This window comes from Moschus berezovskii, chromosome 15 (genome assembly GCF_049115385.1).
Source record: "Moschus berezovskii isolate FMDL1 chromosome 15, NW_MosBer_1.0, whole genome shotgun sequence".
Classification (NCBI taxonomy): domain Eukaryota; kingdom Metazoa; phylum Chordata; class Mammalia; order Artiodactyla; family Moschidae; genus Moschus; species Moschus berezovskii.
The window spans coordinates 68,759,354-68,830,978 of record NC_142474.1 but is presented as its reverse complement, the minus strand read 5'-3'; the positions used below and the strand labels follow the sequence as shown (position 1 = coordinate 68,830,978).

Below are 71,625 nucleotides of genomic sequence, written 5' to 3'. Positions count from 1 at the left end.
TCCTCCTCCAGGGGATCTTCCCAACCCAGGGATGGAACCTGTGTCTCCTGCATTGCAGGCAGATTCTTTACCACTGAGCTGCCCCTATTGCAAAAACACCTTGCTTTTATAATCACTCTACCTGTTGGGCAGTGTCCCTGAATTTGCAAAGGTCTTTTATTGAAGAAAGCTACAGATGGGGGAGCAGGAACTATATCCTTCTGCAGGTTTTCTGGAAGTCTCAGTTTCTTCTTCTGAAAATGGAATATAAAATGTCATCCAGTTAATGAATTGGTATCTGAAAAATATTTTGAGATTGAGGTATAAAAGCTGCTATAGGACCAGAGCTGTAGATGTAGCTTAAGCTGCAGAAGTAGTCTTGTATGTAACTTGACTATTCTTAATGCACCAGAGGAGCTTACAATTTAAGTACATCTTTTAGTAAATGCATTTATGAAAGGAAAAATAATGTGGCCCTCTTAGAAATGTCTTAGACATTTGGAATTTCTTAACAGGACACTTTAATACAACATGAGTCAGAGTGACTTGTTATCTGTCATGCTCTCTGCTGATGAAATCAGACGACCTTACGAGTATATTGCATTTGGCTCTAAAGTCAGACCTCAATTGCTTCAATGATTCAATTTATGAATCTAGGCAGGCCTGTTCCTCTTTAGAGCTCATAAGCATATCGTCCCAGGAGATGAAGGGAAGGGAAAGCCAATGAAAATTAAATAAGTTAATTTTGCTGTATTTCTAGTAAATGTGGGAAATGAGCTGATGGAAGACAAAACTCAAAACCCATCACGGAGATGTTTCTGTTATCAATTACCCCTGCTACTCTCAAACAGCTGTTGGAAAATGGGGATGTCTAGATTCTCTGTTGGGAGTAATTATTCTCCTACCATAATGCAGGTCTTGTAGGGTGGACCATCTGTCCTGCCCAGGTTGGGGAGGGGGTGGTCAGTAGGAAGTAGATTGTGTCTCCTCTCTGACCAGCTCTGCCCCTCACCTACAGGGTCTTGAGTCTGTTTCTGTGACCCCTGTCAGCCTGGCTAAGGGATTCCAAATAAAGCCAAAGGAAGATGTTATGATGGCCAAAACAGTGAAGTCTGGGCACATGAGCCTGTAGCCTTACCTCCTTGTAGCTTCTGTGGTTTTGCTTGAGGAGATGCTGCTTTAAGTGCATTATCCTTACTCGTGGAATTATTGTTTCAGATTTCTTTGATTTATGAAAGCACAGAATCTTTTCACAAGTCTATAGTAGTACTTTGTGCTTGGCATTCAGTAATTGTGGAGTGCTTTGGGGAAATGTTTTAGTGCATTCCATCGAAATAATGTATTTTTATGTAGTTCTCAACCTTTAGCTGAAACACAATTTCTATTTTTTTCCATCCCCATAGCCTTCCCACAGTATTTCCTCAGCTGATTCCACTCAGATGAACATTTAATAAGATGGGTTTTCTATATTTCTAATGAGATTTCCACATTTCTAATGTCTATGACTATTCCTGAAACTCTTATTTTAGAAGTTTATATTTTCCCCCAACAGTAATTTAAGAACCTTGAAAATAGTCAACAGTATGAGCACAAATCCCTTAATTGGCTTTATAGAGAGAAAATACATGGAAAAAGTACTGCTGTACCCAGTCAACACAGACTCAGGAACAGCAGCTCTGGTGAAAAGCAGAGAGCAGTGGATTAGAATGGCCACTTAGGCACTTACTACTTGAATGAGATCGAACAAAGTCACCAAACACTCCTGAGCCTCAGTTTCCTCATCTGTAAAATGGGAATAATCACACTTTCTAAAAGAGATTAAATGTGAGTGAATGAGTTTTGTTAACCATGAAATGGTATAAGGATGTAAGGGTTATTATTATTTACACTCCTGAAATGTGAGCAAGAGAGGCTCCAGACCTTTTTTTTTTTGGCCGTGCCACACGGCTTGCAGGATTTTAGCTCTCCGGGTCCCCTGGTAGTGGAAACTCAGAGTTCTAACCACTGGACCACCAAGGAATTCCCTCCAGGTCTTTTAAAATGCTTAAGAAATGTCAGGATCTGAGAGATGAGCCCAAAAGACAAGGGCCAAAATTTGGAATGATAAACACACGTTGCTAGTCCTTTGAGGATGCTAGCTTGTATGAAGAACAGACACTTTGTGCCCCAGGTCAATTCTTGTTCATGAAGATTCTATAATCTAAGCATCTCCCTGGCCTCCAACTTCCTGAGGTCACTGTTTCACTTAATATCAAAATGAAATGCAGTCACAACAGCTGAATCTAGAATATTCTTGTCTTTTTCTCTAAAATACCTGAGAGCACAGGGGTTTTTCTTCTCCTGCACACTGTCACTGGCTTCCCTGCTGTCCTCTGACACCACTACTCCCAGCCCCACTTTAGCCATCCTTGCTGTCTTGAAATCATGGAATTGACCCCTCCTGTTTCCCTAAAGCACTGCCGATGTTATACAGTTTGGGAGCAGCAGAGAGAATTACCATACAATGTGCAAACACTTCAAATTCAATGTTGGATGTCACTGCCCTAAGTTCCATCACCTCTCACATAGAGAATGTCTACATACACATCTCTCCACATCTCTCTGGTTTTCTCCCATGTTTTTAGCTAGCCCTCTCCAACCCCATTCCTCTAGACCTTTCCATTTCTTTCTTCAAGACCTCTACTCCCTTCATGAGATACCAGTGAATTACTCCTGTTTCTGTATTATGCAGAATGATTTAATGGTGGTTTGTTTTTTTTTTTTTTTTTGGTCTATACTTCTCCCAACTCAAGCATCCTAAGGAGAGAGCCTCACCTTTCACAACCTAGTAGGGATGACAAATGAATGAATGAATTTAGGTTTAATGAGATACCCGACGGACAACTCAAAACATGACTCCTGACTACACAGAGGAGGCACCAGCTTGTTCAACAAAGTGGATAATGCCCAAAGGTGGAGGCTGTTCAGGTCGTGGTCTCAGAGGTCATATTTGAGGCCAGGGTGATGAATGTCTTTGCCTAAGGAGAAGAGAGTGAACTCTGCTACAGACTCAACTCTGAAAAAATACTTCTATTTAATGGATGGTCCAAGCTGCTAGATGCCTGTAAGCTGGGATAAAAACTCAGAAAAGACAGCTTCCAAACAGTCATGGCAACAGAACCTGGACAGCCAGGGTTTAGGAAGCAAATGGAGGTGAAATGGAAAAGGCAGTAAATATGTTTGGGCTGCTGCATTCTTATATGTCATTGTCAAAGCTAGTAAGCATCTTAAGAAAAAGAACTCAATGCCTGTAACTGGTTTACAAAAGATTCTCACCTTGTTAGGGTGTGAGCATGGAATGGTTCCATTGCTGTCAGCATCCGCCCCCAGCTGCTCTCCGCTGAGTTCCCATTTCCCACAGAGTAGCAGGACACCAGTGATCAGATTGGCCAGATTTTAAAAGCTGCCTAATGTTTTTGATTATTAGACCAGCCTCATTTTTGTATTTAAGATTCAATTCTAATTATTAAACAATGGTGACAACAAAGAAAATAGCAGGTGTTGATGAAGATGTGGAGAAACTGGAACCCTCAGGCAGGCATTGCTGGTCAGAATCTACAATGGTGCAGACACTGTGGAAATCAGTATAGTGGCTCCTGGAAAAAGTAAACATGGACGCACCATATCATTCAGAAACTCCACTCCTGGGTATACAGCCCAAATCATTGAAAGCAGGAACTCAGAGATTTTTTGGCACCTAAGTTCACTGCAGCATTATTCACAATAGCCAAAACGTGAAAACAACCAAAGCATCCATCCACAGAAGTGAAGTGAAAGTCACTCAGTCATGTCTGATTCTTTGCGACCCCAGGGGCTGTAGCCTGCCAGGCTCCTCTATCCATGGGATTTTACAGGCAAGAATACTAGAGTGGGTTGCCATTCCCTTCTCCGGGGGATTTTCTCAACCCAGGATCAAACCCAGGTCTCCCGCATTGCAGACGGATTCTTTACCATCTGAGTCACTAGGGAAGTCCCTAGAAGAATGTCCCACAGAAGGATGGACTAAAAAAAGTGTCGTCTATACATACAGTGGGGCTTCTCAGGTGTCACAGTGGTAAAGTATTCTCCTGCCAATGCAGGCTTCAGTCCATGGGGTCGAAAAGAGTCAGACACATACATACAATGGATTATTACTGAACTATAAAAAGGAAGGAAATTCTAATTCATGCTATAACATGGATGAACTTGAAAATGTGCTAAGTGAAAGAAGCCAGACACGAAAAGACAGGTACTGTGTGATTTCATTTATGTGAGGTCCCTAGAGTCATCAAAATCATAGAGGCAGCAAGCAGAGTGTCGGGTGCCTGGGGTGCGGGCTGGGGAATGAGAGTGAAAGATTAATGGGGACAGAGGTTCCGTCTGGGATGATGGAAAAGTCCTGCGGACGGATAACGGTGAAGGTTGCACAACATTGTGCATGTACTTAATGGCACTGAACTGTACACTTACAATGGTCAAAACTAAATTTCATGTTTTACCACAGTGTTTTAAAATTTTTTAAAAAAGATTCAGTCCTAGGCATTCCATCTGAAATTCAATTGCTGGCCCATTGCCCACTTCCCCCACCAGCAGCTTGCTGGTTCTGCCTCTTGGGTAACATGTATTCTCTCTTATGGAGCCCCAGGAGCTGAGGGGTCCCCTTCATACACCTGGACAGATTTGAAGAGTGGGGTGGTTAGAGCTCCGCATCTTCCCTCCGGCCTACTGTCTTGCAGCCCTTCAATCCCAATAGAAGGGACCACTCTGAAATCTCCACCCGGGCAGGAAACAAGCCTTTCAAGGCTGCTCCCAAACTTCAGAGGGGAGGACACACTGTGCCTTGATCCTGGGCTCCTAGGATGTTTGGTAAGACCTTCTTACCCTGCTGAGCATCTTATGACCTGTGGACAACTATAGGGTCACCCTAGCAAGAGTCCAATTTCCCTGTTTTGTTGTACTCCAGTCTTTACAAGTGATTGTCTTAAGACTCTCCCCAGACTTGGCTTCAGGGATTAAAGGTACCTCATCGATGACCTCATCCTCTGTGCAGGCAGAATTCTAAACTGGCCCCCAAGATTCCAGCCTCTTGAAGCACGAGTGGAGCCTGTAGATATGCTGGGATGTCACCTCTGTGATTATGCCACATTTTATGGGAAAAGGGATTCTGTGGATGTAAATTCCCTTATCAATCGACTTGCAGAGAATTAGAAAGGAGATGGTCTGTGGAGGACAGAAAGGGAATATATTCCGCCCCCGCCTCCAGTCCCCACTGGACCAGCTTCCCACTGTGAATACTAACTGCAACTCCACAAAGCTTAGGACCTGCAAGCCTCTTGGTTTGGAAATGGGGTTGAGGGTGTGGATGTCAGAAGGGCCAGTTCAGAAGTGTCAATTGTTAGTAAGTCCTGAGGAGGGCCTTAGTTCAGAGTGACTTCTTCAACTGGGAGTGTAAGAGATAGTAAGTATTTTGGCTCTCAGGGCAATTTTAGGACAAGAGGGGGGAAAATCTCACATTTTATCACACAGTTAATGGGAACATCTTTTCCTATTGTGACTCTCTGTAGAGAGAATACTTTATATCCTATTTAACAATCTAGAAATTGAAGTAAAATATTTTTAAGCTTATCAAAGAATTGCCAGTTTGATTTTCCCCATCCTTTCCTCCACCAATATTGCCACTTGGGAATACAATTGAGACCCAGTGTCTGAGCGCCTGGTTGCATCCAGATGATCCTGATGGAACTGAGTTATTGAGTCTGTAAAGCTGGGGACAGACCTGGACTCCACTGTCTGAGTAAGTGGTCAATGACCCTGCTTGGTGATTCCTCTGATTCTCTGACCGTAACAGTAGGCACATCTTGCTTCTTGAAATCAGAGAATCAACATCCTTAAGTTAAGGGTCACTTCAAAGCAGAAGTTATGGCTTGGTCACAGTGAAATTGTATAAAAACACGTCAGTCCTCAAACTTAGAAACTGGGTGCAATGAAATCCTTTCACTGAAATTGTTTTAGGAGAATTCAGCTTAGCAGAAGGTAATACAAGCTACAAATGTTAAGTATTCCAATGCACTGTACTCATCTCTCCTTCCAAATGTCCCTGACAGAAACAGGACTGGGTCTCACTGGGTCCTGACTCAGAGACCCACCCGAGGCCAGTTTCAGCCACATTCAAATCTCCTGAACATAAGGTTCACTCCAAAAGCATTCCTGAGGGGTGGAAGTGTTAGTGAATTTTGAGGGGAGATGGAGAGGATTAAAAGACACTGCATAGGAAACTTCTATAAGGCTCTCCTATCCCCCGGCTCCCCAGACACCCACGGGTTCCTGGAGTCATTTCCAAAACCCTATTGGCTTTGCATACTCCATCTGCAAACCAAAAGCTAGCCAGATAACAGGAGAAGCAAACAAAGTTGTCCTTGGCCAAATTTAGACCACCTATGAGTCCTCAGGCTTATCTCTGGGGTGGATGCCATTCACCTTACCATTGTTTTATTTACAGAATCACTCCTACTCTATTTGGGGATTAATAGACAGATGGTGACCAACTAGTTTATCATTAGAGTCTCATCTGTATCCCCCAAATCCTCCTGGATCATATTCCCCTTGGACAGGGAACTCATCCATACTGCTCACTGTTGCACCTCCTGGACTTTACCCTTCATAACACTTGGCACATAAGAAACCACAAATTATTTTTGGATGAAGAGTGAATGGGCTCCATACATCCTCTCTTCCTGTTTGGACCTTGGTCACTTGGCGGGTCCTGAAGCTCGAATGAACGGTATTTCTTTACCATGAATCTTTTTAGAACCTTGCTTCTCTTTCAGACTCTTATTGAATTTAGATGTAATTTATTTACCACTTTCTTCCATATTTGTTTCTTCCACATGCATTTCTCCTTCAGAATATCGACCTGGAAAACAAACAAGGTAGCACATGATCTATTTGCTTTCAGGAAATACAGGACCACTTTATTATCATCTTTTAAAGTTTTTCTTGAAATCGTCACAAAAAGCCCTCCAGGTTGTAATTTCCTCATTGGTTGCTAAGTCACTTCAGTCGTGTCCGACTCTGTGTGACCCCATAGACGGAAGCCCACCAGGCTCCCCCGTCCCTGGGATTCTCCAGGCAAGAACACTGGAGTGGGTTGCCATTTCCTTCTCCAATGTGTGAAAGTGAAAAGTGAAAGTGAAGTCGCTCAGTCATGTCTGACTCGTAGCGACCCCATGGACTGCAGCCTACCAGGCTCCTCCGTCCATGGGATTTTCTAGGCAAGAGTACTGGAGTGGCTTGCCATTGCCTTCTCCAAATTCTTCTCCTCATTGGTAGAAGAATTTATTTTTATAAATCAAGAAATTTCACTAACAAGTAATCCTTGAAGTACATCAATCTCCTTCTATTCCTTCCTTCTATCATCGACCAAATATTTAATGACTGTTTGATATTTGCCATTGGTGTGCTGTGATTCATGGGGTCGCGGAGAGTCAGACACGACTGAGCGACTGAACTGAACTGATATTTGCCAGGCTCTATGCTATGCACATTGGCATTTATTGTCTCAAAAAGATGTGTATGCCTATATTGATTTATAAAAGTCATGTAGAACCAGAACAGAAAATTTGGGACATATACAATACTAAAAATAAGAATGACATGATCACCGCCAGAAAGAATGTCATCCTTTTGATATATTCACTCAGTTTTTTAATATATACATGCATTTTCTATAGCTGAAACAGTAATTTACACACAACTTTGTAAAGTTCTTTTTTCCCCTTTAGGTATTTTCTTGTGTTCATGAAAACTACTTCATTTTTAAGAGCTGCATAATAGTTTACTTAAGGAGCGTGTGTGCATACTTGCAAAGAGTCAGACACGACTGAGACTTTCCCCTAATTTTGGACTTTTTTGGTTTATAATTTTTTGACATTATGAAAAAGGAGACAGTGCACAAATTTTTGCACTCATCTCTGATTATTTCTATAGAATCCCTAGATATGGAATTATTGGGCCAGATTATACAAATATTTTTTCAGGAAAGTTATATCAACTTATGTCCCACCAATAGTATATAAAACTTTCCATTTCATTGCACTCCTGCCAGTACTAAATATTAGACTTGATTTTTTTCTAATATAATAGATGTGAATATTGCTTACTATTTAATTTACTGGATAATCCAAGCACTTTAAAATATAATTACACGGGAATTCCCTGGTGGTCCAGTGCCTAAGACTCCATGCCCTTATTGCTGAGGGCACAACTGTGATCCCTGTTTGGTGAACTAAAATCCCACAAGCCTCATGATGTGGCTGAAATAAATAAATAAATTTGAAAATTAAAAATATATAATGACATACACACTAATCATTTTTATTTCCTCTTTAAGAAAAATTTTCCATTGAGTTATTAGAGTTTTCTTATCAATGTGTGTGTACTCTTGTATTGAGGATGAAATGAACTGCCAGATTTGTTTTCTATAGTTTTGTTTTTTTTTTTCTTCAAATTTTGCTTACAATATTTTTAGTTAGTTGTCAGAATTTTAAAACTCTCATGTAGTCTACTGGTAGTTTCCTTTATGATTTTTTCATTTCTTTTATTCCCTCATCTTGAGGTTACATAAATATTTGCCTAAATTTTCTAGTTTTAAAGTTCTTTAATGTAGCTGAAATTTCTTTTAACATATAATGAAAGGTATAAGCTCAACTTGATTTTTTTTCAAATTACTAGTTTTCTTAAGTCCATTTATTGAGAATCTGTCCCTTTTTCATTTATTTTAGATGACTCCATCACATATTAAAATCTACACTATATTGACTTTTTTACTATATTGACCCAGTGTCTTTTTCTGGGTTATCTACTCCATTTTATTATCTATATCATTCAATATATACTAACATTCTATTTCTATATGCTAACATTAACTTTATTATTTACACTATGTTTAACTAACAAGTGGGGAAGTTTCCTGTATTTTTCTTCACTTTCATTATTTTCTTAACATTTTTCATGTGCTACTAGTCCAAGTAAACTTTAAAATAATTTTGTTTTAGCCTCCTAAAGTAGGTTTAATAGCTTCATCATACAAGGGGTAAGAAACTGAGTCTCAAAAGGAATACATAGTTCAAGTTTACACATATTCTAAATGGAAGAGGCATAAATCAAAAACATGTCTTTTGGAGCATTCCCTGGTGGTCCAGTTAGAATTTCGTGTTCCCACTGCCAGGCCCGAGTTCAATCCTGCTAGGAGAAATATGATCCTTGCAAGCCGCACAGTGCCACCAAAGAAAAAAGAGGAGGTGGCAGAATCATGTCTTTTGATATCTCCCCTTTTAGTTCTAAAATACTATAATATTTTAGTAAAGAAAACCCTTGAAATTTATTTTGTTCTTTCCCATTTCCCGTCTATCTCTCTCTAGTGGACATTACAGATATTGCAGCTTCTCAAGCCAATTCACACAGTACTCATTTTAATACAAGAAAAATCATTAGCTTACATTTTAAAAGTTTACTTAAAAATTTTTAACTTACACAAAGGTAATAAGAATAATCTTCTAATATTTGGGGCCTTGTATCACCGGTATTTTCTTAGCAAAGACCAGCCTCAAAAGAATTCAGTAAAAAGTCAAGTGAACAGAAAGCAAAGTTTTGTCAGTATCATGGATTTTAAAGTAGTAAAAATTGCAGGTCCACAACCCTCCAGATGTTTCTTTGCTCTTTTCTCCATTGATGTTACACAAGTACTTTTAAATACAAAAAAAAGTACTTTTAAGAATAGCAGTCTTTAAATTCCCCCTCTAACCCATTTTTTGCTTTCTTACTTTGTACCCTTTCTCACCATCTAATGCCTTTGGGTTTGTTCAGCTGGCACAGAGGAATGTGGACAGGGGTGCAGAGGACTCAGGTACTCACGCTGGGCCCTGGCGAGCTCTGCACCAGCCCCAAAGAAGGGCAGCCTGCTTGAAATTCCCACAGCCTCAGGTCCCAGTTAGCAGGGCTGGCTTCATCCCCTACTGCCTTGGTTGAAACCTCAGTCTCATTTCCTCCCTGTTCATTTCTTGTTCCCTTCCCACCTTTTTTTGTTTGCCTTTTTCTTTTCCCTTTCTTTCTTCCTAATCCCATCATCCTTCAATTTCTTTCTCCTTATATTTCCTCTTCACCTGGAAGAAGATACCATGTAAAATTTAATTTGTATGCACAACATAATGTGTACTTTATAATAACTAAGTTAAGGATATGCATATGCAACATAAAAGTTTAACCAAGCTAAGAAAAACAATAACCAGTAAAGAGGAAAACAAAAATTCTGGGAAGCGCTTATCATAATGTCTTTTTAAAATCTGAATTTATGAAAGATAGAGATTGCCTATATTACCTCCCACCCGTGGCTATTTAATATTTTTTTTACTAAGCCAATTCATGATAAATATATTAATGTTTAACAATATGGTACAAAAGAGGAAATAAAAAGAACATGGACAGAAAGCTTAGGTGCATTATTTAAGGAGGATTAAGGATTTAAGTCTCTTCTGGATTTGGTTCAGAAAGAGGGGGTAATAATACTTGCCTAATTAAGTAGTAAGTGAGGTAGATTAAAGTGTTTGTAAACATTAATTAAAGATGCAGGGAATTAGATGAAGCCAATGTGTTATTAGTGAAAAAGTTTTCTTCCCTTTAATCAGGTACCTCCTCCTGGGAAGGGCAAAGAAATGATATCAGGACTAAGGAATTAAGGCTCAGCCCTAAGTGTCGCCAGTGACTCAGTCATCCTTTGCCGTCAACCACTTCCTTCCTTAGCTTTCAGTAAAATGGGGATAAGCACAAACAGCACTCTGCAATACGAGTTTTTATCGTATCTGCCATTTGAGTATATATCAAACCCTGCAATTAATAAAACCCCATAACTCTTGCTCTCTCCCTTCATACAGAGTTGTCCCACCCTATTAACTTCCATCAACATTAATTTCACTTCCACCAACCTACAAAAGTCTTCCACAACCAGCTAATAACCTCAGCGGACATTTCCGCGGTGATAAAGGAGAAACGGCACCGAGCAATGGGGTCAAAACCTCTTGGACGCGTTTCTTTGCCTCTCTGAAACTCCGTTTTCCTCCTCTGTAAAATGGGGATGAGAAATGAGGCAGCTGTTCTAAGGATTTAATGAAACTATGTGTGTCAAAATAACCTCTTAAAGCGGACTATAGGAGGAGGAAAAAAATGTTTCGTTTCATTCAGACTTTCAGATGCAAATCCCTATGTTTCTTCTGGAATTCCATCACCTCCACTAGGAGGTGTTCATAGTGATGCTTTCTAAGGCCCACTTGACTTCACATTCCAAGATGTCTGGCTAGTGGAGGTGATGGAATTCCAGTTGAGCTATTTCAAATTTTGAAAGATGATGCTGTGAAAGTGCTGCACTCAATATGCCAGCAAATTTGGAAAACTCAGCAGTGGCCACAGGACTGGAAAAGGTCAGTCTTCATTCCAATCCCAAAGAAAGGCAATGCCAAAGAATGCTCAAACTACCGCACAATTGCACTCATCTCACACGCTAGTAAAGTCATGCTCAAAATTCTCCAAGGCAGGCTTCAGCAATATGTGAACCATGAATTCCCAGATGTTCAAGCAGGTTTTAGAAAAGGCAGAGGCACCAGAGATCAAATTGCCAACATCCGCTGGACCATATAAAGCAAGAGAGTTCCAGAAAACCATCTATTTCTGCTTCATTGACTATGCCAAAGCCTTTGACTGTGTGGATCACAATAAACTGTGGAAAATTCTGAAAGAGATGGGAATACCAGACCACCTGACCTGCCTCTTGAGAAACCTGTATGCAGGTCAGGAAGCAACAGTCAAAACTGGACATGGAACAACAGACTGGTTTCAAATAGGAAAAGGAGTACGTCAAGGTTGTATATTGTCACCCTGCTTATTTAACTTACATGCAGAGTACATCATGAGGAATGCTGGGCTGGAAGAAGCACAAGCTGGAATCAAGATTGCTGGGAGAAATATCAATAACCTCAGATATGCAGATGACACCACCCTTATAGCAGAAAGTGAAGAGGAACTCAAAAGCTTCTTGATGAAAGTGAAAGAGGAGAGTGAAAAGGTTGGCTTGAAGCTCAACATTCAGAAAACAAAGATCATGGCATCTGGTCCCATCACTTCATGGGAAATAGATGGGGAAACAGTGGAAACAGTGTCAGACTTTATTTTTTGGGGCTCCCAAATCACTGCGGATGATGATTGCAGCCATGAAATTAAAAGACGCTTACTCCTTGGAAGGAAAGTTATGACCAACCTAGATAGTATATTAAAAAGCAGAGACATTACTTTGCCAACAAAGGTCCGTCTGGTCAAGGCTATGGTTTTTCCCGTGGTCATGTATGGATGTGAGAGTTGGACTGTGAAGAAAGCTGATCGCCGAAGAATTGATGCTTCTGAACTGTGGTGCTGGAGAAGACTCTTGAGAGTCCCTTGGACTGCAAGGAGATCCAACCAGTCCATTCTAAAGGAGATCAATCCTGGGTGTTCATGGGAAGGACTGAAGCTGAAACTGCAATACTTTGGCCACCTCATGCGACTAGTTGACTCACTAGAAAAGACTCTGATGCTGGGAAGGATTGGGGGCAGGAGGAGAAGGGGACGACAGAGAATGAGATGGCTGGATGGCATCACCGACTCAATGGACATGAGTTTGAATGAACTCCGGGAGTTGGTGATGTACAGAGAGGCCTGGCGTGCTGTGATTCATGGGGTCGCAAAGAGTCGGACACGACTGAGCGGCTGAACTGAACTGATGTTTCTTCTGTGTAATTCAGAGATGGGGCTGGGGGTTCACTCAGATCGGACCAATTTAAGCCTGGAAACGACACCAACGACCCCTGTGGGAGGCGGCTGCCTGGCAGCACCGGCGCGGGGACTGGTCCCTTTAAATGTCCCGGGCACGCGCCCTGTGAGTTTGGGGAGCTGGACAGCCAAGACCCGGGTGGGAGCGCGTACGAGCACGCGTGGCGGAGCGGCGCAGAGCGCGCACCCGGGTGTGCGCGGAAGCGAGCTCCCCGCCGGGAGCGCGCGGCAGAGGGCTCGCAAGAGCGCGCGCGGCGGGGCGGCCCGGGATGGTCCGCGAGGTGCGCGCGAGCAGACGGGCGAGCGGCGGCGCGGGCGCTGGGCTCCCGGTCCGCCGTCAGGGTGGGCTCCGGCAGTCCCCGGGGAGGGCGCTCCTGCCAGGTGAGTGCGGACTTCTTTATCCGGGACACGGTGGGAGATCGGGAGGCGTCCTGGCAGCGGATCCCTTCGCCCCGCAGGACAGTAAACCAGGCGGCGTTTGGAGCCGATCGCTGGAAGTCGGGGTTCGGTGGGGTCCCAAGGGGAAGGGCGACCCCCTTTCCTAGTGAACCAGCGGCTTGCGCTTCCCGCGTGTCGCTGCCGGTGCGGTCCTGGCAGGGATCTCTTCTAAAGCGCGTTCTCCGGTTCTTTCGCATCTCGTCCCTTGGAAGTCAGGAAGGACTCTGGCGCCATCCGAGGGGCTGTCGTCGGCCCGGTGGCCTCTCACCCAGAAAACTCGGGACCTCCCTCGGGATCCCGGCTCGGGGTCGGTGGGGAGGACGCGTGGCTTTCTGACTCCAAGGCTGTCCTGGCGGGGGGGCGCACGGTGGCCAGTGGCACGTTTCTTGCTTTGCTCGCAGAGCGGTCCGGGGTTGTCCCAACACTCCTGCCCTGGCCCCACTGCCCTCCTCGGAAGAGCCGCAGCGGCTGTCCAACTCCCGGGGCACTGTGTCCCTTCCGCCGCAGGCAGGACGGCTAGAGTCTCATATTGGCAGGAGGTGGCCGAAGCCACCTGTTAAACTTGGGTCCTGCGCAATGACCAGTGGGTTTCCATCCCCACCCCTGCTCCCCAGCCCCTGACCCCCAACAGGTAACTGAGTCACGCGGGAAACATGTAGGAACTGCCCCTGAGCCGGGGCGCGAGGGATTAAAAAAGAGAAGACTTTGTGGCTGATGTGGTGCAATTTAACAAAAGTCAATAAAACAAACTCCAGTATTTCTCCAAGGCTTTGAAAGTTTCCCAGTATTGTTTTACGGAGTCTAAATTTAAGCATCTAGCCTTTTTTTTTTTTTTTAACCGCAGGAACTAACCTCAGAAAACATTTAACTCTTTGCCAGGATGTACTTGGTGCAAAACGAAAACTCACAGCAAAGGAAAATGATTTTTGTGCCTTTCCCCCTGCTAAATACAGTAGAACATTCAGGTCTGTTGCTGGAGACTGTAGGAAGAAGGTTCCTCTGGCTCTAATTTTCATTGAGAACTACTTTTCTTTTTTTTACTCTGTATATTTGGAAGTTATAGAAACACCAAATCAGATATAAGTGTAAGGTCACAGAAGAACCTAAGTTTATTAAAGATGCTTACTGCTCTAGCATGCACTGAAAAAAGTCTGCCCTCAAAGCTCAGTGTCTGAATGTTAGATTGTTTTTCTAGGTGGAGGAGGTATTTTGGTTTATGAGACCAATGTGGAAATACAAACAAATGCCCTATTTACTTGGGATTGGGTGGGAAGGGTGGAAGTTGTCAAAAATCTCTCTTGCCAAACTTGACAGTGTATGTATGGAATCTTGTGTATTTTCTTGCTCAGACCTGTAATGGCCATTTTTAAGGGACTGGGTATATGCCTTGATAACAGCACTTAAGAGGTTTTTTTACATTTGGGAGAGGGTAAGATATTGGATGCTGATAATTTAAAAGTAACACATTTTCTCTTTTAGTAGAAACCAGAAAGCCAAAATCAGATTATTTAGAGAAGTCTGGAAAGACGAAAGGTGATTTTAAGAAAATATGAGGGTGTTTGGCTCCATGTTGACTCTCTGAGGCGGTGGGCAGGATTTGCTTGTTTTAGTGCAGGCCCTGGGCGTTCATGGGACTTCCCTGGTGGCTCAGAGGGTAAAGAATCTCTGCCTGCAATGCAGGAGACCCGAGTTCGATCCCTGGGTTGGGAAGATACCCTGGAGAAGCCAATGGCTGCCCACTCTAGTATTCTTGCCTGGGAAATCCCATGGACAGAGGAGCCTGGCAGGCTACAGTCCATAGAGTCTCAGAGTCAGACACAACTGAGCGACTAATACACTGGGTGATCATAAATTAATTCAGCAATATTTGCAAGCTTGTCGGACCACTTACAATGTGCTGAGTGCTGAACTAGTCATGGGACACACCAACGCACCTAGATAACAGCCACTCGACCCAAACTGATTAAAACCAGATAGAGTGAAGCCTTCATTGGGAGCTGAAGATACACCTGGCCCTGGTTCCAAAGTTCTCAGACACCTTAGGAGCCTGTGGTTGGCACCCTGTGTTGATTGTCAAGATCATCTCAAATAACTACAAGAGATAGAGCTGAGCCTTGAAGCCTGGGGGAGAGAGGGGAAAGGCTTGGGTGGAGCAGAGCTGAGAACAGGGCATCCTCTGGAACAAAAGTTCAAGTGCATCTTCCCCGCTCAGTTGTGGACGGCTGCCAATGGTACCGGGACATCCTAGGAGCATCCCAGAACCTGAGCCTTCGCTGGCAGAGGGCGGCTTTTCCTTTCAGTTTCTGCTGCCCCCTCTCTGGCAGTGTTGTTGGTGGCTTCACTGCTGCCTGCATGTCCTCAGGACGCCAGGCTGGGCAGCTCTACCCCTGGGGACCTGCAGCCTTATTCTCTTGAATCTGAGTGGGTTCAGCTTCTGCTCACATCGCACAGTGGCGTCAGGACCGAGCCACCCCCGTAGCAGCCTCTGTGGAGAAACACCCTGAAGCTGCACTTCTCAGCAATGCTGTTGCCCCCTCCCAAACCTGCAGCGTTAAATCTTGAGTCGTGTTTTGAGGAAGTAGGTGCTAGGTTTATAATCTGTGCAGTCTGGATCCAAGGTAAAGAAATGTGCAGGGCAGAACATGCTGCCTTATTGAATAGTGATGTGGTTGTTCCATACAAACTTGCGTCTTTAGACTGGGTGTTTCCAAACACCTACCACTCGAGACTTGGCTCTCTCTCTCTCTCTTTGGTAGTGAAAAACATGGAACAGCGAATTTATCATTTTAGAGTGTGCAGATCAATGACATTAAGTACATTCACATCATATGTGTTTAAGAAGCATGTTTTCTTTCATTTTGTTCTGTAGAGGTCTACAGATATCCGTTAAATGAACTTTATTGAAATCTGTTTTTTTGTTGTTGCTTGTTTCTTTGTTATATGTCTCTCTTTATATTAGTTAATACCTACAATTGTAATGACTGAATGCTGTGCTGTGTGCTGTGCTCAGTCACGTCCAACTCTGCGACCCTATGAACTGTAGCCCGCCAGGCTTCTCTGGCCATGGAATTTTCTGAACAAGAATACTGGAGAGGGTTGCCATTTCCTGCTCCAGTAAATGAACTTTATTAATTTCATCATTTCTCACTAACTTTGTGTGTGCTTAACATGTCAATAGTTGAGAGAGGTGTATTGAAAGATCCCACTATAATGGGGTCTTTGTTGATATCGCCTTATATTTGAGCTAAAAAATATTCTGAGACTATATGTACATACAACTTTCTATTTTAATTTCTAACTATGCATCTGTAAATTTATATTGTTAGACATACACTGTCTAATAGGAATTGAATTTTTATTATCATATAGTTACTTTTATCACTAGTGAGGATTTTTGCCCTAAAGTCTATTTTGTCTGATGTGATATAGAAAGAAAGAAAGTGAAGTTGCTTAGTCGCGTCCGACTCTTTGTGACTCTCTGGACTGTAGCCCGCCAGGCTCCTCCATCCATGAGATTTTCCAGGCAAGAATACTGGAGTGGGTTACCATTTCCTTCTCCAGGGGATCTTCCCAACCCAGGGATCGAACCTGGGTCTCCCGCATTGCGGGCAGACTCCTTACCATCTGAGCCACGAGGGAAGTCCCTGATGCAGTATAGCCAGAAGTGATCTTCTCATTGTTGCTGTTGTTAACATTTGCTTGATACATCTTCCTGCTTTAAAATTTCTCTTTCAAGTGTCTTTGTGCTCAGTTGCCCAGTCATGTCTGACTCCATGGACTGTAGCCCTCCAGGCTCCTCTGTCCATGAAATTTTCCAGGCAAGAATACTGGCGAGGGTTGCCATTTCCTACTCCAGGGGGTCTTCCCCACTCAGGGATCGAACCTGGGTCTCTTGGGTCTCCTGCATTGACAGGCAGATTCTTTACTGCAGTATACTTGACATTCAACAAACTGTAGTACATCCACAATGTTTTGCGACCATGACCACCATCCAGCTCCGGAACTTTTTCATCACCGCAGAAGGAAAATACGTACCCCTTAAGCAGTCAGGCTCTATTTCCTCCCCTGCTCCAGCCCCTGGCAGCCACTAATCTGCTTTCTGCCTCTGTGGATTTGCCTTTTGGGATATTTCATATCAGTAGACTTATACAATGTATGTCTGGCTTCTTTTACGTACAGTGCTTTCAGGATCCATCCATTTATAGCATGAATCATTACTTCATTCCTTTTTGTGGCTGAGTAACATTCCACTGAATGGATATATCATAGTTTACTTATGCATTATCAGTGTATGGACATTTGGGTAGTTTCCACCTTTTGGTTTGCGAGTAGTGAAGTTACAAGGAACTTCCAAACTGTTTTCCACGGTAGCTGCACCATTTAACATTCCCACTAACAATGTTTGAGGATTCCAGTTTCTCCACATCCTTACCAACACGTGTTGTTTTCTGCGTTTTTGTTTTTATTGCCACCCCAGTGGTCATGAAGTGGTGTCTCATTGTGGTGTGATTTGCATTTCACTAATAGCTCAGAGGTTAAAGCATCTGCCCCCAATGCGGGAGACCCAGGTTCGATCCCTGGGTGGGGAAGATCCCCTGGAGAAGGAAACAGTAACCCACTCCAGTATTCTTGCCTGGAGAATCCCATGGACAGAGAAGTCTGGTAGGCTACAGTCCACGGGGTCGCAAAGAGTTGGACACGACTGAGCGACGGAACCGAACCGAATGACTAATAATGATGAGCATCTTTTCATGGACTTAGTGAACACTTTGAGATTTTCTTTGGAGAAAACTCTGTTCAAGGACTTGATTCTCTTTTGTATTAACTTTTCTATCACCAGCATCTTTCGAGTAAGAGTAGGGTTTTTTTTAAAATATATTTATTTATCTATTTATTTATTTGACTGTGTCAGTCCTAGTTGTAGCATATAGGCTCTCTAGTTCTGGTGCATGGGCTTAGTTGCCCTGCAGTGTGTGGGATCTTAGTTCCCTGACCAGGGATCCAACACAAGCTCCCAGAATTGGAAGGCAGATTCTTAACCACTGAACCACCAGGGAAGTCCCAAGAGTACTTACTTTTATAAGACTTGGTTTGTATAGTGTATTCCTTCTCAAACCCTCATTCTGTTGTTTGGCTTCGTTTTTTTTTTTTTTTTCTGTTTTCTCATGTTGGCTTCTGCTGCATCTCCCAGAAGACTAGTTGTCCAGCTGGTGCTTTGAAATAGTTAATATTCTACCTATTCTAGTTATCTGGAGGCCTGGTCTGTTCACTCAGCAGTATTTGCAGGCTGTTGGGGAACCTGCCATGTTCTGATCACTGAACTGTCCCTGGAGATACAAACCTACCACTGCTCATACACTTCTGTTTTAACTGTTTGCAGATTACATTTTATTTTACTTTCTTTTTTTCATTTGTTCCAAAAACTGTTACAATTAATTATTTTTGGAGTACAGTTGCTTTACAACATTGTGTTAGTTTCTGCTGTAATTTTCTTTTTTTAATTAACCAATTAACAGAGCCTGGCACAGGGAAAAAGAACAGTACTTAACTCTCTCCACCAAAGGTTTCAACACCAAATAGCTGTATAACCATCAGGCTTACCACTTTACCTTGGTGGACCTCAGTTTCCTGGTCTGTGAACCTGGGGGCAGGACTCAGTGACTTCTCTGGCTCTCTCAGACCTTGAAACTGGAGATGATACTCTCATGCTTCACCATAGCTCTCCCGTACAAACCTAATTCTCTGAGTGTATGTAAAATTGTTCTTTTTGTATAGCTCACTTCAAGGAATTGTCTTGTGTGGAAAGACGAAAGATGGCTCTGTTCTTGTATACTCAACAGGTGAGTTTGGTCAGTTGCTGTTTTCCACAGTGGCACATTTGGCATTTTCTGTGAAGATCCCCAGGGTTCGAAGCACTTTCATGAACACTCAAGTTCTTTCTGTGCTGGGCATACCTGGGAACGCAGATAGATGTCAGTGAATATGGTCCCAGCCTTCGAGAAACTTGTGATCTAGTGAGAGTGATACAAGTGTCAAGTGGGAGTCGATCTCAGAGGCCCATGCATCTTTTGGAAGCAGAGGTCAGAGGTACCCTGACCTTTTAGGAGGTAATGTTGGAGCCAGGCCAACAAGGGCAGGACAGTGGTTTGTCCGAATGGTGAGCCATGGCTTTACTCATCATGCCGAAGAATTTAGCCTTGAGTTTCGGGGCACGAACCACAGACAGGTTATGAGTGGCCGGGTTCTGCAGTGGAGGAGAGGTTTGTACGTACGCTGAGGCAGTAACCTGAAGTTGAGCAGGGTGCCAAGTGTTGAGGAAGGGAGGCTAGAAAGATGAAGGAGATAAGATGGTACAGAGAAGAGGGTGGCGCTGGAAACGTCTGATGTTGAGCAGAAGTTCTGGTGCAGAAAATGTCTGAAAAGGCATTCCTCTAGAGTGGAAAGTTAAAGCCTAAATCCACCTCTCTCCGACCTCTGTTTCCTTGTGTAATTTGTCCCCCACACTCATCGAGAACCAGTGAATTTGTTGACTGAGCTCCTGCTGAGCTTCACTTCATCAGTCAGGTTGTAAAGTGTGTGCGACGTGAATCTGTTGTTGTATTTTTTTCCCTCACTGTTCATTCTTACTGTGAATGAATGTTGTGATTTCAGAGGTATTGTCTGAGGAGAAACATTTATTTAAAAAAAAAAACAACTCATAGTTCCAATCAGGCATGTAAAAGATCATTTTACACCAGGGCTCCCCTACGGAACTCTGAGGAGCCAGGAATTGTGGGCTCATTTTTCTTATAAGCCAGAGAACCATTTTAAATCCCTTCCACACAATTTGCAGGATGGAGAGAGAGTGTGAAACATACACACTACCATATGTAAACTAGACAGCCGGGGGGAATTCGCTGTATGACGCAGGGAGCTCAAACCCTGTGCTCTGTGACTACCTAGAAGGGTGGGATGGGCCGGGGGGTGGGGAGAGGTTCAAGTGGGAGGGGACACGTGTATGCCTATGACTGATCATGTTCATGTAAGGCTGAAACCAACACAATATTGTAAAGCAATTATCCTCCAATTAAAAATAAGTTAATTAAAAGGAAAAATATTTTAACATCAATGGGTGCTAAAGCCATACTGCAACAAGAACTGCATCTCAAGAACACTTTCCTTTTTTTACAGTGTTAATTATCAATTCAGATCCAAAATCGTTAGGTTAACCATGGCTATTCAACTGTATTTTGGTTCTCACTGATGGTGTTGTTTTCTTATTTATTTATTTATGGCTGTGCCGGGTCTTCCTTGCTGCCCAGGGTTTTCTCTAGTTGCGGAAAGTGGGGGCTACTCTTCATTGCAGTGCTTGGGTTTCTTATCGCAGTGGCCACTTCTGTTGAGGAGCTCAGGCTCTAGGGCACGTAGGCTTCAGTAGTTGCGGCACACAGGGTTAGTTGCTCTGCTGCACCAGGGATCCTCCCAGACCAGAGATTGAACTCATGTGTCCTGCATTGCAAGGAGGATTCTTAACCACTGAGCCAACAGGGAAGCCCCAGCTATTTCTGACCTACGTCAGTGATTTGATCCACTAACTGTGGGCCAGACGTCTGACCCTTCCCTTCTCAAGCTCTGGAAGAATGTTGTCCGAGAACTTGAAAATTCACATAAAAATACAATGTGTTTAAGACTGTATTTCCTAACTAATTCTCTTGTCAGTCTTGTTTTCCAAAGCGGTGGGGAACCTGACAGCTTCAGTAGCCAAGAGGCCTTTGTCAAATTTTGAGTAATTTGAGTAATTATCAAATTCCAGTGCTGATTCATTCAAGGTGCCAAGATTTTTCCCATGGAGTTTGATAAGCAGTCCTTGAAATGCTGACATCAGTATCACCTTGACTGTTCATTAGAATCCTTCAGTTTTTTCAACAAACATTTGGTTGTCCACATTTCTTTGTTTTCTTTCCGTTTTTTGTTGTTTTTTTTTTTAAACTGAAGCATTCAGGTGACGCTGGTGGTAAAGAATCTGCCAAGGCAGGAGACAAAGGAAACAAGGGTTCGATCTCTGCTTTGGGAAGATCCTCTGGAGAAGGAAATGGAAACCCACTCCAGTGTTCTTACCTGGAGAGTTCCATGTACAGAGGATCCTGGTGGGCTACAGTCCATGGGGTTACAAAGAGTCAGACATGACTGGGCACACACACAAATAGTTGATTTACAGTATTTTGTTAGTTTCAGGTGGACAACAAAGTGATTCAATTATATCTACATACACATGTATCTATTCTTTTTCAGATTCTTGTCCCTTATGTTACTACAAAATATTGAGTATAGTTCCCTGTGCTATACAGCAGGTCCTTGCCGATTATCTATTTTATATTTGTTGTTGTTGTTTAATCCCTACATCATGTCAGACTCTTTGCAATCCCATGGACTGTAGCCAGTTAGGCTTCTCTGTCCATGGAATTCTTCAGGCAGGAATATTGGAGTGGGTAGCCATTCCCGTCTCCATAGGATCTTCCCTCCCCAGGGACTGAACCCAGGTCTCCTGCTTTGCTTCCCTGATAGCTCAGTGGGTAAAGAATCTGCCTGCAATGCAGGAGACCCCAGTTCGATTCCTGGGTTGGGAAGATCCGCTGGAGAAGGGATAGGCTACCCACTCCAGTATTCTTGGGCTTCCCTAGTGGCTCAGCTGGTAGAGTCCGCCTGCAATGCGGGAGACCTGGGTTTGATCTCTGGGTTGGGAAGATCCCCTGGAGAAGGGAAGGGCTACCCACTCCAGTATTCTGGTCTGAAGAATTCCATGGGCTGAATAGTCCATGGGGTCCCAAAGAGTCAGACACAATTGAGCAACTTTCACACACTCCTGCATTGCAGACAGATTTTTTTACCGCTGAGACACCGGGGAAGCCTATTTCATATTGGTTATACCCATTTCTTGAAAAAGTCCTGAAAGCCCCTTATCTCTTCCCCTCTGTTAAAACTTGGGTAGGAGCCTGTGCCCACAGGCCTGGATTTACAGAGAGGGGGCTGAGTGCTTTGTTCCTGGATTGCAGGGGCTGTCCAGGAAGAGTGCAGGCAGGAGGAAGCCTCTGGACATACAGGCACAGGGCTTGCAGAGAGACTGGAGAAGACGGGGTTCAAAGCTGGACGCAGTGGATGGACCTAGCAGGAGGTCCTGCGGGAGTTCTGCTCCCCTCCGGTTTGGATTTAAATCTGTTCAACCTGAGATAAGACATGTAAACCAGGTCTTGGCTTCCGGTCTCACCAGGTGTTGTAAATACCAGAGCTGGATGAACGTGCTCTCGGTCAGCTTTATTTTTGCTGCGAGGAGGAATGAAAAACTCCGCCAAGAATTTTTTTGAGCTTCTCAGGAGAAAGAAAAAGCATTGTAAAACAACAAGGCATAGTTATTATATCCAAGTAATAAGTTCTACGTTTTAGCACCGTGGAGTCGCACACAGTGGCTGCTCTGCTAACATTTGCTGAATAAAGAGAAAGCACACAAACTTGTTTAACAAAAAAAGAAAAACTTAAGCTGGGATTTTTCCTTCAATCTTTTTTTTTTTAAATTTGTCTAACAATCCAGAAATGCAGTAGGCATGTTTAGCTGCTCAGTCGTGTGCGACTCTTTGTGACCTCTTGGACTTTCAACTTGCTAGGCTCCTCTGTCCATGGGATTTCCCAGGCAAGAATACCGGAGTGGGTTGCCATTCCCTTCTCTGGGGGCTCTTCCTGACCCAGGGATTGAACCCAAGTCTCCAGCACTGCAGGTGGATTCTTAAATATCAAAAATTGAAGTGTCTACCTTTGCAGACATTTCGTCAGATGAAGCTAGATTTTCCTCCTGTTGATTCTTTTATGTTTGCTTCTTCCTAGGTCATTACTTTTTGTTGTTAGTTAACGAAACTCAAATCTGGTTAAATTTGTTTTCTGGTGAAGATTTGTGTTGGGAAGATCTGATTTCTGCCTCCTCTGTTCAGTGGTAGTACACTGGGGTGGAAAGACTGCTCCCCTTGGGGCAGGTTAACCAGCCTGCCTGGGTGGGGCCTCTGGAGTGAAAGTGTTTGCTTACATGTAGGTGAATCAATGACTTTCATGTGGTGTATGTCCTTAACTAAATTAATTACTGCCTCCTATTAATAGTTGGGACTATTCACAATTGAGATGATCTGAAACCAACCTTGTTTTTCTACATTTTTCAGTAAGAGCTTTTTTTAAAATTAAAAAAAAAAAAAAAAAACCACAACACTCTAAATGAAAGCATGGAGATTCTTCTGGAGAAGTAAAACTGCCAGGCTTTGAAGTGTTTAATTGTCTTTAATACTCTTGAGTGCTAGTTAAGAGTTTAAGATCCTAAGTTCTTACAGAAGACATTTTCAGAAGTAAGGAAAATACCCAACTCAGAAAAAAAGCAAAACTGTAGGAAAAGGATGCTAAACCACTGACCACGTCAACGATTTAAAACTCCAGATAGAAGTAAGCCTCTGCCCCCAGCTCTCCCAGCAACTGCCAGTCTCTACCTGAGAAAGATTTTCCTTTGATGCTCTGTGCTAGGATCTAGCCTTAGTTTGCTAGTTTGCATAGTGAGAATTTTTGGAAGCATTCTTTTCTTTTCAAGGCTTTTGTTTTCTTGACGTGGAGAAAGAGCCCATACTAAAGAAGAGCTGCTACATACTTATTATGCCCCCACTGTCTGCTTCTGTGGCAGCCCGTTTTGAGATTTCGTGTTGGTCCTGGTCACACCTGTGGATGTACACATGGGGCATGCATCCTGATAACTTGTCACGTGTTAATATCAGGCAGCATTACTGGCTTAGCGTGTCCGGGGTTATTGCTGCCAAGCTTCTAACAGATCAACATTCGTGCTTAAAGTTCTCCCCTCCTGTTCCACATTTGTCCTTGATTGAAATCTCTAGGTTGACTGGGAGTAATTTCTCCTAAATTCCAAGGCTTTGGTCTCTGAATATGATGGAGGTATAAACAATGATGTGAACGTGTCTGAAATGATTCTTACACGTTTAACTTTTCCTTTAGGTCGAAGGTCCATTTTAAGGATACTCTAATGGGTGGGAGGAGACGGGGACGACAGAGAATGAGATGGCTGGATGGCATCACCGCCTCGATGGACATGAGTTTGAGTGAACTCCAGGAGTCGGTGATGGACAGGGAGGCCTGGCGTGCTGTGATTCATGGGGTCGCAGAGAGTTGGACACGACTGAGCGACTGAACTGAACTGAACTGAATGGTTTCAGAGTTTTAAAATATAAATTCTGTGTTCATATCAGTACTATTTACAATAGCCAAGACATGAAAGCAACCCAGGTGCTAATCAGGGAATGACTGCATTAAGAAGATGTGATGTATATACAATATAATATTACTCAGCCACAAAAAAAGAATGAAATACTGCCATTTGCAGCAATGTAGATGGACATAGAGAGTTTTGCCTAGTGAAACAAGATAAATACTATGTATTGCTTATACATGGAATCTAAAAAATAATACAAATGCATGTAAATACGGAAACAGACTCACAGACATAGAAAACAACCTTGTGTTTATCAAAGGTGGGGGCAGGGACAAATTAGGGGTATGAGAATAATAGATACAAACTATTATAGGATATAGTGTATAGCACAGGGAATTATCGCCATGATTTTATAATAACCTATATGGAATTCTCCAGGCCAGAACACTGGAGTGGGTAGCCATTCCCTTCTCCAGGAGATCTTCCCAACCCAGGGATTGAATCCAGGTCTCCCGCATTGCAGGCAGATTCTTTACCAGCTGAGCTATCAAGGAAGCCCTTAATAACCTATAATGGAATATAATTTCCACAAAATACTGAATCACTATCCTATATATCTGAAGCTAACACAATACTGTAAAGCAACTATACTTCCATAAAAAATTTTAAAATAAAATCTAAATTTTGCTTATATAATGAATGCTAAGTCAATAGTTTGGGACAAATATTTCCAAAGTCCCGGGCTATAGTTTAAAAAGAGAGAGAGGGAGCTTTGCCTGCAAGTCTAGTCTAACTGAGGAAGCAGAATGACACACATAATGAGATCTGATGTGTGAGTTGTGTCCAAGGGACAAAGGTGGCATCGCACGGTTAGCAGGTGGTGGGAGCCAAGCAGTCAGTGGGAGGAGCAGGTGGAGAGGGGAGAGGTGGAGAGGGGAGACGGGTGACCTCCAGAAGGGGGAGGGGGACAGGGCTTGCCATCGTTTCTGGGCCAGGCTCCGAAGATGAGGAGGAGAGTGCCAGGAGGCAATCCAGACGTGGCTCGGAGCACTAGGGACACCGGGCTTGATAAAAGAGTCCGTATCATGGAAAACAGGCTTGAAGAGATAAAGTTAGGCCGATTCCAGAGACACTTGAAAGCCCTGGTTCTTGCAGGTCAGCTCTTTGGCAGGACTGGTTAGGAAAACGAAAACTGCCAACTTTGACAGGCTTGTGGTCCCAAAAGGAATCCAGGATTTCAGAAAGGTTAATTAGGTCCATGCAACTCACTGGTGAATGTTGTATTGAGTCTTTGTTTTATTTTTAACAAAGTTTTTGAGAGCATAAAACTTGGAGGAAAATGAATTTCAGGACCCCAAAAGTACCTTGGCCAACCTGCCAGGTCAGTTCTGTATGTTGGTGTCTAAATGTGCATTTTTGGTGCCTTGGGGGATGGTTGGAGGGGCGTACAGAGACTGTCCTTTATGTACGAAATGGGAGACAGGATGGAGCTGTGTTGCACTATCAGATGTGTTGTGATAACCAGAGCGTGATCGTTTCTGTGCAGTTCATCTGTAAATTACTAGGGGGAGAAATTAGATGATTATTTATAGCCTAAGAATTCTATTAAAGCCCTAATTAAGTTGAATAGTAGAAAAGAAAGAATATCAGGACTCTATTTCCTTTTAGTTTATGGACTGGGCTAATAAAACAATATAAAAGTCTTGATATCAATCACAGCTTCACCTTCTAGGTAATTTCTCATTATAAAACTCATTTTTGTTACTTCTCATCACAGCCGTAAAACTAGGAATGAGCACAAAAACGGAAACTATAGGAAACTATAGAATAGGACTCCTGTCATCTTTGTTTGAGTAACTCAGAGCATGTTAGGATAAATGAAGATTGTTAAGAACTGCCAGCATTGGGATGAACCTAGTCCAGAAGCTAAGACTCTGTGCTCCCAGTGCAGGGGGTCCAGGTTTGACCCCTAGTCAGGGAACTAGACCCCACGGGCCACAACTAAAAATGCCACGTGCTGCAACTAAGACTTGGTGCAGCCAAAATAAAAATATTAAAAAACCCCAAAAACCTGCCAGCACTAAGGCTAACAATGTCTATTGTGTAAATCCAGATTATTTTATCTCAGAGTGTATACCTTCCATGTAATACGACTCTTATCTTTACTTGCACCCACTGCTTAACCAGAGGAAAAGCCCATACCTGGTAATGATCTACGATGACTCAGAAACGGTTTCCACCGTGAAGCTCCTGCATTTTTAATGTCCCTGAAGTTCAAGAAGAACTTATCTTTTTGGAAGCTGCTTGGCTGCTAAATCATTATATTGGGATTTCTCAGGATATAGCCTTCAAGGTAATTTTGTTTTTCTAGGTTTGGGAACAAAACTTCCCAACGTTCCTGTGAGTGGAGAATGAGATGACGAAAGAGCGGGATGTGGGTTTGCACATGGATCGGCCTGCCCTGGGAAGCCGGGGGTGTTTTTAAGGAGCTCGTTTCTCCCCCTTTCCCAGCCGAGGCTGTGCTTCTGCCGACTGTACCTCGGCTCTGGCAGTTCACAGTGGGGTCTGGACAGGAGTTGGGGTCTCTAAGCCTGGATCACAGTCCACGGGGTTCAGAGCCCCAAGACCCAACCCAGATCTTTTGTGAAGAGTTTGTCTTGGCAGCGAGTCGGAGCGGTTCTCATTTTAGAGTTGTCACACAGTCGTGCTAAGCAAAATTAGTTCCACATCACTTGGTTAAGGAGGATCATTTTCCCCTTCATGTTCAGAACTGCAAAGACAATAATCACCCTTGTGATTCCGTTTAACTTGCCTGCAGGGAATCTTAAGTCTCAGAAGTTGATCCCCTTCCCCCATCCCAGTGGGACAAAGCCTAGTAGTTGAATGGAAGGGAACTCATCTGTTTGTTCCAGTTTAGATTCTTTAGTAAACTGGATCTGGTCAGCCTTTGCCTGGCTAATTTTGAGCTAGGTTGTGATCCAAGAAAAATTTAAATTCAGGGTTACTCCCTCCAAGTAAAGCCAGGCTGTCTTCAGTGTTTCCTTTCTAGTCTGTCCCAGGGTTTCTTGACTGTGGGTGTCTCCTCTGCTTCTCTCATTAAATCCAAACTCATCTGTCCTATATCACCTCCTGAGACACTGGGCCTTTCAGAGTCTCCCAGGCAATAAAATGATCTGATAAGTCATTATTCCTGAAATCTCTAGGAAATCTGGTTGAAGAACTAACATCCCACATGCCATGGGCCAGCTAAGCCCAAGTGCCACACTGGAGAAGCCTGTGTGTGCGGCAAAAAGCCCGGGCACCGCAATGAAGATCCCCCAAAATTTTTTTTAATATTTTTTTAATTAAAACAAAATTCATGCCCTGCTTTGCTCAGGTCTACTCCTCATACATCTGTTTGCACTTCCTCCCTTTTCCAGCTCATTCGGCGTTGTGCTTTAGCCCAGTTCCGCGCTTCACCTCAACCACTCACCACTTTTCAAACAAGCCATGTGTTTCCATAGCTTTGCTTACTCTCTGTTTCAAATGCCCAGCACGGTTTGCTTAATTAGCAGTCTCCTGAAATCTCAAACATCTCTTAGCGCTGGCATTTCTGAAAGTCCCTGAGCCCTCCCAGGGAGTGTGGGCGCCTTCCCGTGTGCCGTGTCATGGCGCTGAACGCAGTGATGCGTCCGTCCTCCGTTACAGTTGGCACCACGTGGCAGAATTACTTGTGGAACTTGATAAAAATGCACACGCTCAGGTGTTACCCCCGAAGATATATTCAGTAGGTCTGGGTCTGACCCGTTGCTAGATTAAGGACCAATACCTTGATCAAGTTCCCCTGAGGAGGAGGTGCTTCTTATTCCCCTGCCTGTTTTTTTCTAGTACCTGGAATCTGCTCCTTGTGAAGTAGGAGAATGGTAAACATCAGAAGAATATGCTGAGATTAGAAAGGAAGTTGGATTGCAAAGGGAAGCAAGGAGTGATGGGTAGGCGTGCGTGCTAAATCGATTCAGTTGTGTCCGACTCTTTGCGTAGCCCACCAGACTCCTCTGCCCATGGAATTCTCCAGGCAAGAATACTGGAATGGGTAGCCATTCCCTTCTCCAGAAGATCTTCCCAACCCAGGGATTGAATCCGGGTCTCCTGCATTGCAGCCAGATTCTTTACCCACCAGGGAAGCCCGATGGGTAGGACGAACTTTGATTCTGCAGACTGGCGGTGAGGGTGGGTGATTGCTTTTAGGAGAAAGGTGACATCACAGTGGTGTTTCAAGATTAATCCAGCAGGATGGTCAAGAGTGGAAAAGGTGAAGAGCAGAGTCAACTGTGGTAAAATGTGGTCCTGTACACGGGAGGGGGCCCAGAAAGGAAGTGGAACCAGCTGACATTGTGCAGGAAGAATCAACAGGGCCAGGCAGCTGGCTGGCTGTGAGTGGCCGGGACAGGGAGGAGCCAGTGATGTCCCCAAGGCTGTTTGTGTGACGAGGCTGAAAGCCGCTGTGCCTGAGATGGGTCTTTGACAAGATGACTCAGCTCTAGGGTTTGGTGAATGATGGAAAGACCCAGATCCTTGGATTGTGCTGCAGACCTGACTGTGGCCAGTTGGGACTCTGATGGACAGGGGTGATGGTGGAAGGAGGGCCGGCTGCCTTCCATCCAGGCCATTCTAGGTCTTTCTGGAACATACAGGGAGGGGGTGGGGAAGCCACCTTCCTCTCTGGCTCCCACGCACTTGCTGGACGTGCACTGGCCTCACCAGCCACAGCCCCGTCAGCTCCACCAGCACTGTCAGCTCCGAGGGCCACGACTGGCCGCACTCAGCACATGGAGATTTACCAAGACAGTGAATCACTGGCAACCTTGTCCCGATATACTGGACCTCACCAGAAAAGGATATTCCTAGTATATGCTGAGAAACAAACACAGGAAGCCTAACGAATAAACAGAGAACGTGCACACACAGCTTGTGGCTCCCTCCATGGTGTTAACCTGTGACGCCTCCTGCTCTGCTTCCCGGGGAGAAGTTGGTTTTCATCTCTGGGGCCCCTTCCCAGCCCTGGTTTCCCTTTGTATGATGCGCATGTTTGCAGCCATAAAACGTGAGCCCTTGATTGGGCAAGGAGATGAGACATTGTGAGGCGGTCGTGACCTCACCGACCCTCAGCTTCTGGTCACTCTGTCAGATGGGTCTGCTCCTGCTTCTTTATCTCTGGCTGTCCCCTTGACGGGGCAGACCCGTCCTCCTCCCGCTCAGAAATCCATCCGCCTCCGTGGCTCTCCTGGGGAATTCTATATTTTTGGCTCCTGGAGAATGAGGACCAGGAGCAGCCCCTGGTTCTTGATTCCTTAAGAGATGAAAGAAGATTGACTGTGTGAGCTTGTGAAGGGTATTGAGCCAAGGTTTCCGCTTTCTCCCCCACAACCTCTGGCTTCTGGAGAATTCTGATTAGTTTCCTCATCGTCTTTCAAGGGAATCGTTTGTAGAAGTCTAAGCACTGCAGTTTTACAGTATCAGAATAACTTTTAAACTGCCGGTGTGCATGAGTGCTCAGTCATGTCCGACTTTTTGCAATCCCATGGACTGTAGCCCACCTGGCTCCTCTGCTCATGGGATTCTCCAAGCAAGAATACTGGAGTGGGTTGCCATTTCCTCCTCCATGGGATATTCCCGACCCAGGGATTTAACCCACACCTCCTGCATCAATCCAAGAAGCACAGGAGAAAGGCCTGCTCTCAGATGGTGTGGTCAGTTACTGCCCCCGCCCCACGTGCTGCACTCTGCGCAGACCCCGAGCCAAGTCTGCTGAGGGACTTGGCAGGACAAGCCAGGTTCTGTCCCACCCAGCACATGGCCCCCGGGTCCCTCACTGGAGGTGAATCAGTACCTCATTTCCTGCCTTTCCTCTCGCTGTTGAGGGGCCGCCTCACTGCCCGCCCCCCTTTCTCTGAGCCGAGATGACTTAGTTCAGGATGAGGCGGTGCTGAGTCAGGGGGTAGGAATCTGCAGGGCAGAAGGAATCTAAGGATTCCTGTCCCACTTCCCACGTGACCCCAGGAAGCAGCTGTGATGCCTCTGTCTGCCTTCACCTAGCTCTGTCACTGACCACTGCCATTCACACACTCAGTGTGTAAGTGTATGCATGCTCAACTCACAGCAGGCACTTAATTCATTAGAGTGATACTCTTGGGAGTTTCACCACCTATACCTGAATTTCTCAATCGCATTTTATTGGCTGTGTGGACAGTTCAGGCTTTCTTATTATTTGTTTAGGCTTTTTCTTCTTTTTTAAAACTTATTTGTTTAGGCTTTCTTATTGTTAGGTTACAAAACTTTTAACATTTTCTCAAGTCTTTTTTTTTTTAACCATTTGGCATAACAGCAACTTACAAAAGGGTATATACCCTTTTGTAAGAATTTTCTGCTCCCTAGCCTCACTCCTAAATTGTCATTTAACTAGTGCTGATTGACCTGGGAAATAAAGAGAAATGGGGGTGAAGAATAATTTCTTTTTTAATTTGTTCTAATGTCTCAGGATTTCTCTGAGATTGCGCAGTAACTCTGGATGTCTTAAATGACAAGGTCCACCTAACGGCGTTCAATACTGATTAAGTTTTCTCTGAGAATGATACGTGCTTTGAGACTTCCCTGGTGGTCCAGTGGCTGAGACCGTGCTGGCAACGCCGGGGGGCCCAGGTTCAATCGCTGGTCGGGGAACTAGATCCCACATGACGCAACTAAGAGTTCCCATGCCACAGCTAAAGATGCCACAATGAAGACAGAAGATCCCAGGTACTGCAGCCAAAGAAAGAAGAGAAGTAATGGGCACACTAGTGCCTGTACGCAACCCAGATAGTACCTAGGGCTGTTTTAGCTCATGGCCCCCTCAGGAATCTTCAGGGGCTTGTAAGGCCTTCCAGCGGCGCCTTCAGTCTAGGGAGGGAAGCACACCCGTGTTGTCATTTGCTGTAACCTCAGGTCACAGGTAACATACAGGCGGCGTCTTCCCGTATTCCCCGCTAGGCTTCTTTGGTCTTCTAGACAGTTTTGTTTAACTCAACTGTCTATTGTTCAGGGGCTGAACTGAATTTCCTGCTGGAACAGCCAGAGGACTGTACGAGACTAAGGGGCTTGGGTGGGGGGCGGGGACAGTTTCAGTGTCTTTGTCCCTGAAAGTGAAAACGTGAGCTTCCTGACAGTATTAACTAACTGATGGGGCCTTTAGCATCTTATGTAGAAATTGCAGTAGCATCGTGGCCTCCAAAGAGTCTAGGATCTCCCAAGTATCAGTCTTCTGTTAGCAATTCATTAGGTCTTGTCACTCCCCCTAAACTCTGAACTGTAATGAGGCTGGAAAGGAACCATAATGTTGTGGTGTCTGAGACCGAAAAGGCTAGAATTTATGAGCAGCACAGGGAAGCCAGAACCTGAACGTGATGGAGAGTGCAGAGCATGGAAATATAGACCCAGAGAGCAGAGGACGGTGCCAGAATATGATTTCATCAAATTTTCAGCACCAAAATAATTTTTAGTACACCCATCTTTCCTTAAAAATAATTCTTACTATGAGAATTCCCTGACACTCCAGTGGTTAGAACTCGGTGCTTTCACTGCCATGGGCCCAGGTTCATGAAGATCCCACATGCTGTGCAGCCAGGAAAAAAAAAAATCTTATTACTATTCAGCCATAAAGAAAGAATAAAATAATGCCATTTTCAGGAACATGGATGGACCTCAAGATTTCATACTAAGTAAAGTAAGACAGGGAAAGACAAATATCATATGATATCACCTGTATGTGGAATCTACATACAAACTTATCTACAAAATAGCAACAGAGTCACTGACGTGGAGGACAGACCTGTGGTTGCCAAGGGGGAGGGGCAGGGGAGGGGAGGACTGAGAGTTTGGAATTAGCAAATGCAAGCTATTGTCTAAGATGGCTAACAAGATCATACTGTTTAGCATAGGGAACTATATTCAATATCCTGTGATAAAAATGTAATAGAAAAGAATGTAAACAAGCGTGTGTGTGTGTATATATATATATATACACTGAATCACTTTGCTGTACAGCAGAAATTACAACATTGTAAGTCAACTATACTTCAATAAAAATAATCCTTACATCTTCATAATGAAGAAGGAGATAAAGGAGAACTGGAAATGAGCATCACCAAACAAGTTGACACTGGGGGCTCGTACTTGTCTTAACGGTGGAGGCTGTAGACCAGCTGACTTTAACTCTCAATGCCCATGTGTCTTGCAGGGGGCGAGGCCTTCACCATCTGCGCTGACTAACCCTTGTCACCTTGTGCGTACTCCTCCAGGGGTGACCACCACCCGGGCATGGGACACTGGCCCCTTACCCACTTCCTGTGAGTGAGCCAGCGGCTGGGGTTCCTGTGGGGATGCCTGTCCATCACCGAAAGTCAGACTCTTGGGAGATGGACCCTGATTCATTGCCCGGCTGCAGGCTCGGTGACCTGAGCAGAGGGAGCAGTTTGGAGAGTCGGACCAGCAGCTCTTGTTCCAGAAGCCTCACTCTGGTGAGTGACTGTTTCTCTGGCGCTCTGTATGCTTGAATGAGGGCTGACTTTGCCCCCCTCTCAGGGGTATGTTACAGCATCCTTTTGGGGTAACTGGCCTGATGTTTTGGAACATTTTCTCTCTAAAGTGGCATTTTGATGTTAATCATCTTAAGTTTTGCACACATGCAGAGCAGAGAATTGGCTGCTGCAACCCAGAACACACCGTACCTGAAGGCGGCCACCAGTCCAGCTCAGATACCTGCCTTTACGGTCCAGTGACTGGAAGATGGGCAACACCTCACAAGAGAAATCAAATTCACTTTAAAACAGATGTCTAACTCCTTTACAAGTATAAATGCTTCCATATCCCTTTCTCTCAGACCTTTACATGAGCATCAACAAGCTTTGGCCACTTGAGTGAAAAAAAAAAAAGAAAAAAATCTTTAAAGTCAAGAGATGACCTTTTGGCCCTCCCCACCCCTCAGGGTTAGGGATGGAGACCTTCATATTCATAGAGGGAGGGACAGGAGAAAGTTCATCTTGAATCTTAATAATAATGGTCCATTGTTCATCTCAGCCTGTCTTCTAATGGGAGCATGAATTTCCTTCAGATACATGGAGCCCTGAAATTAACCTCAACTGTGCCAAACACACCCACTGAAGTATCCTTGCCTGGAGAATTCCATGGACAGAGGAGCCTGGTGGGCTACAGTCCTTGGGGTCAAAAAGAGTTGGACACAACTGAGCGACTAGTACTTTCACTTTCATGCTAAACATAGGGGCTTACCTGGTGGTTCAGATGGTAAAGAATCTGCCTGCAATGCAGGAGACCTGGGTTTGATCGCTGGGTTGGGAAGATACCCTGGAGAAGGGAATGGCTACCCATTCAAGTATTCTTGGATAATCCCTGGAGAATCCCATGGACTAAGGAGCTGGTGGGCTACAGTTCATGGATTCACAAAGAGTCAGATACAACTAAGTGACTAACACTTTCACTTTTCATGCTGAGCATAAAAAAAAACAAAACAGAGGGCAGTTAATAGTAATAATAGAATCTTATGACTCCTACTTGCCTATTTTCTTTTTTTCAACCACCCTGGTAAGTATGTAATAAATTTTATTTGATTGATTCACCAAAGGAAAAATATGTTACAAATTACTCTCTGAATATCTGAGAACCTATCAATCCTTAAGTATGGAGAATTTGGGACTACTTTTTTAATTTAAAAAATGTATATGTTAAAAGACATATTGAGACTTCCCTGGTGGCCCAGTGGTAGAGAATCCCCCTGCCAATGCGGGGGACACAGGTTCAATCCCTGGTCCGGGAAGACACCCACATGCTGCGGGGCAGCTAAGCAACTAGTGAAGCCCACGCGCCCTAGACCTGTGCTTCGGAACAAGAGAAACCACCTCAGTGGGAAGGCCGGGCACCAAAAGGAAGAGTAGCCTCTGCTCACCACAACCAGAGAAAGGCCACGCAGCCACGAAGACCCAGCACAGCCAGAAACAGACAACTTGTTTTTTAAAAAGACACGTTGAAAGACTAGGTAGAGAAGACATACAGATTAATACTCCAGTCGTTGGTGGAATCTGTCCTCCAAAGCACAACTCGGAAACAGTCCTGCTCTGATGTGAACGTGGTGTGGCTAACTGAGGAACACAGTCTGAAGGGCTGCCCTGTGAGCTTGGGGCAGAGGATAAAGTTGTGGATGGTCGTCAGATGACCCCTTTCTCTGAGGAAATAGGTGTAGTGTATATTATGTCAGTGTTTGAATTATTTTTGTGTCTTTCACATTCATTGTCTTGTTGAACTTGAGGCAGGTCTCTAAGCATCCTTTGTTCCATGGCCTCGTTTGCTAGAAAGTCAAAATAATCCCCTCTGTCTCCTCCTGGGAGAGACCATGACCCCAGGTGTGTCAAGTGCTCTGAATTTGGGGCTGGCGAGTTGCTACTTTTCCATCTCTGTTGTAGTCCTGCGGGGTCCCTTCTTCACATGAGGCGTAACGCCCCCTCGCACCACATCCTCTGTGGTGGCTCACACTCACACAGTCAAAGACAGACAGGACTTGAGGGAGCTCTGCAAACCTTTCCATGGAGGACACTTTCTGCCTCTTCTATGTGTGTGATTTTTTGCGTGCATGTGTGCTAAGCTGCTTCAGTCGTGTCCGATTCTTTGCAAGCCCCCGGACTGTAGCCCACCAGGCTCCTCTGTCCATGGGATTCTCCAGGCAAGAACACTGGAGTGGGTTGCCATGCCCTTCTCCAGAGAATCATTCTGACCCAGAGATCGAGCTCATTTCTCTTATGTCTCCCGCACTGGCAGGCGGGTTCTTTACCACTGGCGCCACTTGGGGAATCCGCGTGTGATTTCTCCCTTTGTTCAGACACTGAAACATGTTCTCAGAGGTGAGGATGCTGGTGGAGCCTGCACTCTGGTGGCTGTGGTCCATCCTGACAGAATAGGCTGCAGGTTTGCTCCCCCGGCAGTGGATTCTGAGATGGAGATAACAATGCAGGAAACTTCTTAGGCCCGTTCCTGGGCTCAGCATCTGAAAGGAAGAGGAAGCGGGAATTGGGCAGAGAGAGAAGCTGTGAGGCAGGCCCAGCGAAGGCCTCAGCTTATCCTCAGGAAGCCCTGGTGCGGGGAGGCCCTCCAGCTGTCTCTCAGTGGGCCGAGCATGGAGCCTGGATGCCCACTACTCAGCCATCAGCCCTGGGTGGGGACACCCCTGGAGGGAGGCACGACCTTGACAGGACAGTTCCCAAGGGGACTGCCAGCTGAGGGCCGCCTACCAGCAGCAGGCCCAACAGGTGGGGGATGAGTCCTTCATCCCCAGGGCGCATCACACTCTCAGCCACGAAGGTGTAGGAGAAAAGGAACAGAGCCTTTCAGAGGGACCAGCGTCACCAGAGCAGCTATGTTTGAATCAGAAGAAGCCAAACTGTGAAATGAACTTGGGGAGTTTGTAAGAGACCACCATGTAAATAAAGCTCTTCATGGAGTGTCCATCTAGGCAGGTGGGAGCTTTCATACCCTCATCTGTCAGATTTGGAGAACGTGTGTGATGCTGACTCTGTCAGGACGTCAGACCCAGGAAGTCATCTTCAGAGACCAAAGCTCTTCTTTGAAAGGAGGTCTGTTAAGTTTCAGCTCCACAGTCACAGGGTGAAATGGTTTATTGTGAAACTTTTATCATAGATGTATTTATGGTAAAATATTAGAAATAACTTTCGGTTCAAAGACGAGAAAGACTATAGATCTCTTACATTTGTAAACCCCAGGGGATCAAGGTGAGCAGGGTGAGCACAGCCTTACAGCTCTGAGCTGCCTGTGCTGGAGGGCGTTTGTGGGCCTCTGTGCTGGGGGACGTAGGTTCTACAGTGGAGCCAAGCATACATAGATCAGAAGGCCATTCCCCAAGGTGTTTATAATTCCTCTTAAGCCCTCCCAGAAATTTGTATGCATTTTTCCAGTCGCTTTCGTCTTTACTGATGCTACTCAGTAGCCTGAAAAGCAGCTCAGAATCGTAATAAACACAGGATATTGGAGACATGCCTGGGTTCAAGTTAAATTTGCCTCCCTTTGTAAGCTGGAATAGCTACTTAATCACTTTCTCCATCAGTTCAAAAAGGGGTGGGGGGGCTGAGAGGGATAGTGATTCTTCCTCCAGGGTTACTAGAGATGAAATGCCCAGTGTCTACCCGGTGCTTCCTGATTGCTGGTACCAGCTTCTCCACGTGCCCTGTTAGCCCCAGGTGGAGACTACACCACTTCTTTTTGCCTCTTCATCTTATTTGGGCCTGTGCTCTCTCTTCTATCCATCTCTTATCAGTAGCCTTCTGAACGCCTTTCTTTGACCAGTGAAGAGGAGATGGTAAAAGGAGACTCTCGCTCCTCCCACTCAATATCTCACCCATTTTGTAATTCTACCCATCTTATTGTGGGGCATCACCTTGAATTTAAATGAAAGAATGCCTGCCCTCTATTCTTTTCTATCCAGTAAAATCTTACAGTAACACTGTGACATATTTGACTCATCTGTGTGTTCATCCTTTTGTGTAATAGAGAAGAGTCGTGGAAACGGCATTATGGAATCTATACTTTTATGAAGCACGTCATTCAATTATATTCTTATATTATGTTCGCTTGATTCGGTCATACCCCACTCACCTACCTGCTTCTTACTGTCCGATGGAGGATGTGTTCTCATCCCATTCCAGTACTTTCCACCTAGACCAGTGGACTCTTTTTAAGCTTCAAGCATTTTGCTTCATGGAAAAATCATTGGGCCAACTTTAGTTGTCATCTCTTCATTTTACAGTTGTGTGTCTTGCTTAGATAGAACTGACACACTGAGAAAATCTGGCATTTGATTTTAAATGGCCCCTAGAGTTTTCTAAATGCCTGTGGAACATTTGACTTTTACAAAACACTGTTTTTACAAAACACTGTATTTACAAAACACAGCCAGGTTCCCCTGAATGAATGAACTGTCTACACCACTACAGAATCTCTACGTTTTTAAAAAATTTGTTACCCTTACACTCTGCTTTCTCAGAGTCTAAATTTGGGGAGGATCTATGTTTTTAGGGTTTCCCTTGTAGCTCAGTCGGTAAAGACTCTGCCTGCAGTGCAGAAGACCCAGGTTCGATCCCTGGGTTGGGAAGATCCCCTGGAGAAGGAAATGGCAACCCACTTCATTATCTTTGTCTGGAAAATCTCATGGACAGAGGAACCTGGTGGGCTACAGTCCATGGGGTCGCAAAGAGTTGGGCACGACTAAGCGACTAACACTTACTTGCTTACTTATATGTTTTTACTGTAAATACTTAGTCTTTTTACGATTTGTCTCTTTAGAATGAGAATCAACCGTAGTAGTTTCTACACTCCCTGTTCTTGATTCTCTGACCTCATAAAAGATTCATCAGCAATAGTGTTTCTAGGCCTCCAGATTGTATGGGATTAAATGCACCCCTTGTAAGACTCTTTAAGTAAAAGATAGTCAAGTTCTAGTACTTCCCTGAAGCTCAGACTCTGCACTCCCAATGCAGGGGGCCCAGGTTCAATCACTGGTCAGGGAACTAGATCCTACGTGCCGCAACTAAGACCCAAGGAGGCTAAATAAATAACTTTTAGAAGACAGTCTGATTCCAATTTATAGAAGTGGGTATTTCCTTTAAGCAAAGGTTATTTTAAGAAGATAAACATTAATGCCTAATGTTAAAGGAGAGTATCATAAAGCTTTTAAACTCTCGTTGCCTGGAAGAGAACAGATCTTTGTTCTTTAGAAACCTTTCTCCTGAGCCAGTACAAGTTAAAAATTGAAAGAGCTGCTTAGGTAGGATTGTTGTGGCTATCCACATGGCTGCCGTTATGACCTAGGCTATTCTAGGAAGGTGAAGTATATGAACTCTTTATCACTCAAGAGGTTAGTTGTGTTGAACTTCCCTGGTGGTCCAGTGGTAAAGAATCTGCCTGCCAGTGCAGGGGACGCGGGTTTGATTCCCTGGTCTAAGAAGATTCCACATGCCACAGGGCAACTAAGCCCGTGGGCCACAACTACTGAGTCTGTGCTCTGGAGCCCGGGAGCCGCACCTGCTGAAGCCCAAATGCTCTAGAGCTTGTGCTCTGCATCAAGAGAAGCCACCACAGTGAGAAGGGCAAGCATCACAACTAGAGAGCAGCCCCACTCACCACAACTAGAGAAAGCCTGTGTGCGGCAACGAAGACCCAGCCAAGCCAAGAAGTCAGCCCTTCAAGTGGCTAGTTGTGGTTGTGTCCAAATATTGTTTTCTTTGTGAAGAAGTCTTCCTCTGAACATCTTCTAGCAGAATGTACAGCTAGAACTAGAACAAGTTGACCAAATCTTTGTACACTTGACTAAGAGGATCTTTTTCCTGTGAAATGTAAGGACAGCTTCAGTACAATACAAAGTTGTTGTGGTTCTGGAACTTACAACCTTGAGAGGTGATGGGATTCAAAACAAAAGGTTCAGGAAGGATTTGGAGACATTCATAAAGGGCAGCTCTTCAGGGTGACAAAGGAAGCTTTGGGTGTAGGTGACCTATATTCTTAACCTCTTAAGGAGAGTATCTCAGACACTCACGCATCTCATCAAACCTCTGGGGTTCACTGCCAGGGACCAGTGCTGCCCCATGCCAGGATCGCTAGGTTCTTCAACTGAACACAGTCTGAAGTCTGTTCTGCCCTGAGGGCACCCTGGAGCATCCTCCAGGAAAGAATATGATTTGGCTAGCTGGAAAGAGCAGGACCTGTAGGAATTAAGGAATTTCATAATTTGTGTGCCACTTTGAGAGTGGATTGGAAACATCCCAAGTCCCCAAGCATACTTCCTATTCATTTTTACCTCTATCTTGGGCAAAAATGATGACCTAAATTCATTGCTACATTTTTTAAGTTTTGATAATCAGTAAGCTGCTTCCCTAGTGGATAAGACAGTAAAGCGTCTGCCTGCAATGTGGGAGACCTGGGTTTGATCCCTGGGTCGGGAAGATCCCCTGGAGAAGGAAATGGCAACCCACTCCAGTACCCTTGCCTGGAAAATCCCATGGACAGAGGAGCCTGGTAGGCTACAGTCCATGGGATCGCAGAGAGTCGGACATGACTGAGCGACTTCGCGTTCCTTTTCCTTTAAGCTGTCTTGAAACCCTCCCTGGTCCCTCAGCGGACAAATCCTGTGGCCCTCAAGTCACAGAATGAAGCTGTGATCAGATAGCAGTTGTCAGCTCCTGACCACCCCTTCCCTCTCCAAAACCTCTGAGGTCGTTTGGCCTCACCCTTCAGTTGTGGAAGAAGAAGCTAAAACAAGTGGAGGTGAGGCTGTCTCCACACTGGCTCTGCTGAGGTCTAAACAGGATACTAAGAATCTGACACGCTGGTCGCCAGACAGTTTCAAGGAGAAGACACAGAACGGAGGCGTGGAAAGGAGAAGAGACTGGTCAGTAGCAACCCCACTGTCCTTTCAGCTCTGGCTCCTTCCCCAGATTGAACCCAAAGCTTCCTGGACAGGACGGCTATTTTAAGACAAAACTAAATAGCTTTGATGAGAGGTCAATTCAGCAAACATGTAGTAAATGCCTGCTACACACCAGATCAGATAGGTGATGGAGTAAAACTCAACTTTAATCTTTTCGGGACCTCACGGTGTGGTGACTTGACAGCTGCGTGGAGCTCTGGGACGTGTGACAAGCTTATGTGGGGTCTCACACGTGACGCCATGCACTTAAGGCGTTCCCGTATCGGTCAGGACCGCTTTATAACATTGCCAGTTCAGAGAAGTTCAAGGCAGCCCTCAAAGCCATGACTGTTTCTATCTGTAATCAAAACTGCACACATATCTCATCTCCCCCTGGCTTGTTTGTGTCTCTTTCCGGCCAGAAGTACAGGTTTACGTTAACCATAGTGAAAAATTACAATGGGGACTAGTTAAAAATCACCATAATTAAACCCCTGTGATGAAACCGTGGGAAAGGCCACATGTACTTATGGGCTTTCTTATGAGGTTGCCAAAGTAAGCGTGGCATTCACAGAAGAGACTGATTCCTATTCTCTTCTTGCTGCCCCTGTGTTGAGTTTCAGCTCCTAGTTGGTGTGTCGGGGGTGGGGGCTCTCATTAACTTGGGTTTTTTTTTTTTTTTTATTGGAGGCTAATTACTTTACAATATTATATTGGTTGGTTTTGCCATACATTGACATGAATCCGCCCCGGGTGTGTATGTGTTCCCCTTCTTGAACCCCCCTTCCACCTCCCCATATCCTCCCTCCGGGTCAACTTGGGTTTTTTAATTAGTAAAGCCTTACTTAGGTGTCAGGGGAATCATTTTGGTGTCTGTAGAAAGAAAATGTGAGCATCGACTCAGATTCTGCCAAAACAAACACCCAAGGTGGCCTAACCCAGGAGAGTAGGGGTTAAGAGATCTGGGTTCATCTCAATAAATTTTTTTAGCCATCATAATATTTTGTAATTGTGGTGCTGGAGAAGACTCTTGAGACCCTTGGACAGCAAGGAGATCAAACCAGTCAATCCTAAAGGAAATAAATCCTGAATATTCATTGGGAGGACTAATGCTGAAGCTCCAATACTTTGGCCACCTGATGCGAAGAGCCAACTCAATGGAAAAGACCCTGATGCTGGGAAACATTGAGGGCAGGAGGATAAGGGGCAAGAGAGGATAAGATGGTTGGATAGCGTCACCAACTCAATGGACATGAGTTTGAGCAAACCCTGGGAGAGAGTGAAGGTCAGGGAAGCCTGGAATGCTGTAGTCCATGGGGTCACAAAGAGTCAGACAGGACTTAGCAACTGAACAACAACATTCATAATTTCTACCCCTGCCCTTTCTTTTTGGTTTAAGATACAGATGATTTCTGCTGGTTCATTTTTTTCCCCTTCCCTCACAGGGAGTTATCACCATTGTCTTAATCTGCCATTAAACCCAATTTCTTTGTTTAAAAGAAAAGCAAAACAAAAGAAAAAAAGCCCCAGGATTTCCCAGATGGTCTAGTGGTTAAGACTCCACCCTTCTAACACAGAGGGTGCAGGATGGATCCCTGGTTGCGGAACTAAGATCCCATATGCTGTGCAGTGTGGCCAAAAGATAAAAAAATAAAAGAAGTTGAAGGTAGAAAGGAAGCCTCAAAACTGAATTAATTCAGGATTTTTTTAAAGTGGGGTTTTGGGAGCTTCCCTGGTGACTCAGACGGTAAAGAATCTGCCTGAAATGCCGAAGACCCAGGTTTAATCCCTGGGTCCAGAAGATCTCTTGGAGGAGGAAATGGCAACCCACTCCAGTATTCCTGCCTGGAAAATACCATGGACAGAGGAGCCTGGGGGGGCTACAGTCCATGGGGTCTCAAAGAGTGGGACACGACTGAGCGACTAACACTTCGACTGCTAGTTTAGTATGAGTGTTGACTTTTTGTTCAACGATATAAAGGTTTTATCCTCTCTGCCATTTCCCTACAAACATATCTCCTGTCCCACCCCAGAATTCCCATAAGGATGTCTAGGAATGCTGACTGTTATCACTACTGGTCGGATTCTCTGGAAGAGTTTGTCATCCGGCTGGGAGTATGTTCCTCTCGGAGCCCTACCAGGACCAGAGGGACGCTCATGCTGTCATCTTTGCTGGAGAGGGTAGACCTCACAGACACCGGGACTCTGTCCTCCTCCTCCTAGAAGACTTGGCCTTGTGTGTTACAGTTACAGTAGTAGATTTGGCGTTTTGAATTTTCTGGTTTGAATTCATTAGAAATTATTTCTTCACCGTCACAGTACACAGATTAGGGTAGAAATGTCTATACTCCCAAGTTCTTGAAGCAAAGCAGTGTTTCTCTGGGAGGCTTGTAGACCCCACCCGCAGGCAGTGTGGTGGGAGGGGTCGCACAGGTGAGGGTGGTTTTCTAGACAGTTCTCTTAGTGTTTCTTTTAGCATCTGGAGACTTGTAGCCATAAAGAACTTCCCTTTACTCCACAACACAAATATGCACTTTAAAAACTTCATTGATGGGGGTGGGTAGGACACGACTGAAGCGACTTAGCAGCAGCAGCAGCAGGAGGCTCAAGAGGGAAGGGATATATGGATACATATGGCTGATTCACACTGTTGTACGAAAACCAACACAACATTGTAAAGCAACTATACTCCAATTTTTAAAAAAGGAAATGAATATTATGAGGGAAAACATTTTAAAAATAAAAACTCCATTGATAGAAGGGGAGTTTAAAAAAAACACAATTCTGTCAGCCTGCTGCTGCTGCTGCTAAGTCACTTCAGTCGTGTCTGACTCTGTGCGACCCCATAGACTGCAGCCCACCAGGCTCCCCCATCCCTGGGATTCTCCAGGCAAGAACACTGGAGTGGGTTGCCATTTCCTTCTCCAATGTGTGAAAGTGAAGTCGTTCAGTCATGTCTGACTTGTAGCGACCCCATGGACTGCAGCCTACCAGGCTCCTCCATCCATGGGATTTTCTAGGCAAGAGTACTGGAGTGGCTTGCCATTGTCTTCTTCGTCTGTCAGCCTACCACCTTCCAAATGATAGGGACAAATGTACATTCTCTCCCATTCACCCTTTCCAAGAAAGCTGCTGTGATTTATCCTCATTCCCTCTCCGCTTAGTTTTCCAGGGACTGAGTTAGCATGTCTCCTGTCCAGTAGCACCAGTGGTCAAGTAGGGGCCACCGCACCAGGATGCCAGCTCTCTTCGCTCCTCTCATGGGGCCCCTGGGTCACTGCCTTGCATTCTTTTTCTTAAACATATTATGACAGCTGTATTGACATATAATTCACAGACCCCATGGCTCACCCAATACAGTACGCCATTCAGTGGTTTTTAGTAGATTCACAGAGATGTGCAGCCATCATCATGGCCAAATTTAGAACATCTTCATCAGCCAAAACAAACCCAGAGCCCACTAGCAGTCACTGCCCGGCTCTCCAGCTGCCCCCAGCCCTGGCCAGCCTCCCATCCATTTCCTGGCTCCATAGATGTGCCTGTGCTTGCCGCCTTCCCTGTCAGGCTTCCCCAAGGCCCAGGTCTTCCTCTTTAACATCCCTGCCTGAGAGAGGCAGCAGCAGCATCTCCCGGGGACAGAGACACAGACGGGAGCTTTCTCGGCCACCTGCCACCTGCCCCTTTCCTGGCCCTGAACCCCTGGCCCTCAGCACTGGGGTTTCCCTCTCTTTCTGCTTCCTTGACTCTCCCGGGCACACGTAGAGTGCAGGGTCATGTGGAGGGCAGCGGCCTGTTTGGGGATTAGTCAACAGACTGAGTCCACGGCGCGTTTGGCCCTTGGTCAAGGCTCAAGGCCAGGCTGATCAGGAACAAGTCACCCAGCCTGTCCTCCACACTAACTCCAGCGAGAGAGGCTGGATAGCGGCGGATGCAAGAACCTGAGTCTGCCAGGACCGTGGGCTCCGACTGCCGACCTGCCCCATTAAAAATGATTTATGTCTCGTGTTTTACAGTAACATCAGCTTGAGGAACTTCAGGATCAGACGTACAAGAACAGCAGGCATCCAAGCACAGGTCTTGGATTAGTATGTGATTAGAAAGGGAAATAGCTAGAGAGAACAGAGAGCAAGCAGAGGACTAGTTCTGGCCTTGGCCACTCTATGAAATACTTGAGTGACTTAGGAAGTCACAGCATTGCCTCTGTAGCCAGTTTTCACACCTTCCGGGAGGGAGCTGGATGGTTGCATGCTCTCTGGGTTGCTTCTCTCAGCCCCTGAGTCCCACAGTTTGTTGCATAACATCAAATGGTTGAATGGGAGCTTCCCTTCCTAAGCTTACTCTCCAAATGGAATCTGATGTTGGGACTCTTTGCTCTGAGGTTGTATTAGACGTGCCAGATTTATATAACCCATCCTTATTCTTTTTTTTTAAATCTTTGGCTGCGCTGCACAGCAAGTGGGATCTAGTTTTCTTGACTAGGGATTGAACCCAGGCCCCACGCAATGGCAGCCTAGAGTCTTAACCACTGGACCATCACGGAAGTCCCCATTCTCACATCTGCTCCTCACTTAATGTGTGAAATGGGCATGTGTCTTAAGCTGATGGTTTCTTCCATCCCAGCTGCCTATTTAATTCTACTGTCTGTCCAACCAAACAGAAATCATGGTACCTCCCAAACTAGATTATCTCAAAGTCCAGGGAATAAAAACATGGAGTTGGGAAAGTCAAAGTAGGAGGAAGAGCATAGAGAGCAATAGTTTATCTCCCAAGACATTTGATTCCATGAGAAGTTGGGCTTAACATTTATCTTTGCTCTTGGTTGTTACCGTTTTCATGTCACCCTAACAACATCGGTGGTGGTTGTAATTATTGACTAGAGGGACGTTTGTCATGCTAAAAGTGAAAGTCATTCTGATTCAGCCGTGTCAGATTCTTTGCAACCCCATGGACTATAGCCCACCAGGCTCCTCTGTCTATGGGATTCTCCAGGCAAGAATACTGGAGTAGGTTGCCATTTCCTTCTCCGGGGGATTTTCCCAACCCAGGGATTGAACCTGGGTCTCCTGCATTGCAGGCAGATTCTTTACCAACTGGTAAAAAGTCACCAGGGAAGCCCTTGTCATGCTAAAAACCCTAATCCTTTTAGACTTGCAGCATTTTCTGTTGTTGTTGAATCACTGAGCTGAACTGCTTTGCATGTTCAGTCGCTCAGTCATGTCCAGCTCTTTGCAACCCTATGGACTGCAGCACATCAGGCTTCCCTGTTCCTCACCACCTCTAGGAGCTTTCTCAAACTCATGTCCATTGAGTCTGCCATCCAACTACCTCATCCTCTGTCATCCCTTCTCCTCCTTGCCTTCGATCTTTCCCAGCATCAGGGTCTTTTCCAATGAGTCGGCTCTTCACATCAGGTGGCCAAAGTATTGGAGCTTCAATATCAGTCCTTCCAATGAATATTCAGGACTGATTTCCTTTAGGATTGACTGATTTGATCTCCTTGCAACCCACAGGACTCTCAAGAGTCTTCTCTAACACCACAGTTCAAAAGCATCGATTCTTCAGTGCTCTGCCTTCTTTACGGTCCAACTCTCACATCCATACATGACTGCTGGAAAAACCATAGCTTTGACTAGATGGACCTTTGTCGGCAAAGTAATATCTCTGCTTTTTAATATGCTGTCTAGGTTTGTCATAACTTTTCTTCCAAGGAGCAAGCGTCTTTTAATTTCATGGCTGCAGTCACCATCTGCAGTGATTTTGGAGCCCCCCAAATTAAGGCTGTCACTGTTTCCATTGTTTCCCCATCTATTTGCCATGAAGTGATGAGACCGGATGCCATGATCCTCATTTTTTGAATGTTGAGTTTTAAGCCAACTTTTCACTCTCCTCTTTCACTTTCATCAAGAGGTCCTTTAGTTCTTTCTCACTTTCTTCCATAAGGGTGGTGTCATCTGCGTATATGAGGTTATTGATATTTCTCCCGGCAATCTTGACTCCAGTTTGTGCTTCATCCAGCCCAACATTTAGCATGATGTACTCTGCATGTAAGTTAAATAAGGAGCCTTGACGTACTCCTTTCCCAATTTTGAACTAGTCCATTGTTCCATGTTCTAACTGTTGCTTCTTGACCTGCATACAGGTTTCTCAGGAGTCAGGTAAGGTGGTCTGGTATTCCCATCTCTTTAAGAATTTTCCACAGTTTGTTGTGATCTACACAGAAATTAAAAGACGCTTACTCCTTGGAAGGAAAGTTATGACCAACCTTGATAGTATATTAAAAAGTAGAGACATTACTTTCCAACAAAGGTCCATCTAGTCAGGCTATGGTTTTTCCCGTGGTCATGTATGGATGTGAGAGTTGGACTGTGAAGAAAGCTGATCGCCGAAGAATCGATGCTTTTGAACTGTGGTGCTGGAGAAGACTCTTGAGAGTCCCTTGTAACACAAGGAGATCCAACCAGTCCATTCTAAGGGAGATCAATCCTGGGTGTTCATTGGAGGGACTGATGCTGAAGCTGAAACTGCAATACTTTGGCCACCTCATGCGACGAGTTGACTCACTGGAAAAGACTCTGATGCTGGGAAAGGTTGGGGGCGGGAGAAGAAGGGGACGACTGAGAATGAGATGGCTGGATGGCATCACCGACTCTGTGGACATGAATTTGAGTGAACTCCGGGAGTTGGTGATGGACAGGGAGGCCTGGCGTGCTGTGATTTATGGGGTCGCGGAGAGTCGGACACGACTGAGCGACTGAACTGAACTGAACTGAACACAGTCAAAGGCTTTAGTGTAGTCAATGAAGCAGAAGTTTATCTGGAATTCTCTTGCTTTTTCTATGATCCAAAAGATGTTGGCAATTTGTTGGCTTTGCATGGAGAGAAGAAAAATGAAAAATGTCCTATAGTGACTCTGGGAGGAGCATGGTGGGGTGGCATGTGCTGAATGATGGATGCATGATAATCCAGCAAGACTGAGGCAGACAGGAAAGAGGAGATAGGAAGCTCTGTGCCATACATTATGACCCTCTAGATGATCCCACCAACATGCACTAAATCTAAAAAATTCACAGATTGAGTAGCATTGCTGCATTTGTTATGAAAGCTGTGTGTCTGGCGGCCAAAGCACCAGGACAGACCTACATGGTGAGGAAGCAGCTGACACGTGGTTCCAGTGCCTGCCTCCTGGACATGCGACAGCTCTGTGCAGAGTTCACGGGTACCTCAGATGTGGGTCTTTCCTGTAAAGTCTAGCAAAGGGGAAATGCATGGGTGATGAACAACTACAGTAAAAAATAGAATTGTACACAAAGCGTTGATTCTTCCTGTTAAACATCCCTCAGCTCCATCTCCTTCTCTCTCCTTCTCCCATCACCACGGCTCTTCTTTAGGTGACTTTTAACTTTTGTCTAAATTGTTTCTGTATTCAGTTGTCCTAACTCTTTCCTGTTTTCCACACTATGGCCAACAGGATCTCTCCAAAATACATATCCCTGGATTCTTTTCGTTTAATTTTCACCCAGTTCTTCAACATTAGTGACAATCGTTTCTTCTCCAGAATTTTTCCATATCAGACTCCTCGTCCCAGAAGTGTGAACTGATGCCCGTCCTGTTTCTCCAGCCCCACAGTCACCTTGTCATAGTCTTTCCCACCCACTAAAGCAAGTGCTTATTTTCCTGTCTGAAGCCCTCATTAGAGGGACCAAACCAGACAGCAAGAACATCACTTACACCCTTGTATTTACATTGCCCAGTTCTTACTAGATGCTCAAATATTTGAATGCATGATTCAGTGGATGCTATGGGAGTCGGCTGGAGGTGTGGTGACATTTAAATTGGATCAGGAAGGACAGGTAGATGTGGCTGTGTAGACATGGGCATTGCTGACACAGAAACAGGTGTAGGAAATAGCAAGTGATTTGATTGGATTATAGGGCAAGAATTAGCAAACCCCAGCCTGCGGACTAAATCTGGCCCCCCAGCCTGTTTTTGTAAATAAAGTTTTATTGTAACAAAGCTAAGCTCATTCATTTACATATCTCATGTAGCTTTCACACCACACTGACAGAGTGGAATAGTTGCCACCATTAAGACTGCAAAGTCCAAAATGTTTATTATCTGGCCCTTTATAGAAAAAAGTATATCAGCCCTGCTATAGAATAGAAAGGGGAAAGAAGTAGGAGTGACATTTAAAAGCTAGGTAGGGCCAGATCCTAGAGTTCTCAGAATAAAGTGTGAACCCATCAGTTCTGTAGACACAGAAGACTTCTAGATATTATGCTGGTTCTTTTAAAATCTGCTCCTCTCTTCTTTGGTTCAGTGCTCAATAAAAAGTATTAAATAAGCAATGCATTGTGCCCATTTTCCCCTGTAGTATCCTGCTACTCTCCTAATGCGCTTCAGACTGACCCTCTTATTAGAAGAAAAACAAGTTTTTAGGGGCTACACAACTGTTAGGTATGTAAGCTGACAAACTTAGAGAGATCTAGTTAATATGAAACTGTTACAATTTCAACTGGAAAAAAAATTGCTCTTAAAATCAGTCTGTTCCTTCCCCAGCCCCACTCAGCCTCAAAAGAAGTGGAGCAAAGGGACTTCCTTGGTGGTCCAGTGGCTAAGACTCCACACTCCCAATGCAGGCTGCCCAGGTTTGATCCCTGCTCAGGAAACCGGATCCCACATGCCGCAACTGAGAGTTCACATGATGCAACTAAAGATCCCACATGCTGCACTGAAGATCCCGAGCGCCACGACTAAAACCCAGTGCAGCCAAGTAAATAAATAAATCTTTTTAAAAAACATATTCTGTGACCTAAAATCTTAGAGCACACTGTTTTCTAAGTTTAAAGTTGAAAAAGGAAATACATACAAAACCCGATGACAATGAAAATTATAATCTCTCTTGTTAATATATATGCAAAAATTCTAAACAAAATATTAGCAAATCGCATTCAGTGATGTATAAAAAGGATAGACTCACAACCAGGTTGGACTTATTCCAAGAATGCAAGGTTGGTTTAATAGTTGAAAATCAGTCATTGTACTTCAGTGCATTAACAGAATTAAGGAGAAAACTGTGACACCAAAATTGTCTCTGGACATTGCCAGTGCCCCATGCAGGGTAAAATCACTCCTAGCTGAGAACCACTGCAACAAAGGAAGAAAAACCCTTTGACAGAGTTCAAAACCCATTCATTATTTTAAAGACAAACACACTTAGCAAACTAGGAATGGAAGAGAGCTTTCTTAATCTGATGAATATCATTTTTTAAAAAAACCTACAACAAACACTATGCTTAACGGTGAAATATGGAAAACGTTCTCCCAATATTGGACAAAAGACAAAAATGCCACTACTGTTCAGCTAACTGGAGGAGTCTGGTGGTACAATAAGGCAAAATGAAAAAAATGAAAGGCATGAAGAATGGAAAGGAGGAAATAAAAGTCTTTCATTTACAGCCACCGTTGTATATGCAGAATACTGAAAGAACCTACAGATAAACCGTTAGTATTGTGCAGCAAATTTGTTAAATTTACTTATTTCAAGGTCAGTATATCTTGTATTTCTACAGGCCAGCAACAATTAGAAGACATTAAAAAGTGATGCCATATCTGAGTGATCCAGTGGTCCAGTGGCTAAGATTCCTGCTCCCAATGCAGGGGACCCAGGTTCGATCCCTGGTCAGGGAGGTAGATCCCACATGCTGCAACTAAGACCCAGTGCAGCCAAATAAATAAAAATATTTTAAGTGATGCCATTTCTAATAGCATCACAAAACATCAAATACCTAAGAAGAGAGATAACAAAAACTGTGTAAAATCTGTGTACTGGAAACTACAAGATATTGAGAGAAAATAAACCAGATCAATGCATATCAAATGTTAGTGCATCAGTATTACCTGGAGGGTCTGTTAAAACAGGTTGAAGGCCCATTACAATTCATCAGAATGAACTTTTGTGTATGGTGTGAGGTCACGATTCACTATTTCCAGCACAACTGCTTGAAAAGATCAGTGTTTTCCCACTGCAGGTTCCTTGGTTGTAAATCAGGTGCATGGGTCAGGCTGTTTCCAGGTTCTCTTTTCTGTTCATTTGTCTACTTCTTTCTTTGTACACCATTTTAATTATAACTTTATAACTGATCTCCCGTGGCTGAAACTTCAAGGGATGGGCCTTGGTGTAGGACTTGGTGTATTCTTGTTTATCAGGTCGTACTCACAAACCTTTGATCTGGAAACTTGCATCCTTCTGTTTAAGGGCATTTCCTTGAATTATCTTGCCTGTTTACTTTGATCATTTCCTCCCCTCTGTTTTTCCTGATTCCTGTTTCTGGAATTCTTATTCAGTTGTTGGCCCTCTCACACATATTCTCTAATTTTCTGCTTTAAAAAAATTTTTTTTTTTTTTTTTTTACTTTTTTGTTTCGCTTTTCTAGTTACTCTAGTTTATTTCTAGGTTTTTTTCCCCCCTGTCATTTTAATATCTAAGAGTTCTTCTCTTCTAGTTTTTTAAAGTAGCATCAGATTCTAGTTTATGGATTCAATCTCTCCTCTGATCTCTCTGAGAATGTTCATGATCTTCTTGAATTTTCAGTATTCGGCATGGTTTATTTCTTGTAAGTTGCCTTTTTTTCCTTCTTGTTTTGATGTGTCTTTCTCGTTAAAGGTTTTTCTTGCCTGCTTGGTGATCATTAGCTATATGCACATGCTTAAGAGTGAGATATGAAACTGATTATAAATATTCTGTGCTGGGGTGGTTGACTGTGACTTCACTGGTAGAGTGATCTTTCAGAGCCTCTTGGCACTTGGACCATTCAGTTCCCCAGAGAAGGTCCTTCTGATCCTCTGTCCAGAGAGGGTCAGTTTGATTCCCTGACTCCCCTTTATCAGTATGGTTCTTCACCGTAAACTCAGCTTGATGCCCCCACCCCTTCTGATCCCTCTTTTACCTTCTTTAAGAATAAACATCTAGTTTTCTGCCTGGGTGACCTAGTTGCTTCTGAAAGAGCCTCTCGTCTGGTTCTGCTCTTTTCACCGTCATCTTAGCCAGACTTCCAGAACCTCCCAGCACCCCCACACTGTGCTCACCCCTGTGAAGTCTGAGTCCCAGACCACGGGAAGTTGGTTTCTGCCCCTGCCCCCAGCTGCTGACTAAAAATTCACCTTTCTCAGGTCTTTTGCGTCAGCTCCCACCTTTCTCTCTGCTGTCTACCTTCCCAAATATTGCTGTCACCTCTTTTCCTATTATAGTTGTCTTTGTGACTTGTCTTTAAAATAAAAATAAAGCCCATTTTTGTTTTAGTAAGGTTTCTGGAGGAAAATGAGATAAATATGTAAGTTCACTCCACCATCTTTAACCGGAGATCCCCCCCCCCACTGTTACTATGGGGAAACCAAGTGTATCTGTTAGCAGTGAGTTGAAAAGGCCTCTTCTGGAGGTACTGAAGAATTGCCTTCTTGTCATTGACTCACGAGGAACAAAACTGTCTAAGATCCATAATTTGCCACAGCTTTTGGACAACCTCGTTTTTCATGTAGGTCTAATGGTGATGGACACACAGGCAGAGGTGAGCCAGTGCGGTTACCTGGGTGGTACACTTTCCAGGTGGGAAATTGGAGGGTCCATGATTTCCACCTGGGCTCTGTATTGATCCCTGTGTTGCTGTGGGTTTTCCCTTCTGTGAAGCCATTGTTGGCTTTATCTCACTCCTCACGCCCGAACCTTTCGTACAGGATGATGAGAGCCTGAAGTACCTGACACACGAGGAAAAGGATGTCCTCCTGTTTTTTGAAGAGACAATTGGTTCCCTGGAAGATGACTTTGAGGAGCAGGTCCTGTGTGACGGTGACACCCAGGGACACTCTCCGAGGTCTCTGGAAGAGAGCACTTCCGCTCCCTCCGAGCCAGAGGATGTCGTGGACTTGGTGCAGCTGGGCCCTGGAGCCGGGGAGCCTGAGAGCCTTGGGGAGGTGAAGGAGATCGCAGGTGAGGACAGGAGCACCCTGATGTGGCTCACCGTGTGGTGCCAGACACAGAGGCCCTCCTTCTTCCCATGGTCTCTGTGTTTCTAGCCTGTACGGAAGCTTGTGAAGCTTGTGGGGCTGATCAGATTTTTTGTAGGGTGGAAGCATCCTCTCTGTAGTTTGATTGACCAACCAAATAGGTGTTTTCATGGCATATTAGGATGACAAAACAGGAAGGGAAATTCCAACAGGGTGAGAATAAAGAATGAGACCAATGGGTTGAACAAGCAGATTGCATGTGTGGATAAAAGAAAGAAGGGGAACTGGAAATGGCTTCAGGTAACAATTCCATTCGACAAAGAAAACGTGCAAAAAGACTTTAGCCCTTGAGGCTTAATCTCCACTCTGGTGTAGGATTATACCCCTATTCCAAGGTAGGAGTATTTGAAAAGTCAGCTGGTTCAGGAAAACAAAATCGATCAGAACAAAAGTTTAGCTCAGTATCTATTTTGTCAATTTTGCTTGACTCAGGGTGGCATTAGAGGAGAGCTATGCTTTTTGTCCCTTGAGTCCTGTGACAGAAACTGAGGGGTATGGGCAGGGAGAAAACTTTCTTCTAGTTTTTTTTTTTCCTGGTTGGAAATAATATTGGAAATGTGGGCAGGGGGTTAAGGACTGAAAAAAAGATGAGGGAAAAAATAGGAGGGGAAATATCTTTACCCTGCTGTCTGCAAATATTGCCACTTGTCACATGCCTCTAGAAATATATCCCTCCCACCTTTATTTTTTGTAAGCAAGGTTGTGTATGACACAGAATTTCACATACTATTGGTTTTATGTTCCAACTTTGGGGCTCAGTTTTCAAAGACGAGACTTAAATGTGAATTTCCCATTTTTATCACACTTCTCTGAAGAATAATTCCTGAAATAAATTTGAACCAGCTGATCTTTAAAACATGTCAGATCGTATAACTGTGCTAAGGAAAACACTTTTTGAATGTAAGCCATTTGCCCATCAATTCTCTAACATGATGTTTTCATCACAATTTTAAGTACCCATTCAGTGGCAGGCATTGTGGACATTCTGAGGACACAAAGATAAATACATGGCTCCCAATTTTGCAGCAGACATGAGTATAAGTACAGAAAAGTGTTAGGTGATCTATGATTAGGTATGTTAGACTATATTAATCGTAAAGGTTCACAGGCTGGCTTAACCTTTATCAGAGGGTGTCAGGAAACATTTCTGTTTCTGGAGGGCAGGGACACATCCAACTATCCTTTACCTAGAGGATCTGAGGGAGGGGTTGGTGGGTACCACAAACTACCCTGCATCCTTTCCCTTTGTAAAAATCCCCTATAAGGTAAGGTGTTGTTTCCTCCTGGTACATGTCTCAGGATGATGGCTCCTCTGAGTCCCAGGTACTGACTGCTTCTGGCTTGTACTTCTTTCATCCCGTGATTCTGAAAATCATACTACCTTCTCTGTCTCTAGTTCAGGGGCTGTAGAAGGAGTTTAGTACAGGAGGTACTGTTATAATTGGTATTACATCCCTTGGGACCTTTGCAAAGTCAGTGGAAAGGAAAGGTGATGCATTTATTTCTACATATGGCCGTAGCTTATGAGGATTCTCACTACTTTTCAGGGGCTGGCCCTTTTGGAAAGGAAGACGCCCCTGACCTTGAACGCAAGAAAGAGGATGCAGAGAAGTCTCCCCATTCAGAGCCCCCAGGGCCTGAGGCCCTGCTATCTTCCCCACCTGCCTCACCTGCAGCAGCTCCAGCCCACCCCAGGAGAGAGCCCCCCGCTCCCCTCGCAGAGCACCCTAAACTGCCCCGCTCGGTCCCCACTCCGCTCGTCATCGCCCAGATGTCTGAGAAGCTGGCAGGGAACGAAGGGCTTTCGCCCACATCTCCGTCCAAAGAGGGCAGGCCTGCAGAGTGGAGGACGCTGGCTTCTCTGGCCCCTCGACACGGAGACCACTCACCGTGGCACCGACACGCGGCCCAATCGGCGCCTAAGATCCACCGCTTCCCGAGCAACATCAGCGTGACCAACAGCGCAGGGAAGGATTTCAATAAGACCATCTCCAAGGCCGCAGTCAACGTGCAGGAGCGCAAAGCCCAGGTCCTGGCCAACATCAACGGTGTCTCTTTCCTCTCCGTGGGGGAGACGGAGGACCGGGCCCAGAGGGGCGAGCCCACCGAGCAGAGAAGCGTCCCTCCCGAGCAGAGCCAGCCAGGCCCGGCCCAGGAGGCTGTCCCCACGCGAGAAGGGGCCCGCGGCGCCCACCAGTCCAGAGGCGTGCAGACAGAACAGCCCCTGCCGCTGGCCAACGGCTTCCAGAGCATCCACGACGTGCTCAAGAGCCAGGCCGGGCCCTTCGTCTCCACCGGGAAGACCGTGACCTTCCGTCCGGATCCGGCCCTCCCCAGCAGACTTGCACCCCAGCAGCCGGACTGCGGCCAGGCGGCCAGGAAGCGGTCGGGCTCGCTCCCCAGGGCTGTGGGGTTCAGACCGCAAGGTATCACTGTCCAGTTCTCGGGCCGGGGCTCCACGGAGGAGGCCCGCCGGGAGGCCCTGCGGAAGCTCGGCCTCCTGAAGGAGAACTTATGATGGAGCTTGAGCGGGCGCCGGGGAAAGCAGGGTGGTCTGGTGCGCAGAGCCAAGAACGGATGTGCACATGTGAGCAGCGCAGCGGCCAAGCCCAGGCTGCGAACCCGGTTGACGACTAGAGATGAGAGCCTGGGAGTCAGTAGACGAGCTGCCTCCTCCATTCTGCATCCGAGCTGGGACATCCTTCCATGTGAGAACGCCCGCACCGCATCTTGTCTTCTCTTTTCCAAGAGCTCAGAGAATAACCTTGAAAACCTTCAGGTTTCTATGATTTGTAAATGCCATATGTTTTTTGGATCTAGGAGGAAGGGGATTTGGGTCTGATTTTCTGAGTCTCTGATCTAACCTTTAATCCCCGAATGCATGAGAGGAAAGCCAGTGTAGATCTCATCTTCGTTTCCCTAAGAAAGGGAACCTCCCCTCTTTTTCAAGAAAATAAAGAAGTGCTTGTTCAATTTTCATAGTGTCTTAAAGTACTGTTTTGGTCTTTTGTTAGTTTTTTAAAGGTGAAAGACAATATGTTAGCCTGAGATATGCCTTTGTTTCTTGATAAAATTTGGTTTGCCCAGGTTTTTTTTTTTTAATTGAAAATTAAAGCCTTTAGAGTATGATTTGCTGTAATGTTGAGTTGTGGGAATGGAATGTAAGGGTTCAGTTTGAAAAATGGGGTAATTTTAAGAAAGTCTTATCGAACGAGAGTCTTTGTTACTGGGAGATATGTGTATGATCATGTACTATGTATATATATGTACATAATATATGTTTATAGGAACATATATGCAGATATAGGTGGTATGCACACACATTATTACATATATATTAACTTCTTAAAACCCTGTTGCATAACTGCAGGATTCAATCACTTCCTATTCTTTTGATACACAAACCATCTCAGTGTTGAGATGATGCCACAGAAATTGTTACTTCCTAATCAAGAAGTCTTTTAAGGACACATCTCCATAACATTTCAGTGAACCAAAGTGCTTTTTCTTCAACAATGTGTTCTGTTCCCAATTAAAGTAATAATCCAAATAAGCTTCCTACTAAGCATGAGAGTTCATTTTTTTACTGAAAGTTTTTTTTTTTAGTGAAATATACTTTTTTTGTGTGTATGAAGTACACTTTTAAAGATATCTTGTATCACCTAATTTTAACCAAATTTTATCAACTAATTTTAGTTTTGCATGTTCCAAGGTGGCTGGTAAACAGAAGGAAACAGAGTCTTATCAGCCCCCATGTTCCATGGACAAGATCTCAGGATTAATTTAAAAGGGAAGAAGCAGCAAACTAGGTTACACAGCATGAAACTGGTTTTCTCCCATACAGTGTCTCCCGTGCTGAGCTGTAACCACCAGCTTTATTATCAAAACTATTTCAGGCTGGAGTCTAAACCTCTAAAAATAGACCAGGAAGGCCCACACTTGAAAGTCACACACTTTTGTTGTATCTCTCAGCCACTGTCACAGAATCTGTTTCTTTTCTGTTGAGTATTATTTAAACTCTAACTTCTAAATGTGCTGTGAAGGGTGTTTTTCATAGTATCAATGTGCCTTGTAAGTTACATAAAATGATTGTAATGTTTTCCTTAGAATGATAGTATTTAGTGACTCGCCTAGCTCTTGTCCTCCCAAAATAATCTTATAGATTCTTGATGGTCTTAATTTAAATAGGTGCTTTGATTTTACAGGTTTTTAAAAACAGTTTTTATTTTGCTTCTGTTTATGTTGGATTTGTTTAAAGGATTCTTGGGGGCTGTTATTTCCTTTTTATAAAGCGAGATGCCATGTTACACAGTATTTTTAAATGGCTTACATTGTTTAAATCTCTTATATTTGAGGATTCTTTTTTTCTTGTCCTATGACTTCATTGTGATTAAAACTTGACTATATGTTAGTATATTTGTTCTCATAATGATATTTTTGAAAAATAAATTTAGAGATGTCTCTTAAGTATAAGCAACTTTGTTTTTGCATTTTACCCTTATTCTCAGGTATTTTCTTTTAAATGGTTATATTCTTTCCTTCTGTTTATTCATAATGTTTTCAACCCACTTATTCATAATTATACTGACTTACTCTGGCCACTTCATGCCCAAAAGCCTAGCAATTAAAGCCGTATATTTTGTACAAGGCTCAATTTTTAGCCACTAATGAACTGACCTGTATTTGTATGTATCACCTTAACAAAAACAATTCGTTTTCTGAGGGGCATTTGTTTTTTCCCATAACTCTGTGATAGGACATCCTTAAAGGATCATCTTCAAGGGAATTTTAAGGACCATATTTCAAAGCAAACTTGTAACAAAAAGGAAATATGAATCCTAAGTGCTCAGTTTTTTTTTCAAGTGATGCTTGTAAATCAACCCCCATTTTAGTCCCCATTAAGATAAAGATGAAACTTTTTTTTTTTTACTGATTTTAAGTATTAAGATAAAGATGAAACTCTTTAAGTTGATACTTAAAAGCAGGGAGTGGGGGAAGGGGGGATTCTCTGCTTTTAGGCAAGTATGTTGAAACTGGCAAACCAGAGTCATCTGCAAAGGGTAATACCCTGCAGCTTCCAGGGTAAGAGTCCAGCGTCCTCCACCTCCTCCAGCTCTATTGGTTAGTGTGCATGGCTTATCTTCACAAATTTGGTGGTAATGTTGATCTTTGCTTTTGTCTGCCCAGGGTCATTCGCCTCTTATAAGGTTTGTGGAGGAGAAAAGGCAGAGGTGGGGGTATCCCTCCTGTGTCTCAAGTCTCTCAAGACCAGAGGGCTCAGCTGGAGCTGCTGCGTTCTTGCTCTCTCCCCACCTCTCTGTCCCCCCGACAAGCTGACTTCAAACTGACTTCAACAGGTTTCTTCACTCAGAGTTCCTATTGGGTGGCCTCCAATGTAGGTTCCCCAAGAGTTTCATAGAATTAGTAAGTCAGGTCTTATGGAAGGAACCCTGAAGACTGATTGAATGTTTTATTTGTTTAAAAAAAAAGTTAGAACTATTCTCTGAAAAATGCCATTTGCAGCAACATAGATGGACCTGGAGATTATCATACTAAGTAAGTAAGTCATACAGAGACAAATACAGTATGATGTCACTTACATGTAGAATCTAAAACACAACACAAATGAACTCATCTATGAAACAGGAACAGACTCACAGACATAGAGAACAGATTTGTGGTTGCCAAGGGGGAGGTAGGGTGGAGGAAAGATGGGCTGGGAGTTTGGGATTAGCAGATGCAAACTAGTATATACAGAAAGAATAAACACCAATATCCTACTGTACGGCACAGGAGACTATATTCAGTATCCTGTGAGAAACCATATGGAAAAGAAAAAAAAACAAACTGTATTCTCTTTGCTGAATTCCCACAGCTTTGGCTATGAGGAATGTGACCTTTCGGAGGATGTGATAGGGGTGTTTTTTTATGCAGGTGATCTAAGAAATCAGTTCTTTCCAGAGGAATGGAGAAAAACAAGATAAATATAAAAACGATTTACTTTTATCAAGAAAGTTTTCCTGAAACGTTTGTCACCGAATCACCACGTTCTCTGAAGGAGCCGAGCGAGCTGTTTGGTGTTTTCTTCCCTGCCTGTGAAGCAGGAGGAAGGGGAGGCGCAAGGGGAACGCTCACCTGTGAGAGGCTTCTGTTTTCATTGAAATGACAAGTCACCAAACAGGTTTTGTTTCTTCTCTTCACAAGAAGGCTCTTTTTTCCTGCTTCAAAATATGGGGAACAAGTTCCCATATCCTTTCCTAATCTACTCGCTGGACAAGCCTGGCTTTCAGATATCTGAGAAAAGAGAAGGCAGGGCTGTCAGCGGCCGTGGCCTGTGAAAGTCAGAGCCCTGCTTGGCCCCGCAGAGAGGAGAGGCCCGTGCATCTCCTGCTCACTGACCATGGACCGCGGTCCTCTCCTGCTGGCCCTCCTCTGCCAGAAGCACCTTATTCTCTAAGAGAAAAATCGGTGTCAGGGAACAAACCCACCTGTCCACGAGCAAAGTTTGGGCAACAGGATGATTGCTGAAGGGCACTTTTCAGCATAAAAACCTCCCAGTCCTTTCAAACTGTCTCTTGACTCAAAAAAAATAGAACAGAACCCTTTCCTACACATTTCAGATTCTAAGACTCCGGAAGTGCTAATCACTGCTACCACGAGTAGGCTCACTCTCCCTCCTGGTTGCTGTCCTTCTAGTGGGGGCACTGATGACCCCAGGTGAGGCTGCCCCGCTAGGTACAAACCTGGCTCTGAATGATGCTCTTTGGCCTTGCTTCTTATCATCGAGACTGCACAAACCTTTTGTTCAACAAGCTAAAAGAGGGGTGACATGGTGGTTTCCAGAAATGACCTGAAAAGCCTCAGTGACAAACAAACCCAGTATTCTCTGATCTTGGTTGGGAACACCATACGTCTCTCTAAGGAGCAGAGGGTGCCTAGGGAATTGGGTGACCCTAGGGTACTCTCACTTTCACTTTTCACTTTCACACATTGGAGAAGGCAATGGCAGCCCACTCCAGTGTTCTTGCCTGGAGAATCCCAGGGACGGGGGAGCCTGGTGGGCTGCCGTCTATGGGGTCGCACAGAGTCGCACATGACTGAAGTACTTAGCATCAGCAGCAGCAGCAGGGTGCTCTCTGCCCCCTGAGTCCTTGGCAGCCCCTTATATCTGTCTGCCATAGTCCCCCATGAGCCCACCTGCTTGGGGGCACACAGGGGTCTGAGTCAGGAAGACTCACCCTGCCTCCTGCTTAAGTTCAAGGAGGCTTTCCTGATTCTCACGGCTTCTTTGGGACCCTTGAGGCCAGCTACTTCCCCAGCTGAGCAGGACTGCTGAGGCTCAAGGAGCATTTTGAAAACCCACCCTAGTTTTGAGGAAGCCCCAGGTTTACTTTCTGGGTGTGGGAGCCCCTAGCCTGGTGGGATAGGCTCAGGGTTCCATGACTGCCCCCACCCCACACTGCCCTGCCTGCCCCCAGCACAGGCAGCAGTTGTGACCGTCTGACTCGGGCCAGAGGTAAGAATTCACATTTGGAAGCTGAGGTTAATGGAACTTAGTCATTGATAAACAGGTCACACTTCGTAAACTTCAATCTCTGAGTATTTGTGTGTAAAGCAGAGCTGCCAAGGGCAGTAGTAACCTAAGTTCTAGAAATACCTTTAAGGGGTGGGGCTGAGTCAACAGGGACTCTGAGCATCCAGGGAGCCGGGAGCCCTGAGCACGTGTGTGCCCGCGGGCTTCTCAGTGGATGGCTGGCTTCCGCCCTTGGCATCCTCTGACATTTTTGTGTGGTTAGACTCCCTTTGAGCATTGCAACGTGCGTAAGAGGTCTGCTTTTATTACTAAAGATGCGTTCAGGTCTCAGGGGCCCTTAAAGACATTACATAATTCCTCATGGGGCCACATCCCTGGTAAGTCATAGAGATGGCTCTGCTACAAGGTTCTCTTCGGCTTCTAACTAGTTCTATTGTACACCCATTTCTGGGACTGTTTATTCAGTGTCTAAGCATTTTAAATTTGGGGGAAATAACCTCTGCCTTGTGAAGACAATTTCAAAGAGCAGGAAGGTACAGGGGGGCCTGTCTGTGCAGGGCATGTTGTAGCCAAAAAGGTGCCTTGCCTTCCTTGGTTCACAGACCCACAGTTTGGGGCATGCATGACTGAGCTCTTCTCAGCCCACAGTCCATGTGTTTGTGAAACTCTGTGTGCGTGTATGTGTGTGTTAGTCACTCAGTCATGTCCAACTCTTTGTGAACCCATGAAGCCCACCAGGCTCTTCTATCCATGGGATTCTACAGGCAAGAATACTGGAGTGGGTGGCCATTTCCTTCTTCAAGGGATCTTCCCAAGCCAGGGATCGAACCAGAGTCTCCTGTATCGCAGGCAAGATCTTTACCACTAGCGCCACCACGGAAGCTTGGTGAAACTCTGTAAAGCTCTTTATTTATTCTATCTTAAAGGCCAAATGAACCGAATGAAAATGTTTAGAATGTCAAGAGTTGTCTGGAACTTGATTTCTTTCTCTGTGAAGCTCAGGACCTGACCCAGGTGGTACTGAATGTGACAGACATGACAGGTGGTGCTAAGCATCATCACTTAGTCCTCCCAGCCTCGGGCTCCTCCTCTCCTTTTCACAGGGCCTCATGGGGGCCACTGGCTGCACACTCCCTGCTTCCCGAACCTTCCGTGAAGCCATGAAAGCTGTGCTGGCCAATGTCGTCCACTCTTCTTTCTGTCTTCCTTCCCTCGTACAGGGCTTCTCCCCTCGCCCCTGGCCTGCCTCCTGTGCCCAGCTCTCATGAAGTCTCATCTCTGATTTGTGCTGTCCTCATGTGCCAGGGCTTGTCTTTGGGGATGAAAAGAGGGACGGGTAAAGCCTTTGGAAGTTAGGCTGGGGGGAAAGAGTGGGCCAGTGAGCTGCAGGGGACTTGAAAGAGGAAACAGTAAGGCAGAGGGTGGCCCCAGTCTCCCTGCCTCCCTGCCAGCCCTGCTGGGGATGTCTTGAATCACCACTCATGAACCCTGCCTTGGGGATCCAGTTCAGAGCAGATCCTTTGGCTGCATCCCTCCTCCACCCTCCCTTCAGACTCGGTTCTGGAGCCTGGAATTGCCAGGGGGTGGTTTCCAACACCCTTGTGCTCAGGACACCCACGCACGCAGCCGAGTGAGTTTACTGGGGAAACTGCCCAGTCTGCTCGCTGGCAGTCCTTTGAAGTCATGGTTGTTACTGGAAAGGCAGTGGAAAATCCAGGACCTGGCTCCATGGAGCTGGAGCGCTGGGGCAGGGTGAGGCAGGGCAGCCACCCACACTTGCACTTGGCCTGGCCCCCGCCAGGGGCCACTGGCTCCACGGCGCTGAGGTGGGACTATTTCACCATCAGAAATTTCCAGCCACATTGCAGTTGGGACACAGCCGCTGTGCAGATTGAGCTGGTGGCCCCTCTCCAATCATGTCTTAAGGTTTTACACTTCTGCTGATATTTAAAAGTGGCACTGTTGAAGTTTTTGTCTGCATTCTAAGGAGATGTGCCGCTCTCAGTGAAATGAAGTGTCTCCCTGCCTTGGGAGGGTCTACACATCACCTAATAATTTTGTTATTGTTTAAAGTATCTTTTTGTAAATTTCTTCTAGGAATAAGTGCTTTCAGGGACAGTTTGGGCCCTATTTTATAATCACTCGATTTGACCTTTGAAACCAATTTTTTTTTCTCATCTCAATCATCCACCTCACAAAATCTTGATTCCAAAAGACCATTTGCTGTTTCTAAAAATCAGATCCACCTTCAAAGGTGTATTTTGCTCTGAATGTATCATTCAGCTTCCACACTGACAGGCCACCCTTTATAAGGGGCAGACACAGCTGGCGGTACTGAGCATGTCTCGCCAAATCAGTTCAGTCAGTTTAGTCATTCAGTCGTGTCTGACTTTTCATGACCCCATGGACTGCAGGACACCAGGCCTCCCTGTCCATCACCAACTCCCAGAGTTTGTTCAAATTCATGTCTATCGAGTTGGTGATGCCATTCAACCTTCCCATCCTCTGAAGTCCCCTTCTCCTCCTGCCTTCAATCTTTCCCAGCATCAGAATCTTTTCCAATAAGTCAGCTCTTCACATCAGGTGGCCAAAGTATTGGAGCTTCAGCATCTGTCCTTCCAATGAATATTCATGACTGATTTCCTTTAGGATGAACTGGTTTGATCTTGCAGTCCAAGGGACTCTCAAGAGTCTTCTCCAACACCACAGTTCAAAAGCATCAATTCTTTGGCGCTCAGCTTTCTTTATGGTCCAACTCTCATATCCATACATGACTACTGGAAAAACCATAGCTTTGACTAGATGGGCCTTTGTTGGCAAAGTAATGTCTCTGCTTTTAATATGCTGCCTAGGTTTCTTGCAAATGGAAGAGAACTAAAGAACCTGTGAGAGTGATCCCAGAGGCAAAGAGCTGTCACAGTACAGTTTCGCATGGCCAACAGAGATCATACCATGAGAGATTTCCACTAACACTGGGAATTCATAGCACGGAGAGCCGACTGAAAATGGAAACAGCGGATCAAAGGAGTGTCAGTGCCCATCTCTGTGGAGGTGTGCAGACACCAGGCAAGTGCTCTGCAGAGGAAAGTGACCGGAATTGCAATCAGTGGCACCCCTTCCAATTCTGAGATTTCATGCCTGGCTCATATAGCACAGGAGTTGTCATTATCCTGACCTGACCCAGCCCTGCAATTGCTGTGTGACTTAAGCTCCCTCTCTGAACCTCACTTTCTTCATCTGAGTAAATAGGGGTGAACCATAATCACCTAATTGGGTTGTTGTAAGGACTGAATGAGATCACATGAGTTAAGTACCACCTACATCAAGTGTATGCCTGGCACACACCATCATTACTGTCATCAGCAGCAGCATCTCCATCATCGTCATCACCAAAAGCACCACCTCAAAGGCCAAAGGGGAATTCCTATAGAGCCTTCCAGAATGGCTCTGTTCAAGCCCAGCAGTATGGAGGGGTGAGCAGGTGCCGGTCTCACAGCCTGGTTCAGACTCTACCATTCACCACTGTCCCATCCCCATATGCAGTCCGGTGGTTACTTCAGCAAAGAAGAGAGTTTCAGATTTAAATTCCACTGCCTACTGAGACGGAGAAGGCAATGGCAAGCCACTCCAGTACTCTTGCCTAGAAAATCCCATGGATGGAGGAGCCTGGTTGGCTGTAGTCCGTGGGGTCGCTAAGGCTCGGACAAGACTGAGCGACTTCGCTTTCACTTTTCACTTTCACACATTGGAGAAGGAAATGGCAACCCACTCCAGTGTTCTTGCCTGGAGAATCCCAGGGACGGGGGAGCCTGGTGTGCTTCCGTCTATGGGGTCGCACAGAGTCGGACACGACTGAAGTGACTTAGCAGCAGCAGCAGCAGCCTACTGAGAAATAGAGTTTTGCCACTTTCTAAAAATAGGTATCCAGAGTTTATTTTCCTTCTCCAGGGCTGGGCAGGTCTGGCTTCCTGCTTAGATACACATGGGAGGACTCCCCATCCAGGCTCACACTTTTCCACGTCTTGTGTCCTCTGCCCGCAGAGCTCCTCTGGGAGCTGGGCTCCCCCGCAGCCCCCCTCCCCCCAGGGCCTCCTCCCAGAGGAGGAAGTGCCCAGCCCAGCCCTGCACCGCGAGGCTCCAGGGAACACTGGGGGATTGTGCAGCCCAAGCCCCTTGGCCACCATGGGGCTGCCGGGGAGGAAGTGCTTGTTCTGAGTTGCCGGTTGGCCGGGCTGGGCCCTCAGACTTTCCATCCTGCCCAGCACACTCCCAGCCATTCCCCGGGGAGGGCAGTGGCCTCACCACCAGAGCTTCCAGAGCAGCCCTCACGAACCAGGCAGGATGACCCAGGTCCCAGTTAAACCTGCCCCAGTTAAACCCCTGGACGGCCCCTTCCTCTGCAGCATCGCCTCCACCCTCCTCCGCATTCTAGGCGGATGGGGCCATTAGTCCTTCTTCAGCTGTTTTCAAGCCCCTGTTGCCCCAGCCAGTCTCCTTCCAGGATGGAGTGGTAGAGCCTCCCTCCAAGAAATGTCTTCATGGCCCCTTCCTCTGCAACTTGAGCCCCGCTTCCTCCAACCAGACCCATCATCACCTTCTCAGCACTCCTAAGGTGGTGGAATTTTCTTCCTTTTTTTTTTTTTTTAATTTTTGGCCATACCCTGTGGCATGTGGACTCTTAGTTCCCTGATCAGGGATCGAACCCATGCCCCTTGCATTGGAATGCAGAGCCTTAACCAGGGACATCCCAACACGGTGAGGATTTTCAGATGCCACCCAATACTTGTAACCTAGGGCAGTGTTCCATAGGAAGACCTGGGCTTACATTCGACTTCAGCTCTCACCAGCTGCATGCACTTAAGGTACTCAGGTGAGAGACTCTGAAAAACCAAATGAGATAATGGGTGTACAAAACATCCAAAGGCGGTAGGAGTGGTATAGTCAAAAGCAGTGGCTCTCAAAGCATGGTCCCCTGACCAACAGAATCGCCATCGCCAGGAAATGTGTTCGAAAGGCAAATTAGCAGTCATCACAGATCTAGTGAATGAAGAACTCTGGAGGTGGGACCCCAGGAGTCTGGTTTGAGCAAGCCCTCCCCATGATTCAGAGGCCTGGGCTAGAAATGAAGAACAGGCCCCAAGTTCTAAGGTGCACAGATGGGGAAGTGAGCAAAGATGCAGAAGAGATGCAGGACTGTGATATCCTGGAGGGTGGGGACCGTCGCAGTGCCTGGGATGGCATGTGGTGCATTGTAGGTGTTCAGTGGGCAGCTCTTACATAGAATGGGTGTGTGACCGTGAAAAGACAGGGGGAGCTGAAGTCATCCCGTGAGGATGTTACTCTTAAATTTTCAAACGCACAGGTAATCCTGTTTGAGGGAGGGAGACAGAGGCAGAGAGAGACAGAAAGATTAGTAGACTCGGGCCACCATCTTGGCCTCACCCAGAGCAGCCCTGGGGGAGGGGGTCTGTGGGAACCCTCACCTAAATGAGGGGCCAGGCCACACTTCCTGCATCCTCGCCACATGGCCTTGGGGTCTCCCATGAGTGGATCAAGTGGTCACATGTTGGCCGTGATCGCCATGCACCGATCCTTCCGACCAGTATTTGAGCACCACTATGTGCTGTCCCAGGGGCTGAAGAGACAGCCGTGAGCCAGGCACACCCAGTGCCATCCTCCCAAGCTGGCAGTCCAGGGGAGAAAGAGACAAGGAGGCAAGGTAACGACGAGAAGGCAGTATTGCAAGGAGGAAATCCAGGGCCAGGGAGAGAATAGGGGGCAGTGATGGGGTAGGTGGCCAAGCTGAGACTTGAAGCACACACAGGAGCTCGTGGGACTGCAAGGGGAATGGTGTTCTAGGCTGAGGGCATGGCCAAAGCAAAGATCCAGAGGCAGATCAGGACTAAAGCGGTTAGTGGGGGAAGACACTGTGAGGGGCTGTCAGTCTCCACAGTCACTGGTATGAAACCTCGAGTGAGGTGGAACTGCAGAGCAGGGCTGCAGCCCCTGCCCACACAACTGTGTGGACTAGCAGTCATTCAACAGACACGCCCGGCACCTTTCCTGACACCGGGGACAGAACAGATCAGAAACAGCACCACACAGACCTTGCTCCTGAGAAGACGGAAGTCACACAAAGCCCAGGAGGGTGCTTGCCAGAGAGGTAAGCACAGGATGGGCAGAATGCCTGACAAAGGAGCGGGGCTGAGGAAGGTGAAGGCGCTGACACCACCAGACAGGAACAGGCCCAGCCCTCACGCCACCCCTGCCACTCGGGGCTCCAGCTCAACCAGATGATCCCAGAGTCCTGCTTTGCACTAAAAGAAAGAGGAAATCGCCAAGCTCTCACAGGAGGAACAAGATGAGACAAGTACCACACTCTGCTGTGCTGATCCTCTCCTCTGGGCACAGACTCTACTGCTCCATCCAGGTTCCACCATACACAGGATGTGAGGCTGGATTAATACCATGCTAATGCCAAACATTCTCCATTACACTACACATACTATACTATACATGCTCCACTATCTAAACAGCCTAATGCCTGACACACAATCCACACTAAATAAATGTTTATGGGAGCTAATGCCTCTCCAGCAGACAATGGGGAACTTTATTTCTTCTGCTTGGCCTTTGGGGACTGTGAGATAAGAAGCAGCATATATTGATTTCCGCTATACTGCTTCCTAGGCTTCCCAGGTGGTAGTGGTAAAGAGCCTGCCTGCCAATGCAGGAGCCGTAAGAGACATGGGTTCCATCCTTGGGTCAGGAAAATCCCCTGGAGAAGGATGTGGCAACGCACTTCAGCATTCTTGCCTGCAGAATCCCATGGACAGATCAGCCTGGTGGGCTACAGTCCATGAGGTCGCAAAGAGTCAGGAACGACTAATTGACTTACCATGCGTGCATATTGATTCCTAAAACCCATGGAATTTCCTGGCTGTCTTTTGTTCTAAAGAGGTGACTCTAGGTGGGCTCCTGGATGGAGACCAGACACCAAAAAGATCAGGCCATGATTAGAAGTTTGACATTTTCACCACCACCTTTCCTATACCCACCTCCCCCATTCTCCAGGGAGGGGAGAGGGGCTGGAAATGGAGTTAATGATCAATCACGCCTACGTGAGAAGCCTCCATAAAACCCCACTGTGGGGCTGGTGAGCTGCCAAGCAGGTGAGCACAGCCATGTACTGGGAGGGTAACAGACCCCACCTGCACAGGGATGGAAGCTCCTGTACTCAGGACCCTCCCAGACCTTACCTCCTGTGTCTATCAAACTGCTTGTTCATCTGTATCCTTTATCATATAAGAAGCTGGTTAAGAAAGCGTTCTGTGAGCTGTTCTAGCAAATACTCTAATCCAAGGGGAAGAGGTCATGGGAAACTCCAATTTGTAGCCAAATCAGAGAGAAATCATGGGTGACCTGGGGACCTATGACTTGAGATTGGCATTTGCAGAGGGGATGGGACTCAGCCCTCGTACTTTGGGCTCTGATGCACTGTCCAGGAAGACAGTATCAGGATTGAGTTGACTTGTAGGACACCCAGCTGGGGTTGCAGAGAATCACCTAATGGGAGAACACCCCTCACACATCTGGTGTCAGATGTGCTAAGGGCGGTGACAGTGTGAGATACAGGGGGACACAGGAAAAAAGAACTGAGGCTTGTCCCAGTACAGGGCCCAAGTTCTATGCCCTGAGAAAGTCACCTGTAAAGCTGCTTCTCTCTCTGTCCAAGTACCAGATCCATCCAGATAACTCAGAGGGGAGGGGTAAGTCCCAGGCCAGAGGGAGGCTTCAGGTGAAAGGTCAGCCAGGCTAATGATGACAAATGGATCCCAGACACCAGCTGAACCTGCTGATCCTCTAACGAACAAGCAGGTCTGGCAGGTGTGCCTGCAAGCTGGCCGCCTCTGGGAGCCTCCCCATGAGGGGGTCCCAACTGGTCTTCCTTGGAAATAGGGTTTTGAACAAAACCTCCTCAGATTCACAGTATTTCTGAAAAAGCTTTTGGGAGGGGAGAAACCCCTTGGGTGTGGGAGGTGGGCACTGTGTACAGTGAACATGAAGTTCGAACCTGGCCAGTCCCCGCCACTAAGCAATTGTTCAACCTGCCAAGTCACCTCCCATGGCTCCATCTCCTCATTGCATTAGTCAGGATAGATCAGGCTGTGCTGCGGTAACAAATAAACCCCGCGATCTCAGTGGCTTACCAAAATAAAAGTTCCTTTACTCAGAGTTACTTTATGGGGCAAGCATCCCTCCTTGTCCCGTGGCTACAAAGTCAGGGACATCTGGTCTCCATGGGCCCTGAGTGCGGAAGGAAGAGGCACCTGAAGGGTCTTGCCTGAAGGTGGCTGACATCACCCTACCACATCACTGCCTGGACTCATCGTGGGCCACACACAACCATGGAGGCCAGGAATGCAGCCCCTCCCCAGGAGAAGGAAGCGCACAGAGGTGCGTCCTTTACCGCTCAGCCATTAAATCCACGGAGTCAGGCATCACAGTTCGGGAGGGGCCCCTAACGCGTGCCAGGCATTATGCTGAATGGAGAGCTACAGAGATGTCCCTGTCCTCGTGAAATTCAGATATGTGTCAACATACAAACTGGTGCAGCGTTACAGTCCTGCGGGGGCAGCAGAGAGGCACCGCGCCCAGCCTGGGCGAGGGGCGGGCAGCCTTCAGCAAGCAAGCCGTCCACACTGACTCTGAAAAACCGTGTTTGCCGACATATATACGCTTGTGATTTTACAAATGTAACTGATGCAAAGGGTTACACACGATTTACAAACAATAAAATACACAATACAGGCTCACCTCAGGGATATCAAGAGCTTGGTTCTAGACCCCAAATTAAAGCACATATGGCAATAAAGTGAATCACGTGATTTTTTTGGTTTCCTGGCACATACAAAAGTTATGCTTACACTACATTGTAGTCTATTAAAAGTGCAACAGTGTTATGTCTAACAAGCAATAGTAAAGTGAAAGTGTTAGTCTCTCAGTCGTGACCGACTCTTTGCCATCCCATGGACTATAGCCTGCTGGGCTCTTCTGTCCATGGTAGGTAGCCATATCCTTCTCCAGGGGATCTTCCCAACCCAGGGATTGAACCCAGGTCTCCTGCATCACAGGTAGATTCTTTCCCACTGAGCCACTAGGGAATGCGTATACCTTTATTGAAAAATACTGTACTGCTCAAAAGTGTTACCATTATCTGAGTCTTTAGCAAGTCTTAGCCTTTCTGCAATGGTGACATCAAAGATCACTGATCACAGATCACTAGAACAGATACTATAATAGTAATAATAATAATGAAAAAGCTTGAAACATCATGAGAATTACCAAACTGTGACACAGACAGGAAGAGAGCAAAGGCTGTTGGAAAAAAAGCACCAATAGACTTGCTTGATGCAGGGTTGCCCCAAATCTTTATTCTGTTAAAAAAAAAATTGCAATATCTGCAAAGCACAATAGAACAAGGTCTGCATATACTCCACACCGTAAGGGCCACACAGCCAGATGGTTCTCATAAGACACACTCACTGATTTTTGCTAAGCCCTTCCACTCAACTATTATTTGACAAATGGAGTTGTACCCCCATAAGCTCTTTCCCCAATAAAGTTATGGCCCTCAAATCTGATATGTGATCAGATAAACAATTTCTCACTTTCATATGAGATATATTTATTAATTATACCACACAGCATGTGGGATCTTAGTTCCTCAACCAGGGATCAAACCCATACCCCCTGCTTTGGAAGGTGGAGTCTTTATCAGTGGACCACTGGGGAAGTCCCCACACTGAAACCTTTTTTGACCTGAGTAACTGCTTGGCTGAATCAGATAACTGTTCTCAAATCCTAGGAAATGGTCCCTCCTTTTTCTGTGTTAATCAAAAGTGTCAGGGATATGGACACAGTAAGCTTTTAAGTTCAATCTACATTATTAACATTTTCTCTCTTTCATATACTGTTATGATACTCTTCTAAAGTATCAACAACCAACAAGACAATAAATCCTGCCCTGGTGTATAGTGCTTGCCAATGTGGATGGTGCAATTACTCCTACAGTAGGCAATCCCCAGCTACCCCTCTGATGTCACTGAAGACACAGCTGGGAACAGAAATACAGGAATCAATGAGCCCATGGTATTCCCATGAAACAAATAAAATGGACATGTGGTGGTTTAGTTGCTAAGTTGTGTCAGACTCTTGCAATCCCACGGACTGTAGTTTGCCAGATTCCTCTGTCCATGGGATTCTCCAGGTGAGAATACTGGAGTGGGTTGCCATTTCCTTTTCCAGAGGATCTTCCCAATCTAGGAATTGAATCCTTGTCTCCTGCATTACAGGAAGATTCTTTACCAACTGAGCTATGACATATATATCATCAAAAGCATAGAAAACAGTAATATAATGAGCAACTGATGGATTTAGAGTATTTATTATCTAAATTGTAAGTTTATAACTTTCCACTTTAAGGTGATGACAGCTGACCTGAAAAATTCCTAAAAATCTAACTAACAATCAGTTCAGCAAACCAGAAGCTGGCTCTAGCCCACAACAGGGAGCTGGTTAGGGGAGACAGGTCTGAGTGGAGTGAAAGCAAGTGTTGCCATTATTTCAGCAGAAAAAGGAAGGAGGAAGGTGCAGGCCTGGCGAGGGTGTCAGCTGAGCATGCAGGCATGAGATGATGGTGGTGGAGCAGGGTGACCCACAGCTTCAATCACTAGGACTGACCCCTTTGATTTTCAAAAGTGTCTCATTTGGAATGAAAATGATAACAGGTGAAGAACTGCAGCCCTTTGGGTCCCCAGGTAACTAAGCAGGACACTTTGGGGCCGTCCCAGGACAGACACCCTCCCCTGCACCATGCCTCTTGTTGGGAGAAAAAATTTAGCCTCGTAGGCCTTCTCCAAGTTCCAAAGAATAAATTTAATCTGAGAAGTGAGAAAATTCAGAAATAAAGGAAGACAAAATAATAATAGTTGAGCAAAAGTAAAGGGCCTTTAGTTCTTCCTCAAGGGCTACAGATACTATCCTGGGCCATAGCCTGTGAGCAGCTTGGCAGATACTGAAACCCCCACCAGGCGGAAGAAGTGGAGTGCACGCTGACCACAAGCACGTAGACCCCGGACTGAACAGAACTAAAAGGCTGATGATGGTGACCCCTGATTCCCTTACCACCAACCAGTCAGAAGAATGTCCACAGGCTGACTGTGCACCGTGTGACCCAGTCCCTCACCCTGTCTTCAGAACTGCTCCCTGAAGACTGTCAGGGAGTCTGGGCCTTTTGAACATTAGCTGCCTGCACTCCCTGCTTGGCACCTGCAATAAACACTGCCCTTCCCTTCACCACACGCTGGTGTCAGGAGACTGGCTCTGCTGGGTGCAGGCGAGCGGACCTAAGTTTGGTTCAGTGATGCCCAGAACCTCGGCTTGGAACAAGAGTCAGAGAGGAAGGTGGCAGAAAATCCAGGTTAGAGGAGGAAGCAGGAGGGAGGAGATGGTGGTGGGGAGAGTGGAGGACACATTCTGGGGAGCTGGGATGACAAGGGAAGGCAAGGGGCTGGCACCCGGGGAGGGCCTCTGATGGGGAGGAGCTGAATCCCAAGCATCCCAAAAGGGACCCTGAGCCAGCACGCCTGCTCCTCAAGCTTGGCCTCACCCGTGCCGGCTGAGGAAGAAGAAAGGAAAGGCAGGTGAAATTCAAGCGTTTGAGTCCCCAGCTTTCTGAAACAAGAGAGAGGTGGGCAGGATGGTGGGCACAAGGGGTAAAAATTTCCCACATGGCCACTCTCCTGTAGGTGGCTTGGAATCCCCAGGGCAGCACCTCTGAGGCTGCCTTTGTGGGTTTTCCCACAAGCCAGTTAACATCCACCTCACTTTCTTCCCAGCTACCAACCCTCCCAAGTGTCCAAACCCTCACCCCTCCCAGGCCCTCCGGGGCTCTCATTCTCTCCCCATGTGGAGACAGGGGGTGGCTGGCCCTCCTCTGGGGATGGAGCCAGGAGGCAGCAC

At 45.6% G+C, this 71,625-nt stretch overlaps 1 protein-coding gene across 4 annotated transcripts; it reads left to right on the top strand.

Moving 5' to 3' along the window:
* The first annotated feature begins 13,089 nt into the window (after nt 1-13,089).
* On the top strand, nt 13,090-56,540 carry PROSER2 (proline and serine rich 2). 4 transcript variants are annotated; one of them, XM_088844187.1, is made up of 5 exons: nt 13,117-13,230; nt 26,702-26,867; nt 32,766-33,045; nt 51,738-51,990; nt 53,615-56,540. In XM_088844187.1, the coding sequence occupies exons 3-5, from the start codon at nt 32,908-32,910 to the stop codon at nt 54,583-54,585; spliced, it is 1,362 nt and encodes a 453-aa protein (XP_088700313.1). In that variant the 5' UTR covers nt 13,117-13,230; nt 26,702-26,867; nt 32,766-32,907; the 3' UTR covers nt 54,586-56,540. The 4 variants fall into 4 exon arrangements, with proteins under 4 accessions (XP_055283536.2, XP_055283543.2, XP_088700313.1 ...); XM_055427561.2 differs by lacking the exon at nt 26,702-26,867 and having other exon boundaries at nt 13,090-13,230; nt 32,827-33,045; XM_055427568.2 differs by lacking the exon at nt 26,702-26,867 and having other exon boundaries at nt 13,095-13,230.
* The last annotated feature ends 15,085 nt before the right edge of the window (nt 56,541-71,625 follow it).

Excerpts from the sequence above, each read along its gene's own strand:
- PROSER2 (XM_055427561.2), top strand. The coding sequence starts at position 32,908 with ATGCCTGTCCATCACCGAAAGTCAGACTCTTGGGAGATGGACCCTGAT. Across the intron at positions 33,046-51,737 it reads GTTCCAGAAGCCTCACTCTG|GATGATGAGAGCCTGAAGTA; the intron begins GTGAGTGACTGT and ends CCTTTCGTACAG. Across the intron at positions 51,991-53,614 it reads GGAGGTGAAGGAGATCGCAG|GGGCTGGCCCTTTTGGAAAG; the intron begins GTGAGGACAGGA and ends ACTACTTTTCAG.